Source organism: Amblyomma maculatum, chromosome 1, assembly GCF_055883805.1.
Source record: "Amblyomma maculatum isolate TAMU_Amacu chromosome 1, ASM5588380v1, whole genome shotgun sequence".
In the NCBI taxonomy this organism is placed as follows: domain Eukaryota; kingdom Metazoa; phylum Arthropoda; class Arachnida; order Ixodida; family Ixodidae; genus Amblyomma; species Amblyomma maculatum.
The window spans coordinates 372,063,704-372,130,293 of record NC_139344.1 but is presented as its reverse complement, the minus strand read 5'-3'; the positions used below and the strand labels follow the sequence as shown (position 1 = coordinate 372,130,293).

Here is a 66,590-nt window from a genome sequence, read left to right as displayed (position 1 = left end):
TATGCAATTTATGGAAGCATGTGCAGAGGCCCTTCTGTGGCGCTTAGCTCCTCGCAGTGCTATGCGTTTAGAGTTGCAGTCGGAAGATGCGCTCTTCTTGCGACCGACCATTTGGAGCTTTGCTGCTATTCGTGCACGTTGGATAACATTGTTATCGAACGTACATTGGTGTCCAACGTTAAACCTAAGTTGAATAACATTAAGGCTTTTTTTTTTAGAGCGCAGTTCATTGGCGCCCGTTCCTGGGTTTCGTCTCGTCGTCGGCCGCGTCGGCCTCGTAACGAGCTCCGCCGCCCTTTCATCCCCCCCAGTTCGAGCCGGCGCTTCGGCAACCGTAGCCTTGCAGGAAGTGAGGGGTAGGGTACACTCAGCAGCGAACGATGGGGGCACGAGCGCGCGCAGCAACCGGAGAACAAGAGCAAAGGAAGGGGAGGGAGGAGGGCGGGGGGGTCGCTGGAGGCAGCGCTAGCAGCGATTGACTGATGCCGCAGCCACTGCTGCCGCCGCTAACGAGTCAAGACAACGTGACTGCGTAGATTGATTGATTTATAGGAAGGGAAAGGCGCGGTAACTGTCTCACTTGTTTTCTGTGGACACCTCAACCGCGTCGTAAGGGAAGGGAAGAAGGTGGAAGTGAAAGTGAAAAGAGAGAAAGAGGAGCCGTAGCGGAGGGCTACGGAGTAATTTCGACCACCTGGTGATTTTTATCGTGCGCTGACATCGCACAGCACACGGACGCCTCTCTGTTTCGCCTCCATAGAAACGCAGCCGCGCGCTTCGAACCCGGGTACTCCGGCACAGTAGTCGGGCGTTTCACCACTGCAGCACCCCGGCGGGGCACGTGCGCACGTGAAGGAGCTCCAGGGCATATTGATTGAATAAGAGTGAAAGAAGCCTGGGATGCTTTCCTCAAGAGCCGGGCTCCGGAGCATGGTGGTGGTGGTAACAACTTTTATTGCCACAAAATGAAAGGAATTTTTTCGGGCTGGGGCGAGTCTAGGGTGGCCTCCAGTCGTGAGCGACCTCTTGAGCTCGCGTGACGAGAGCCAGTTGAGTAGTTTTTATTGGGCTGGCCAACAGCATGTCCCATTCCTCCGCTGAGGGAGCTGGCAAGAGTGTCTTTGGGGGGGGGGGGGGGGGGGGTTGCTGGCGCATTTCCGCAGTATATGGTCTTGAGTGGCCTGCGTCCCGTCACCGCAGTGCCGGCATGCTAAATAATTGGTTCACAGGAAAGGAAAGGCGCATTATCTGTCACACTTGTTTCTGTAGACACCTGAACCGCGCCGTAAGGGAAGGGAGGAAGGCGGGAGTGAAAGTGAAAAGAGAGAAATAGGAGCCGTCGTGGAGGGCTTCGGAGTAATTTCGACCACCTGAGGACCTTTAACGTGCGCTGACATCGCACAGCACACCGACGTCTCTTCGTTTCGCATCCATCGAAACGCAGCCGTCGAGGTCGTGTTCGAACCCGGGTACTCCGGCACAGTAGTCGGGCGTCTTACCAGTGCACCACCCCCGCGGGGTAGCAAACTCGCGTAATTCGTCTATCCCGGGAAGCTTTGCGTAAGACGTTCCAGTAATGAATAGATGTCTTCGGCAGGCAGTGAGGAAACAGTAGACAATGATCTGATGATGGTCAGGAGGAGATATATATTCACAGAAGCAAAATAGTATACATTGCCAAACTTTAAGTTACAGTAACGAGAGTCACACAGACAACTGCAACTTAAAACAAAATAGACTCTCACACAGAGAAGTCACTCTACAAGCCCTTACTTTTCTACCGAGCATTTCGGTTAAAGCCTAGAGACTGTAAATACGTGCCAAGCACGGAGCCTCAATCTTGACTGTCGAACATGGTCCGAGGACCGCTTTTTGATACCAGACATCAACAAAGACCCAAGGGCGCTCACTTTAGGTGATCCGCCCCGAAAATGAAGCAGGCAATCAAATTATTTAAAAACATGCCACAACCCCAAAGGGTTAGGAATAATCTCGGACCCAGGTCCTTAATTACGTCAAATAAAAATACAACCTTCAAAACACATTCTTTCCACTCGCTGGTCCCCAAACCCTCTCACACGGCGCCTGTCTTTGCCTCCCCTCCTCAGCCTGTTGGCGACGCGACCCCGAAGCTGGCGCCTTTCTGAAAGAAACGCCGCGGGGGATTCTGGAGACTAGGCCATCCAGCCGTCCCGTTCGAGGAAAAGGAGGGGGGGGGCGGCACTGTCCCAGAGCAGTGTACAGTCGCCGTTGCTCTAACCCAATGTCTCGCGACCCAGTGGGAGGCCGCTGGGCTGATTGCCTTGGGGAGGCCATGGGGTGCGCCTATTGTCGCCTTCTGCAGGACATTTAGTGAGCGCTTGTGGCAGTGCAAAAAGCTTCATTAACGGCGTCTCCCTGCACCCATGCTTGGCGCCACGGCGGGATATCGCTGGACGAGCTGGCCGTAAAGTGGTTCGCAGAAGCGTGCTGCTGATGTTCCCGGCCGATAAGGATGCGTCTGCCGTTCGCTTCTTGGCGACGCCTCGGGGCGAAGGGGCGAAACAAACCAAGCCTCCCGCGCGCCGGCGCGCCTGCGCCCAAGAAAAGGGGAGAAAAGGAGAAAAAAAAAACAGCGCTCGCTCCTTGGCCTCGGCGCGTGGGGGGTTCGACCGCCAGCTCGACTCCACGTGCGAGTCGCTTTTCACTGCGGCCTTACACGTCCCTCCTAAGAGGGTAAATGTGTTTGGAATTCGCTCATTTACACAAAAACAAAAACACAGGCCGCAACATTCCCCCTCAGGCGACCATTTCGCCAGGCTACAGCGCACCTAAATCCGTCCCCACTGAGGGAAACCGTACACTCGAAGTCGGGAAATAAAACCAATACAAACAACGGCACTGAAGACACGAAAGTTCTTCATGACAGCCCGCCACATCCTGCATTCCGCACAGCAGTGCGCCCTATATTTGCTATACATGAGGCACATGTAAAGACACACGAAAAAAAAATTGCACTACAAGAGCGCGTGTTGGCTACGCAGAGTTCGCCATAGTCCGAGTTTGAGCACTAAGCACCCACCCGCTGCGCACAGTTGTAGCACACGTCACCGTTCACATCACAAAACACGGCGGGTGGCGGGAACACTCACGCTACTGCACAGTTCCCGCTCCGTCATGCAACTGTCTTTACACCACTTTTTGGTGCCGCCAAACAGTACCGTGCACGCCACCCGTTGGGTAAGCAACCTCACGCCTGGTGAGGCCAGCATGGTTATGCCAAACAACCAGATACAAAATTGGACAGTGAGGCTTTCTTCGTCCCTGTACTTTGCGCAAGATTTGTACGGGGGCTCCAATGACGAGGCTAGCCCATGCAGTTTCCTGCGCTGGCGAAGTGAGTTTGGCACGCGCCTGCTGCTATACGCCGGAACACTATAGATCTCGTGCGCACCTCGGCGCCCGCGTTGTCGTGTAGCAGTGGCCTTTAGCGCCTGCGGCTCATCGTTGCCGCCTCTCGCGGCGCCAGCACTAGAGATCCTTGCACTGACCGTCGATGGGAGACTGCATCTCAAAACATAAACGTCGTCGCGCCTTACCATCGGCGGCCTCGCCTTTCTGAGGCCGCGTGCTGCTGTCGTGCCTACACGAATTTTTGAGAGGCCCACCTGCGTACTCCTTGCTACTACTGTGCTGTAGTTTAGCGTGTTCGCTCTCTTGACCATAGATATCAAACTGGCCAGAATCCGTTACTGCGCCCTCTGTATCAAATGGAGCGGGCGCCCTCACCATAAGCTCAGCCTCGACGCCTGTTGCGCGTAGATCTCCACACGGGGCGCACTCCGTCTCCGTCGGCTGGTCAGCTCGCACTTCGGAAGCGAAATTTCTGTGCGCGGGATCCGCGCCGCTGCTGTCGGGCTCCAATCCTGCTAACGGCTCGTCCGTTTTTTCGCGCATTTCAATCGCGCCACGACACCGCTCGGGCAGTTCGTCTCGCCCCCTAGCGCTAGCTCCTCTAGCTGCGCCTGTGGGGCTGCACTAGCAGTTTCCGCCGCTCCCTGCCCTGAGCTAGCAACGCTTCGCTCGTCCAGGCTATCTGTATTCGTCGAATACCGGGAGGGGCAGCCCTCAACTGCACTAGTGCTTTCTGCCACGGGGCCAAGGTCTAACTGTCGCTGCACCGTTGCTTCGGAAGCAGTTTTAGCCTTTCCGCCGCCGGCATGCTCACGCATCAGCGCTCTCATCAATCTCTCTTCTTCTCTCAGAATTTCCCGTTTTTTTTTTCGCTTAAAATCCAATTCAAGTTGCCGAATTACCAGACGCTCCTCCTCCGTGAGGGGATATGCGAAAGCTTTGCTTTCAATCATATCTGGCGTCCTTACTGTCTAGTACCTCACTTTCCCTAGCACAAGCCATGCCAACCTCGACCAGACGCGAGAAATCCCACTCACCCGTCACCAGCGTCGCTGCGGGTAGTAGCACCAAGCCCGGGAGTCACGCCTTGGCTGGTCGTCCTCGGCAGATAGCTTGCAGTCGTCCTTTGGCTGCCGCTGCTGCTGCCCGAGGCCTTGTTGCTTGCTTCTTTGTGGTAGGGTACCGAATCCTGTCGACTACGCCAGTAATGAATAGATGTCTTCGGCAGGCAGTGAGGAAACAGTAGACGATGATCTGATGATGGTCAGGAGGAGATATATATTCACAGAAGCAAAATAGTATACATTGGCAAACTTTGAGTTACAGTAACAAGAGTCACACAGACAACTGCAACTTAAAACAAAATAGACTCTCACACAGAGAAGTCACTCTACAAGCCCTTACTTTTCTACCGAGCATTTCGGTTAAAGTCTAGGGACTGTAAATACGTGCTAAGCACGGAGCCTCAATCTTGACTGTCGAACATGGTCCGAGAACCGCTTTTTGATACCAGACATCAACAAAGACCCAAGGGCGCTCACTTTAGGTGATCCGCCCCGAAAATGAAGCAGCCAATCAAATTATTTAAAAACATGCCACAACCCCAGCGGGTTGGGAATAATCTCGAACCCAGGTCCTTAATTACGTCAAATAAAAATACAACATTCAAAACACACACTCTCTCCACTCGCTGGTCCCCAAACCCTCTCACACGGCGCCTGTCTTTGCCTCCCCTCCTCAGTGTGTTTGCGACGCGACCCCGAAGCTGGCGCCTTTGTGAAAGAAACGCCGCGGGGGATTCTGGAGACTAGGCCATCCAGCCGTCCCGTTCGAGGAAAGGAAGGGGGGGTGGCACTGTCCCAGAGCAGTGTACAGTCGCCGTTGCTCGGACCCAATGTCTCGCGACCCAGTGGGAGGCCGCTGGGCTGATTGCCTTCGGGGGGCCAAGGGGCGCGCCTATTGTCGCCTTCTGCAGGACATTTAGTGAGCTCTTGTGGCAGTGCAAAAAGCTTCATTAACGGCGTCTCTCTGCACCCATGCTTGGCGCCACGGCGGGACATCGCTGGACAAGCTGGCCGTAAAGTGGTTCGCAGAAGCGTGCTGCTGATGTTCCCGGCCGATAAGGATGCGTCTGCCGTGCGCTTGTTGGCGACGCCTCGGGGCGAATGTGCGAAACAAACCAAGCCTCCCGCGCGCCCGCGCGCCTGCGCCCAAGAAAAGGGGAGAAAAGGAGAAAAAAAAACAGCGCTCGCTCCTTGGCCTCGGCGCGTGGGGGGTTCGACCGCCAGCTCGACTCCACGTGCGAGTCGCTTTTCACTGCGGCCTTACAGTTCCCCTGCGGGGCTCCCTCACCCTTGGAGCCCCCTAGGGTCTTCCTGAGGGAGCGGAGGGGCCTGTACATCGACGGCAATAAAAGTATCTTGAACTTGAAGGAGCCATGGTGGGGGAGGGTAGGAAAAGCTTTAGTTTTTAAAAGGAAATAAATGAAACGAAAATAAAAATAGCAAGCGAAAGGGGTAGTATCTGTCATGGTTCTCGTTGGACACCTGAACCGCAGCGTAAAGGAACGGAAGGAATTTGAGGTCAGGCCCTGTAGCCCTCCACTACAGCACCTCTTTTATCTTTCCCATTTCACTCCTACCTTCCGTCTGTCCCTTACAGCGTGGTTCACGTGTCGAAAAAAAATAAATGTGGCTCCAATCCACGCTTTAGAGATAATTGGACAGCGAAGCTATAAAACGACACTCAATCGCGCATTACGATGTCACTTGGAAATTCTGTCATCTTTACTTTCCGAGGTCTACTCATGGCAGCTTGGAATGAACCGAATGAGTTGCTAGACCAGTTAACATGTTGTATATGAAATCGTGGGGATGTCACTGCATAATTTCTATGCTGTTGGATATTTTTTTTACGCTGGGATTAGCTTGCAATACCGTTATCTGGGAAACACACCCGGGACGAAGTAACGTGCTTCGCATTATTTGCAGGTGCCATTATGAAACATTACGCTGTTTGTACTTCACATCAGGGCATGATGACATGGGCATGGTCAACTCCTTTCGAAGGGCTGACGTTTTTTCCTTACGACAACGAGGCGAAAATTTCCTTGGATGGTAGACGTATACAGCCCAAATTATATCTTTTTTTTTATGCACATAATGTCTTAATTGCATGTTAGTAGTCTAATTTGACATAAATCCGGTGGTGTAACCACATTTTGACATTGTTTTGCTATTCTGACGTCCACGCCGTCTTTCTATCCTCGCGGCTATTCGACGTCCGCGCTATTTCGACGCAAACTGTGGAGTCGTCCAGTACAGCACCTCTTTATTTGACTCCCACGTCCCTTCCTCACTGCGCGGGTCAGGTGTCCACCGAGGAGTGTCACAGAAAAATTCGCCTCTCATCTCCTCTAAATCATTTAACTATTTATAGTCACGACCCACGGAAGTTACAAACATTTAACGGTTTCGATGACAGGAGGTTGTCAATACGGGCTCCCTCACACATGATAAAGCTCGACTCGTCAAACAGTTTTGCTTCTACTAAACCAACAAACCACTTAACACCGGTTCCAACCTTGGGTTACCAGCGATTAGACTAGTATTCTGAACCAATGAGCCCCCCGGGTTCGCAGTGAAATTGGTACGAAAATGAAGACGACGATCCCAGTGGACAAAATTTACAATGCATTTTTAGCGGTGGATGGATTGATAACAACGTTTGTTTTATGAAGGCCCCTTACTCCCCACCCCCGGCACGCAGGCCTACGGGATTGGGGCTGGAGCCTCCGCGACTAAAGGCTAACAAAGAGATTTTGTCTCTTCGCGGACTCGGCTCCCAGGCGGACGGCTCGTTGCTGCCGAGCGGGGTCTTCGCTCCGCAGCAGGGCTTCCGAGCTCTCTCTGCTATTGATATTTTCCCCGACTCCGCATTCCCATATAATGTGGTCGAGAGTACCCCTCTCCCCACATGCTGTACAAAGATCATTTCCTGTTACCTTCCAGTACGTGAAAGGCCAATACTGGGTTGGCGAAATTTCCAGCTTGCAGCCGCCGCCATGCGGTTGTCTCTCCATTACCTAGTGTCTCATCCGGTGATGGCAGTAGTTTTATGTTTAATCTATAACTCTCAACAATTGCAGGAAGCGACGTCTGGCAGGCAAAGAGTTGACCGCAATGTCAGTCATCGGTTCCGGCAATGAAGCGGCTCACGAGTTAGCCCGAGCTACCTGCTTCCGTGTAACCGTAGAATCGCAGGATTGCCAGAACCTGGTTGAACACGCGCAAACATATTTTTAGCGTGGGAGTGATGTTTGTTATTTCACCGCCGTAACTCAATGAGAATATCTAAGTCAAGCTGCTCGAAACAATATCTGAATAGAACAGCCTCATCCCGCTCAGTGAACTGGTATACCGATGTGCCGTAGGTGATTTTTCTTATGGCTGCAGCTCGAGTGACTGTGGGACAAGCTGTCTGATTAGCTCCACCGTATTTGTCGGACATACGTGTGATCAGTAAAGCCTGTGTTTCCAGGCGGCCTTTATGTATTCAATCCATGCTCCAGAGCTGGTAATGGTGGAGACAGGTACCTCAAGGGACCGGAAACTACGTCGGTTATACGTCAACGTATGGTGAGGTAGAAACAAAGTGCTCATAATTCAAATTAAGCTAATTTTAAGAAATAACAACGGCATGCCACCAGTGCAGTCCAAACTTCCAACTTCGCGTAAGGCGTATGACAACGCTGAGCTCGAGCAAACCTATATCTCCTAATTACAATTGGAAATGCGTGCAGCATTAAAAAGATATTTTGCTTTGACCGCGTATGTGACTTGCGACTGTGAAAAGTGAGCACATTGCTTCACGTAGGCCTGAGCAAATGTGAACATTGTATTGTACTTTGTATACGCGTCTTCATTATCTTCCTTCGATTCGTTCTGCAAATAATTCAGTTCAGTTCAGTTCAGTCGTTCAGTCGTGTCCGACTCTTTGTGACCCTATTGACCATGTCACGCCACGCTTTCCGGTCTCTCACTATCTTCCTAACATCACATAACTTCATCTGCAGTGCCTCGAGGATGCCATCTAACCATCGCGTTCGCTGCCTACCCCTTCTCCGGCAACCCTCAACCTTTCCCAACATCAAATCTTTCTCCAGCGACTCCTATCATCTCATCAGATGACCAAAGTAGCTGAGCTTTAACTTTAGAATTTGACCCTCCAATGAGAAGTCAGGGTGTATGGCCGACAGGGTGTATGGTCGACAATATCGACTGATTTGATCTTCTGGCCGTCCAAGGAACTCTCAAGATTCTCCGCCAGCACCACAATTCAAACGCGTCAATTCTTCGGCGGTCAGCCTTCTTCACAGTCCAACTCTCGCATCCATACATCACAACTGGAAATACCATATCACGAGTGATACGAATCTTGGTTGGCAGTCTAATGTCTCTGCTCTTGACTAGGAGGTCAAGGCTAGCCATGGCTCTCTTTCCCAGAAGTAGGCGTCTCCTAATTTCATGGCTGTAGTCTCCTTCCGGGGTTATCTTGGAGCCCAAGAAGAGAAAATCTGTCACAGCTTCCACTTCTTGTCCCTTGATGCTCCGTCCCTTGATGCTTCTTGTCCCTTGATGCTCCAGGACTTGATGGGGCAAGACGCCATGATCTTTGTCGTTTTAATGTTCAGTTTAAGCCCAAACTTCTCACTCTCTGCAAAGAATTGGTTTCGAGCAAAGAAGAGGCATTGACGCCGTGTTTCCAGGTGGCGCTAGCGTCGCGCAGTCTAGAGCGCCATTTTGACGTCTAAAGAACATCTGAAGCTCCTGCTCGCAGGCTCAACTTCGCCATGGAATGCAGACACCATCCGAAGTGACCCGCAAGACAACTGCACGCTGTTGATTATGCCCGCGACCACCTTCAGATGTGGAGCTTTCTGTGTTGAGCAAGTTGGCAATGCTTTGCGCCGCGTCGTCCCGCGCGGCTTCCAAATGCCAGCAATTGTCAACTGTTCTGTGTTTGGGTGTAGTAATGACTCAAAAAACAAAACAAAGCAAAAAAACGTTCCGAGGACGAGAACACTGCCCTGGTAGGCTTTTTTCTACATTCCAAAAGTTGTTACCAACCATTAGCTCACAACAAGACGGAGAGGGGAATTGTTTGGATGTATCAATCGCAAAGGCTTGGACAGCTCTACCAACGTTTGAGCATGTACTACAACGAACTCGTCGAACTTTTTGTTCGTGCAATATAGCGGAAGGGCATAAGAAGTAAGCAGCCCAGTCATAAAAAAAAGGAAGGCCCGAATGCGGCAACACATTTTGGTAGCTGTAGTGGACTAGCTACCCAAGCTTTACCGACAATAGTTCAGAACCTTATTAAAGCACTTTCGCTGCAGTATTTCAGCAGTATAAAGCAGTCAATAAAAACTTCCTGCGCTCAGAGCACAAATGGCACAGCAAAAACGTTTTCCGTTCGGCGTGCACTATGCTACAAATTAGTGCGACGAGAAAGCGATCTTGGGGGAAATAGTACAGAGCGATTCCGTTAGATCAATATGTAGCTCGTCACTCAAAGGTAGATCAGAGTGGCAATATTTATAGGCTAGCTACATGAACAGCAACGCCGCAAATATCTCACTTCTCCTAGAACGACGCGTCGGCCGTCGGCGAGCACCCTGACCTACCCGCTCATCAGAAAATTGTGTGCTTCCGCATATTTATAAGCTTTAAACTGGCCTCGTGTCACAAAACTTGTTGTTCCACGTAAAAGGTAGTCTTTTATGTCGGTGAATTCGACTCGCGACCGCAGACTCATATCCTGTCCTGCCCCACGTCGCATCCCCACTTCGGCCATTCCCTTCAACAACAGGTGACTTCCCTCGAGCACCATCTGGTCGCTCACCAAGCCCCTGCCGAGAAAACTGAGTAGAGCGACCTCCGGGGGCGCGGTCGCTAAATGTAGCACAAAGAAGTCGCCCCAATGAGAACAGATATGGATTTTGGAGCAGAAACGACAACATTTGGTTTACGTGACCGTCTATCGCTGGACATCCCTGTGTGCATCGGTGAACATTACCTCAGCGCTTTAGTGGATACGGGAACAGACTTTTCGATTTTGATTGGGGAACTGGCAGCGCATCTTAGGAAGGTTATGACACCATGGATTAGCACGCAGATACGCACAGCTGGGGGCATGTAATTACTCCTTTTGGACAGTGTACAGCTAGAATCCAGATTCGTATGTCAACGTTTGTTGTCTGCTGCGTAGTTCTCCAGGAATGTTCTCGTGATTTGATTCTCGGTGTGGATTCCTGCGGGAATATGGCGCCATCATCGATCTCCGACAGCGAACGGTCTCGTTCTCAACGGAGAAAGCAGCTGCCAGTCTCACCGACGGCCAGCGTACACGCGCCCTGCGAGTTTCAGCCGAGTGTGTTCAGTGCCTCCCCGCTCCAGCCTGTCTATGAGTGTTGTGTGCGACTGGCTACGTGACGGGCCGATAATTGCTGAAGGCAACCGTTCACTTTTATTTTCTCATGGCATCTATGCAGCCCGAAGCTTAATTTATCTCAGCAATTGTCACTCTAAGCTTCTCGTCACGAACTTCACGAATGAATATTGCCACTTCTATCGCTCTACTGCCATCGCGTTCACCGAACTGTTAAACGAAGTTTCCGAATGCTTTGCGTCTGACATTTTTGATACTCCTGGTGTTCTGGACCACATCAATGTTAGCAGCGACCTTTCTGCCTGTTAACAACGCGCCCTGCGTGCTGGAGTGCGCCCCGTGCTTTGCCTCATCATCGAAAGTCCGGCAAACGTCTATCACCAAACATCGCATTTTAACGTCTGATGATGTCCGACCTATGCCCGACAGCAGCCGTACCGTATTTCGGCCAAAGAACGTGAGGCGATTCAGAAAGAGGTCCGGGAAATTCTTAATGATGATGTTATTCAGCCGTCTAAAAATTCGTGGTCGTCGCCCGTCGTGTTGGTTAAAAAAAAGGATGGCACGCTGCGTTTTTGCGTTGATTACAGGAAACTGAATGACATCACAAAAAAAGATGTATATCCGTTGCCCCGTATCGACGATTCACTCGACCGACTTCGCAAGGCCAAGTTCTTTTCCTCCATCGATTTAAAAGGTAGTTTTGGCAGATAGAAGTTGATGAGCGCGATCGGGAAACGACTGTCTTTGTCGCACCCGATGGCTTATATGAATATAAAGTATCGCCTTTCGGTCCGTGTTCAACGCCAACGACGTTCCAGATAATGATGGACAGCGTACTTGCTGGTCTTAAATGGTAAACCTTTTCGGTTGGTTTGGGCGACGTCATCGTGTTTTCAGAAACGTTTTACCAACGTCTTAAACGCTTGTGAACGGTATTGGACGCTCTTCGCTCGGCCGATTTGGCAGTAAAACCGGAAAAAATGCCAAATTAAATATCAGGAGCTGAAATGTCTCGGCAATGTGGTTAGCGCTGACAGTGTCCGGCCTTACCCTGACAAAACAGCCACTGTAGCCAACTTCCCCATTCCTACTACGAAGAAAGCAGTTCGACGTTTCTTGGACCTGTGCCCGTACTGTCGCCGTTTGATTGCTGATTTTGCCAAGATTACAGAACCCTTGACGCGCCTGACACGTGATGACGTCCCGTATATCTGGTCTTCTGTGCAGCAGGAGGCATTCACCGCGCTGCGGCAACGGCTGCACAACCCTCCCGTTCTTGCACACTTCGATGAGGACGCCGCTAACGAAATTCACACCGACGCCAGCAAAGTCGGTCTGGGTGCTGTTCTGGTCCAGCTCTAGCAAGGCGAGGAAAACGTGATCGCTTATGCCAGCCGCACCCTTTCTCGGGCAGAAACAAACAATTCCACTTATGTAAAGGGGTGTCTCGCCGTCGTTTGGGCCACAATGAAACTTCGACCTTACCTCTACGGCCCTAAATTTAAGGTTGTGACAGACCATCATGCATTGTGTTGGCTGGCTAGTCTTCGAGACCCATAAGGACGTCTTGCACGGTGGAGTCTTCGTATGCAGGAATCTGATTACTCTATCGTTTATAAATATGGACGTAAACCTGAAAAAGGTGACACACTGTCTCGGTCACCCGTGGAGTTGGCCCATGACAGTACGGACGAAGGCGCCCATTTCTTTGGCATTATCAGTTCGTCTGATTCAAATACCTGGCAACGGGCTGATACAGACCTCAAAACTGTGATCGATCATCTGGAGGGTTTCGATTCTACAGTATCTCGACTGTTTGCTAAGAACTTGTCATCCTTCTGTACGCGTGATGGAATCCTTTGCAAGAAAAGCGTCGACAACAGTGACCGAGCCTATCTTCTGGTCATCCCTGCAGGATCTCCGCGACGAAATCCTTAATGCTTGCCATGATGAACCCACCGCTGGACACTTGTGTTTTGCACGTACTCTTAGCAGAGTGCCACAGGCGTACTACTTGTCCAAACTTGCCGCCACCGTTCATCGATATGTTAGAGGTTTCCGCGAGTGCCAGTGATACTAGACACCGCCATTGAAGCAAGCGATTTTTCTGCAGCATATTCCTTCACTGCTAGTACCATTAGACCAAATTGGTATGGACTTTCTGGCCCTTTTCCTCTATCGTCAGCTGGCAATAAGTGGATATCGTTGCTACAGATTATCTAACACGTTGCGCGGAAACTATGGCGGTGCCATGTGCAACATCCTCCGAAATGGCGCAGTTTTTTTTTGACGCAGATTGTCCTCCGCCATGGCGCCCCTTCATACCTCATCACTGATCGTGGCAAGGCGTTTACAGCGCGTCTTCTTGAAGAAGTTTTCCAACTAATCCAGACACATCACCGAAAGGCTTCTGCCTACCATCCTTCTAATGGCCTTACCGAGCGACTAAACAAAACAATAGCGGACATGCTCGCCATGTACGTAGATGAGCGGCATAAAACATGGGATGAGATATTGCCTTATGTAACATTTACATATAACACGATCGTCCAATAAACAATTCCATTCACTCCGTTTCGCCTAGTATACAGACGCGATGTACAAACCATGCTCGACGCTATGCTGCCATGTGCGGCTGACGATCAGCTGCTTACCGATGACGCAGAAGGATTCGCCAACTACGGTAAGGAAGCTCGTCAACTCGCCCTTAATCACATTACAAAACAGCAAGCAACAGATGCACGCCGATATAACGACCGACATCGCTACGTCGTGTTCCAGCCTTGTGACAAAGTCTGGGTTTGGACACCTGTACGGCGCCCAGGCCTGTCAGAAAAACTTCTAAATCGTTCCTTTGGACCCTACAGAGTGTTGCTTCGCCTATCAGACGTTACTTACGAGGTTAGTCCAGACGGAACTGTACCGAGTACTAGGGTTCAGTGCTCGTCTGACGTAGTGCATGTGCTTCGCATGAAGCCCTATTTTATCCGCAGAAAGCCGCATTTACCATCTCTGTCAGTGTTTTCTTTTTTTTTTTCGAGGAGGAAATTATGCCACCTGGGAGTTTGAGGTAGCGCCTGAAAGACGAAGTTGCAGACTCGCGCTTATTCTAGCTATGACTGTGAACTCTTGACTCTGTGTCTCTGTGTTACGGTTTCTCGTGAACCCGTGTCTTCACTGTGTGCCTTTGCCCTGTTACCGTTTCCCATAAGTCCCTGTCTTCCTGACTATATATATATATATATATATATATATATATATATATATATATATATATATATATATATATATATATATATATATATATATGCAGCAGACTTCGCAATATGGGCCCCATGGAAACAAGACCATGGCTGCCTGGAGTAGATCCCACGACCCTGAGTTAAGCACTCGAGTGCTTTTACCCCTAAGCCGTCGTTGAGAATGGCTTTGAAGAGCGAGACAGCGGTGCGGCACAAAACGGAACAAGGGTCCATGAATGCAGCTCGAAATGCTGAGGGCACTGCTCGTACGAAAGCTGTGTTTATGTAAGCTGGGGGACGGTCGGGAGGGGAAGTGTGCGAAGCAACTGGTTGTAATCATGGTTTTTGATGTAGAAAAATTTGTAAGTCCTGGCCCAGATTTTACCATCTGCATGCTGAGATGGGGTGTAATGCTTCGATCTTGAGTGGAGCACCTTCAAGTCGCAGCTTGGCGATTAGTCGGAGGACGTCTTCACCTTGGCTATTGCTCAGGCTGATGATTGCTATAAATAGGAATTCAGCGCTTCGCCATTAGGTCGGGACTATATGAACCTTTTATATTTACAGGCAAGGCCCGCCAGTCTGTGTTTTTCGCTTTTCATTTCGATGGGGTGGCATGCCCTGTATCATGCATCTTCCGAGCTGGAAAGTTGCTTGTATAAGACACAGCAGTGTATGAAGCGCCTTCTGGGCAGTCGTGCTTCATCATGCAGGGACTGCATTTCGACAGATGCCTTTTCGCTCTTTTCATTATGGTGTCCGGACTTCGAGGATTCTTTTATCCTGTAGGAAAAAATGGTAAGCAGATGTCCGATTACTTCACACATATATGACTTCAATCCTCCCACTAATATCCCAGTCGAAAACAACTACAGAAAATTTTTCTATTGTTGCGACAGAATTTCTGCGCGGTTTTTGACTGGAAACCTGTTGTGACAACAGAACGTTCTATAGTAACATCAGAAATTTCTGTAGTTACGACAGAAAAGTGCTACAGAACTACAGACAACAGAAATATACTACAGAAAAACTACAGAAAAGAAGAAACATCTGACGTTTACGACAGAACTACATAATATTTGGTCGTATTTTTGACACGATTCTGTAGTTTTTTTTCGACTGGGGTATGTGATACAATACTAGATGATCTCATCATACCTCTGCTCCTTGTACCCCTGCTCCTGAGGCGCATCGTATGTTATATATTTCCCGACTCAGTTCTTTTTTATCTGCTCTCTCCGTCACTTCGTGTACACTAAGCCTTATTACCCGGGTTTGCTCTCTACCACGTCGGCGGTTTTACGATGGAGGCGGAAAAAAAGGCGCCATGTACTCTGCGATGTGAATACAGGTTAAGAACCCCATATGGTCGAATATTATCGGAGCTCTCAATCCGCCATTTTACAAGACCACTATGCGCATGCGCGCCCTTTCCCAATTGAAAAAGAACCACCAACCCAGTTTAGCATATGCAGTTCTTGTCCTCCGTGATAGGCGCAGCTGGAGCCGGTCGCGGAGGCCATGCGTAGTTCATATTTGTTACAGGCGTTTGCGACAGATGGCGGTAGCTAGCAAGTAGATCATCATCATCATCGTCACTTCACAGGCGGCTGCGTCTCCCAAACGCGTTTTCAACCAGTTGCATGCGAATTTTCAACCGCTTCGCAAAGGGCGCCACATCTTGTAATAAAGGCGGATTCCGACGTGTCTGATAGCCTGAATCGCTTTGGGACATTACACCAAAAAAAAAAAAAAACAAACAAACAAAAATAACCGAAACTCCCATGCATGCCCTTTCCTCCAAACTAACGACATCATCTGAAGTTCAAGTAATAGCATGAACCTTGACAGCAGTTTTAAAGCAAGATTTTAAAGACACAATATAGCAAAAAACTTTTGTCAACTTTCGCAATTGATTTCTGTATCCCAGATACTGGTCTTCTGACTGATAAAAATCTCTTGTTGGCTTGATTAAAAACGGTATTTCAGTGAGAAACACAAGAAAATTCCATGTTTCTGCCACACTTTCAAACCTTTAATATGCTAATTGACTGGAGCAACGTATACCCTATCCGAGATATTGGTCTGCTGACTTATAAAAATACTTATTGACTCGAATAAAGATGCTATTTGGCACACTTTCAAACCTTTAATTTGCTAATATACAGGAGCAATGTAACTACTAGTCACACACTTAGCGAAACAATCTCAATATATTGTTACGGGGTGGCAAGCCGGATAACAGAGAGATGATTTTAATCAATTGCGAAGGGCCTAGCGCGAGCGCTCCTGCCCGCGCCACGGCTCGCTTCTTTTTCCTCGTCCGTAATAATATGTTTCCGAGAGAAATGACACCAGAAAAAGTAATGAAGTTGTAAACTAAGGAAGTGAATAACAAGCAGAGAGAGAAGGAACGAAAGATGTACTGGTAAAAATATCCCTTGTAGATAGCGCAATATATGCTTCCAACTGTTAGCAAGTCTATACGTGGGTTATCCCTCACCTGTTGAAAGAGAAGAACTTCTGTTCGCGGCCAAATTTGTCAGCCTCCTCGACTGTCTGGATAAGCGGGTAGCCCTCGGTTTCGGGTAGCCACGCAGCCGCAAGACCCGCAGCCGTGGTCAGCACCGTCATAAAGAGGAACGGTATCCAGGCACCATATTGGTCCTGCGTCATGATGTGAACGGTTCCCATTAGATATTTTGTGTTATGTCCGCGTTCTTTGATTTTGTAGAATGCTCTAACAATTTGGACGAATCCACTTTGTTTGTAAGTTATGTATGTGATCGCTCTGTTCTTCAGACTAAACACGCCATTAATGGAGCAGTTCTCTGCTTATATGAATAAGAAATTTATTCATGGTTAAAAGGCAGTAGAGCGGAATTCTCCGAAGAGAATTTAAGATGCGCGAACCAAGAAGTGTGCAAGTGAAAAGTCGTGTATGCTTCCAATAACTCAGGTATCGAGTCCCAACTACTCAAAGCAGCACATATAAATTAAGGGTCTCATTCATAGAGGAATGGAGTTTATTATGTATATATACCCTATAGTGTTTTGCATAGTGCTTTTGTCTGTGAGTAATGTACGTTTTGGTATGTATGTATCTACCCTATAAATTCTTTTTGTACGTCTCCCTCCAAGGAGCTTCGTCATCATTAAAGTAATCAGAAATGCTGACTACATACTAGCCTGCAGAGCACAAGAAAACATCAAAGATAAGCTGCGAAAGTACATAAGCGTCAGTAGATATAAACCAGTGATGGACTGATGGATCGAATTACCATAATATAGATTAGAAGCAGAAGTTCCATCAACGGATAGATATAAAATTAAGCACTGAATCGGCCACGAAATTCTGGCATTTAAGACATTGTGAAATGAAAAAAAATTGCTGTCACGAGACAAGAAGAGATGTAAATACGTTGAGTAGTTGCAGAATATATGAAATGTCAGCAGTTTCCGAAGTGCTCATTGTTTACCTTAAGAGCTTAGCTATTAGGCACACGTTTTTCGATCGCACGTCCTAGTTGTCGGCTTAGTCACTGGCTTAGGGAGGATGATTGGTGATTCAATATATACCACAGGAGTTCTCAAACTCTTTTGCCTCAAGGAAGCAGAACAGGAACAAATATTAGCCTACCGCCCCACCCTTCCCTTTCACTGCCATGATAATCAGGCGATGTTTCTTGTGCACATACCTGTCCTGTTTTTTCATTGATTTTGTTTGCTTTTGCAAGCATCGCTTTTTTTGCTTTTGGCAAATAGCGCTTTATTAATGTCCGTATCGCGCACACTCAGACCTCAATTAGAAACAAGAACGCAGAATTATGCCACCTGCGCTGGCGTTTTCTGGACCGACTGGGCTACGCTCAATACGATTTTATGTTTACCTGCCACTTCCTGCCTTGGAAGGAGCGCAGCGTAGGCATTCTTATTTTGTTATTAATTGAGCAGATTTCTTTTTGCGCAAGTGGGCTCAGCGCGTTACCACCGAGGGCGTAACAAGACAAGATCTCGGTGGTGATGATCACCGTCGGCGAAACTTCGACTCGACGCCTCTGACGACATCGGTACGTTCGGAAAAAATTACAAGGGTTCAACGCTGTTGAACCAATTATTGAGCGAAAGCATTAGCTGCGGGTGACTGAGCGTTCTTCTTCTTCTCTTTTTCTACTTCCTCAGCCCACATATAAAGCCCCGCTTTGACCAAGCCGTATGAATGTACCTTGTGAATGCCAGGGGCCTAGCAGGCTGATTCTCACATAACCGTCCCATGTGAAACGAGAGACCCAATTGAACACAATTTGGCAGCTCCTGCCAGCCCACACCCTAGTGTCACGTGGGGTGGGACGTCACAGCGTCATGTGGGTGAGACGTACGTGGCTACCGCCGCGCTACGCTGAAGGCTCGAAACCTAGAGTAGTATTGCTTTCGCAATAAAACGCCCAATAAGACGCGCACACATTTACGTCTTGGCTCGGCTAACACTGCTGTGCGGTCCACGCCTTTAGTCACAACGCGCACGAGTGCACTAGCACCAAGCAACAGGCGTCGTCTTATGTGCCACGTCCCCTTTATAACCTTTGCACGAGTTTGCACGACGACGCCAGCGCCCGGGTTTTGAAGAAGCGGAGAGAAGCGGCAAAACCTACGCGCAGCCGCGGCCGCGCAGCGCTCGGCTGACTGTGGAACCTGTGCAGACAGCCCGCGTAGGAGCGCGTACTAAGCGCATCCGCACGTGCGCACGGAGCCAGAGAGGGATAACGAGGAGGAGGAATAATCGCGTAGAGACACGTACAAAGCCGGTGCTCTTCGTCTGTGGTGAGGAGGACGAAACAACTTTACTGAAACGCAGTACTAAGGGTCGAAAATGTCCTGGGCCAGGGTCACAAAGAACAACTGTCTTTCAGCTGGCCTTTGGCTAACCAAGCCCGCCACGGTGAGGGAGGAGGGTGTGGAAAGTGAGGGGACTGATTTCCTAAAGCCAGTGGGGCTTCTCATATTTCCGTTTTTCTGTTGCTCGGCTGATAAAGGGGCTGGTTGGAAACAAAAGTACTTTTATTGGTGCGTTCGAAAGCGAGAAATTACAATTAGCTGATAGACTAACGTCATTACGCGATGCTTCATGTCCTGAAAAAAGGACCCAGGTGGCTCCGATCATTACAATGATATTGTAATATTGTTATCTAAGATACCTGAATGTTCGCTTATGTTTTGTGACATATAAATAACATTAGTAGAGCATTGAGAGCGAACATTATACTAATGCTGACGTTTGAATGTTGTTATATGAAGAGTCCACTTGTCGAAACGTTGGCTCTTCTTGCGAACTGAGGCTCCCCCATAACCTTTGTTCAGTGCTCTTTCATACTGTGTAGCCATCTTATTCCTGTCCTTATAGTCTATAATATTATGTAATAATTCATGTTATTTTTGAGCATCATTTTTATGTTACAAAGAAATGTTGCTTTAATGTAACCTTCTACACGTTAAAACAATTTTCGAGACGTACCTATCAAACAACATAGCAAATATATTTCAAGCACTGAGTCCTGCACTTCTGAACACTTTCTTCCATTAAGCATAAATTTAAAATTACAGTTCTTTGCAACTAGATATTCGATATGATACCTGCCATACAGTGCACGCATGGCCCTGTAATTTTGTATGTATATATTCGTAACAACCACTCCCTGTATACCCACCGATGGTGGATATAAAAGCTTGGCACTGTGCTATTTGTCCAGAGGTGAGTGTAGGAGTTGTGCTGCTTTATGAAGTTGTGCAGTACGGAGGTCTTTGGAAAGCTTTCAAGTTGCGTACCATCACGGGTGGCGACCCTATGCTCGCGCAGGGTTGCTTTATAATTTTCAATAATATTACATTTATGCTGTATACATGTTAAGTTATTGTTATTATAATATGCTTGTTCAAATATTATACTAGCGCTTATATGCAGCATTGCTAAAAAGTTTGAGAAAAAGAGGGCATTAAGAACGTAATATCGTTCGACTGAAAAAAAAAAAAATGTAACATTGCTTTTCAGTACTACCAGGGGAGACTCGAACAACGTTTTCTTAAAGCGCTTGTTTACAGGACAAAAAAATATAAAAAACCGCGAAAAACACCATGAACTCGGATTTGCTACTCGAAGGTGACAGACAAGCGACAGGTAGCTTGAGAGACCCGAGGCGGCACCTGTTTTGTTAAGATTTAGGATAGCAAAGAAAAATGCGGACGCCCTGATGTATCTGGAACTGCTGTTGAGACAATGAAAGATGCAGCCTTCTTGTGGAGAATCTGATACGCGTGTTCACAGCGACGAGTATTCCGGTTGGGGTGCTTCTCTTCCCTTTGTGACCACTCCCTTGAAAGGGGCTCATTCAAATTTTTGAGAACAGCTGTTTTAGGCAACCCCCCACCACGATCAACGAAACTAAACATTGTCTCCCACATTGACCCATTCGCTTCAGCCCGGTGACGACTACACAGGATGCTACAGAGTGGTTACACAGTTCGTGCCGACAGCGGCCAGGGGAAGTTAGTTCGCTGCTGCGGCGCTGCTGTCCGAAACATGACTTATCTAACTTTAAAAATGAGTTGTTTCTAACGACCTGGCTCATTGACCGGAAGCCGATGGATGTCATTTTTGCGGAGGGTTTCTCTTTCTCCCCGAGATGAACTTCGAGGAAATGCCTGACGATTTTTGATGCAGGTGGGGACAGTTCTCCAAGGAACCATTGTCTTCGTAGTTCTACATCTGCTCTGTACAATCCCTAGTTCAGCTGTCTGTTCGACCGAGTGCGCAGTTTTGAGCTCCGGAAGCAGGATCACGTTTGAGGATAGAAGAGTTGACACGTCTGTGTTTGAGGCTAACTCGGTTTCGCGATGGCCTCTGCGGCACCGCCAGGGACAAACAGCAGTCCGAGATACGAGCGGTACTAGATACATTAACAAAAGGGGCCGACATGCCACCCGGTTATCATTTACCGCAGAAGTTGTGCGAAAAAGCGTGTCGTAATTTAATCGCAGTTGTTTTTTCTTTTTGTTTTTCTTGCAACGTGACGGCGGCCAGAACACGGCAGAAGGAGGAGAGCAACATCCACGCGCGTGCACGCCCTCGAATGCAGCCCTTTGCAGACGTTAGAACAGTCTACGCGGCTGTGCTGTGCGGAGGTTTTGCCAAGGCCTCCACGGAGGGCGCTGGCAGCGCCCCCTAGGTGCAATTGTGTCCCCTATAAAACAGCAAATCCGCACGCTACCAAGGTCACTAGGCGGACCGTCACCTCCGGCGCTTCTTCAAAATAAACAAGCCGGCGACGCTCACCATCTTTGTACGATGCCATTTTGCGCTGTAGAAGTAACTACGATGACGGCGCGAAATTGAGGAACGAGGGAAAGCTAACGATCCAAAAAAGGAAAAAGGGATACTTGAAGTGCAAAGGGGGGGGGGGGGGGGGGTTGGCAAGAGGTTAGTCCAATGGGATCTCGCGCAATCCATGGAAGCAGCGCACGGAACCCAGTTTGAGAACCCCTTGATTTATTCTGTAATCGGCGTTTCTCATCCTTGGTGTGCACCCTTTCAGTGCCCTTTTAAATGCTGCAGCTAGGCGTGTTTAGGGGCAGTTCGAATCTCGAATTTGCGAAGTATGGCAGCAAAGTTTTGTTGCGAGAAGGGGCTCCTCGCAGATCCGCTTCATGTATACCGGAAGGTACTAACAGTGCATCACCACTGTCGGTCGCTAGCATCATTCTTACTAAATAAGCAGAAAACGTACCAAGTAGATGACGTGCGGTACGAATGCGGTTAAGAGGGAGGACAGCGCCGTGAGTACGCCCACCGAGAAAGGTCGCAGTGGTGTCGGGAACAGTTCGTCCGACTGTTGGTACATCATCATGTACGCCGCCGTGGTGGACAACTTGGCCACGATCGAGGAGATCAGGTGGACCACGCCGGCTGCGTCACATACTCGACAGAGAGAGAGAGAGAGAGAGGCGACGTTACAAATTGGTCAAGGTCACCGAATAACGAAGACAACATACTATACTTTTTGAAAAAGCAACCCACTCTTTGGCGCAATAATTTGGCGCAACAACTCTCGTCTGTTCTGTCAAAAACTTGAGGCAAAGCCGACTCTTCCCAGAAACTGCAGAAAAATTTAGACGCAACATTTGAGAGAATATTATGATTCTTAATTGTTGGCCATGCCATTCCAGAATAGCTTCCTTAGGACCCAAAAGAGCCGGCCTGCGCAGCAGAGCTGTTCTACGCGTAGCAGAGAATAACCTGATCTTCCAAGTAGAAAACTTCGCCATAAGTACATCAGTAAAGCGAAATATGCCACAACGTCCTTGGGGATTTTCGCGGTGCTCAACCATTCGCCGGCTCAGGATTAAAGGCTGTCGCCAAAGGGAACTCGAAAATGTACGCAAATAGTGACATTTTACCAGGGAAGAAAAACGCTGTCTCTTACTTGTGGTACAAACCTTAACCACACCGTTGAGGCAGTAGGAAAGTAGCAGCGAAATGAGGATGAGTGAAGGACTGTAGTCTAGGTTTCGGGAATAAGTTATATTATCTATTGTTCTTCAACACGTGCTCACATCGCACAGCGCGTGAGCCTCGTGCTTTTCACATCCATCTAAACGCGGTTGCCGTGACCGGTATTCTATCCCTCGATATGCCCCCCAGAATACCAACAACCACCAAACTACAGTGAATTACCAGTTTTTTTTTTTTCGGATTTAGGCGCCCGTAGTGCGCAACAACACTGAGGGCCGGCAAGCACAAGATGACGTAGAAGCTGGCCGCAGTGTCGGCAACTCACATGTATGTGCGACTACGGCTGCCCAGCAGGAGGTAGCTGTAAGCAGCATGAAGAAGACATTGGTCCAGCGGCGGCCGAAACGGTCCATGCTCCACCATCCGACTGCGTTGGCTGGGAACTCAACTAGCGCCAGGTACAGGAAGTTGAGGAACACGTTGCCGCTCAAGTGCGTAACGTTGATGTGCAAGCCGCCGTAGGCGCTGCCGTTGGCGCACCTGCACGAGACACGCCGCTGTTGTGGCACAGAAAGAAAAGATAGAGGTGGTATCTTCGCGGAAAATATCTGTACAAGCAATCGTGAAATGTTGGGTGTCCATTGTGCTCATCATGTACTGCATGCTGATCGCTGGCGTCACTATTTCAGCTAGTGCGAAACTACCAGGATGCCTCTTCGTCCTTATGTACCGATGTAACAAATAATAAGGGGAACATATAAATAGGCATTTATTACGGTGAAAGCCTTATACGTCTCACGAGAAGAAAAAGCAATCGCCGGAAGTTGTCCGCAGAATGTGTCGCCGGAATTCAAGGTCCCAAAAGTCCACGTAACCTCGCATGATGTTGTATGCCTTCTTATCAGTCAGGTATCTTTAAAAGTGTAATGGTAAGTCATGCAGTGTAATACTTAGTCATATGAAGTTGAACAAGTAGTGTAAATAGGACTAGTAATTTGATGTCATGCTGTGCCATGAACAAAACCTAATGAGTGAATAAAGCTTTTATTTGACTGAAAATAAAGGTGGGAAATATTTTATGCCGCCTCATGTGTTGCTTTATGTAGATAAATAGATAGAGATGAAGCTGGAAGGCAGGGATGTTAACCAGAAAGGCCTCCGGTTGGCTACCCTACATTGTGGAAAAGGTTTAAGGGGATTAAAAAGAGGAAGAGAAGAGTTATATATATGGAAAAGAGTTGTTATATGTAACTTCATACTATTGATGTGACGTCAGCCTGTCACAAGAAGTGCCACGTAATATAGAATGACAAAAGTGTCAAGGTCAAGTGACACATAAGTATTTGGAAAATTGTCACACTGGAGTCATGTGACGAAATATTTCAAGTGATGCAAAATTACATACAAAATGTGAGGACGTCACATCGAGGCAGCGTGAGTAAGAAATGACAATGGGTTGAGGATGACTGCCAAAAGTGGTAATGTCATAGCGGGTTCCTACGACAATAAAGATTCCCGTGATTCAAGAGGACTTCCAAAAGATTATGACCACCCCAAAGAAGTCACACGACAGTGTCGCGAAACTGAGGATTCCAGGCGGAAAGTTATAATAGCGGAATCACACGACAATATATCGCATGAGTCAGGATTACTTGCAGAAATGGTGACATCACATCAGATCTTGGCCAAATATTGAGGGGAATCCCCCAAAGGGGAGTAGATTTTTAATAAAGAGCTTATCATGTGATAAACTGTCATAATTAAAGCTGCAATTTAAAACTTGATGACGTCCCACCAGTCACGTGGCTTTGTTACATGATTCAGCATGGCTTGCAATCGATCACGTCACACCTTACTCACGTGAAGAAGAGTCACTGATTCTACCTGACTTGGAAAAAGTGATGACGTCACCTCAGAGTCAGGTCAGAAATAATAATTACTCGATTCAGGATCATATGCAAAAAGTGATGTCGCAGCAGTCACTGAAAACTAAATGTCACATGATTCAGGACGACTTGCAAAAATTGAGGAATCACACCATAATGACGTGCGAAGCATTATGTGATCAAGGATGATCTGCAAAAACGATGACGTCACATCGGTATCGCGTGACAAAGTGTGCGCTGTTTCAGGAAATGTAAAATGTGAAGACGTCACACTCACGTGACGAAGACTCACGTCAGACTCACGTGACAAAGTGTCTCGTGATTCAAGATGACTTCAAAAGGGAATGACGCCACACCACAGACATGTGACGTAGTGTCACTTGAATCATGTTCATCAGCAGCAACAAACGCTAGGGCTTTGACATTTCTCTGCTGTAACAGACGTCAGTACCCTCAGAATTTTTTGTTTTTGCTTTTGTGAAGAGTTCTAACTTACTTTAATGACCAGTTCACCCTCAAATAGATAACTGGGAGAAGGCCGCACAGGATAGGTGGCGTCTCGCTGAGGGCTTGGAGAACGGTACCGCAGTGCAGATGACGATCTAGAGTCATAGCGACCGTATGTTCCAGGCGACTGACGGGCTGACAGATGAGCTTCAATTTCGAGTGGTCTTTCGCTGTTCCACGGGCAAGGATCGTGGGGCACGAAACCACGCAGGCCGACTCGGAGGTACGGGCAGGCACTGTAAAGATGACCCGCCTCACCACAATGGTAGCAGAGGGGCCGCCGATCCGGTGCACGCCACACATCACATTTCCGTTGCCGCTGATAGACTGGTCGAGCAGGCGCACGGGGAAGACAAGACTGCTGTACTGCTTAAGTCGCGGTATTCACGTTGCAGACTGGTGCTGGCGCCCGGCAGAGGACAGATGCATAGGCAGGTCTGACCTCAATCTGTCTAGGACCCTCAGAGAGTTTTTGCTGCGCTGCCAGGAGCACCTCGTCCCGGACGACTTCAGACAGCGATGTAATTAAAGGCGCGCTAGAAGGCAGCTGGGGGGGGGCTTGTAGTTCCTCCCTGACGACCAACCTGATTAGGTAACGTGCCATATCGCTCCCTAGCGGCATCGAAGAAACAGCGGGCCCAAGCGTGATTACATCCCGATTGTATTGCCGGGCTCGTTGCAGAAGCGCCGTCTCCATTGTGGTCGCCTCAGTGAGGAATTCAGCAACAGTACGCGGTGGACTGCGCACCAGACCGACGCAAAGCTCCTGCTTTACCCCACGCATAGGTGCCGAAGCTTCTTCTCCGCCATAAAGGGGTCAACATGCTTGAAGAGGCGCGTCATGTCCTCCACATACATGCAGAAGGTTTTGTAAGTCCGCTGGATACGGAAGTGAAGCGCATCTTCAGCTTTCTCCAGGCGGTCTGTGTTGGGGAACTTATCGCGCAGATTTCAGCAAAATGTTTTCCAGGTGGCAGGGTGTTTTCATGGTTCTCGAACTATGTCCTAGCGGAGTTGAGTGCAAATTAAACGTTATGGAGCTTACGGTCGTCGTTCCAGTCGTTGTAGAGGGCGACGCGCTCGAAGGTGTCCAGCCAGTGTTCCGCGTCTTCGTACACATCGCCGTGGAAAGATGGCAGTGTTCGCAGCGTGTGGTAGAAGATGGACGCCGCAGACCTGCTATATGTGGTCATTTTTGGTGGAACCATCGGTCGAGGCTGCGTCGTCCTTGTAGAGATGGCAGGAGGCCCGAATTCAGGTGACGGCTTGGGCGCTGATGGACCGGTGTGAGATCCGTGTATTTAACTTGTAGGCATACGCAGGTCGGGAAGCGGACCCAGCACCTTTACCAGATGTGTAATAGTTGTTACACTAAAGGACTATTGTAGATGCTCAAAGAAGACACAGATGGAGCTGAACCAGGAACGCGGCAACGGAAATGGGCGACACTTCAACGCACTCTACTTCTACCGATTGCGCTCTATCTTCTTCTACCTCTAATGCACCGGTCAGTATATGCTACCACGATTTTTCTGGGGCCCCCTGTACGGAGATAATGATAGTATGTTACACTGGGTCGATAAGCTTCACATACTCTGGATATATGGCAGACGTAGTGTGCCGTGTTTATCCCCTAACACTTTCCGCAATATTTAAAAAATAGAGTGTTTTGTTTGTGTGGCAAGACCACTTCGGCCGCTATAGAATTGCAGTTTGCAGAGTGGGTCACATTACATCCGAGAAGTGCTAATTCGCTGGCTCATTCATTAATATTCAATAGTTACTATTTCCACTTATACTGTTAGTCTCATTACATCAGAATCGGTTGTAGCTCACCGTATACAATACCAGTATCAGCTTTCGATGCTTAAAAAAAAAAAAAGCCATTCACTTCGGCTGTGCAAGACAGCTTCTTTTCGGACCTCATGAGGTCGAAAGCGTAAACGGTCTCAAACAGCGCTTCCTTAAGAGCGCGCGTGGAACAGCAGCGTGTACGTATCGTGTGCTCTCTTATCACAGCGCCTGGGTCGGAGCGGCGTGTGGCGAGCACGTTACAGGCAGAGCTTTTGGACCATACCAGCCGCGAACCTCCGCTTTAAAATGTGACTTGTAGTTTTCATATGCATTTTTTGGGTGTCTATGAATTTTTGCGCTATCTGGAAATGGTCAATACAAGCTTTTTACTACTGCCCTTATTGCCTTTTGGAAATCACGTTTTTCTCTCTTCTATTCCATCTTAGTTTACTATATGACTGTTATCTTTAAGAATTATTGCAACCGCAAGTCTTCAATTTATTTTATTTTTCATGGTGTTTGTGCAATTACTAACAATCTCAGAGTTTGCACCTTATACGCAGTTTCTTTTGATGGCCGCTGGCGCCGCCACTAATCACATACACCTGAATTTTGACCAATTCAAACCGCCGTTTTTTCATTATACATGCGCCTACGGAAAGTTTCTAAACTAGTAGTATTGAAAAGCTGTGGTTACAGGTGAGTGAGGGATGACTTTATTTATTTTCAAAAAAGGGGGTGGTGGAGGAGGCAAGAATCCCATGTCGGGTAGGCCGCCACTACTCTCTGAGGCAAGTCCAGCAGCCTGTCCTCGCGACCAGGTGCTAGGGAAGTCTGCCACTGCTCCTTTCAGTGAATAATGATTGATATTGGGGGGGGGGGGGGGATGGTGAACACATTTTCGCTGCTTTGCGAATTGCGCAAATGACGTTTTTACAGATAGCAAAAACTCATGTCGATATTACTTACGGTCAGCTACGAGCATCTAAAGAATAATGAGCATCGTGATAATAGGTAAAAGAGTTAACAATTCAATATTGCTTAGCCGTCCTAGTAGCTAGCTGTATTGCCATGCACTGTACCATTGCAAGTGCTATACCGAAGAATGCGATAATCTAACCCAAACAGTCTATCTTCAATACATCGAAAAGTCTTAATTAGATGAAACGTATTTTACAGTATACCCTATATACAGCGTAACATACCAAACGCGTAGGTTACCAGCCTATATATAAAGACCCGCTTTAACTAATGAAAGGGTCTTGGCAGGCTGATTCTGATATCACCCTCCCATATGAAAGGCGCTACCTGAGTTGGCAGCTCCTGCCAAACGTAACGTCAGTCAACCCGGCAGAGCGACGTTTCGTTTGGCAGGACGTGTAGGCTACACGACCACTCACTGCGCGGCCATGTCTGCTGCCAGCGCCACGCTCGTGATTCTTCGCTAACAACGCCGGCGCCGGACCGACGGCGGATTTTCGGTGAACGGGGATGTACAATATTGTATTATACTCCTTTACCTTTTAACCTAAACTGTTCTTTATCTCTGTCGCCCACATCTTTGATTTCTCCTACCTGTCTCCTTACTATCCCTTTATTTCCGCCGCCCCGGTTTAGGTGCTTGAGCTCATGTTGATAGCAGATACCGGGCAGGCAAAAATATTTACCTTCATTTATTAATATATCTTTCTTTTATTCAATAAAACCACTTGCTACTACTACATATAGCGTTAAAATGGTATGGCATATATAATGTGCCATGCAATTTCAATTCACACAATAAGGCATTCCTGTGTTGACAGTGAATGTGCTCTCCTCCCTTAGCGGTATTAGTAATCGCACCTTGGGACATGCAGGCGTCGGCTTCTGTATCAGGGCCGCAGAGTTGCGTGTTTTAACGCGATAGCGTTAACTCCGGCGCCGACGGCCGTCCGCCGTACGCCGGCGTTGGCATTATGGGTGAAAAATCATGAGCACGGTGCTAGAAGATGGCAGACGGCAACTGACATGGCCGAATACTGACTGTACTCAGGGCTGCTCGACATTACTTTTAGCAGGAGCTGCCAACTCGGGTCGTTCCTTTCACAAGAGAGGGTGATATCAGAATAAGCCTGCAAGGACCTTCGCATTCACGTTACCCTTTAGGCCTTCCAAGCACTTTCATGCAGCTTGGTTAAAGCAGAGCTTTATATGTGGTCTGGTAGCTTATCCTGTCGCGTCATACCCTTAAAGACGAAGCGTAAGTGTCAACTAAAGTTCTGCTCAATGAACGGGAGTGGTATTTGAGACATGAGAGGTTGCTTGCCGCGCATCGCAAGGCTGCACTTGCGAGCGAGCGCACACTTTCACCGAGAGTGCGGTACATATCATCCAACATCTGAATTCTATTAGATGAGACCCGAACATGCTTCTGATACACATACTGCCGCAGTTCTCTCTGCCAAAATTGAAGCACTTTATACTATAGCGATGGCTTGATTTGCGGGTAAAACTTTGCTAGCGTCATTCATTGATTTACAGCATGGGTGGTTCATAATCCAGCATACTATCCAGTCAAAGACATTCAAACATCGGTGAATCGTACGATCACTTTCTTGGACGCTGCGCGAACGAAAAAGTATCGGGACGCTATTGCTGGAGAATAACGCTCAACCTCTGCAGCCAACACGTAAACAAGGCACTTTGCATCTTTATCAGCTGCAACCTCTAGAAGGAAGGGCGAATAAGCGCGCGGTGCCAACAGTCAGCTTCCAAAAGCAGTGTCTATAATGGGCCCCTATTGACGCAGCAACGGTTTCTCTTAAGCAATAGTTGTAGTACAAGTCTTTATTCAGGCGCAACACTTAGGTGCTTGAGACTTCGAATGTTCTCGTAATTTTCCGTCCTTTAAGCTGCTCCGATGTATCATACTAAACGTCGAGCCTTCGCACAAATTTTAAGTAAACGTTCAGCACCATAAGTAAGGAAAGAAGAATAAACCTTACCGATTGCCTAAAAACTTTTTGAGAAAATATATTACTTCAGAGATTACAGTACTTCACTCCCAAAGGCATCCTGATAGATGCTTGTAATATGAGGGCGTCTTGAAGATGTATTCAGCAGCTTCAGTTAATTGCCAGTAACCTCTCGGCGTAGCCAATTATTCTGTAAATTGACGACAGTTTTCCTAAAATAAAATGCTCTTGATTTTATTTATTTATTTTCAAATAAAAGAAGCCCCTTTTGCACCTATGCAGGAGTTATCACAAATGTGTCTATCAACAGCGGATTAGACAAAATAAAAGTAGCTTCTCTTAAATGCTACAATAACAGTTTTTGACTCTAACTGCATCATTGTCGTAATGGTTTCAGAGTTATAGACACGGACATAATGTATCAAACGTTAATCTAATTTGCGGCTATAGATGACGGAAGACAGAATACTAATGACCATTAATGTGCCTTATGTGTGAGTGAAGTGCTTTGGCATTTTTACTTCTGGAACTGGGTCAGAACGAATTTTTACTTTATCTTTTTTTAAGTTCAAATGACCGCGTTAAATTATTTACAGGAGCGTATGTCTAGATATTGCACGCCGTGGTAAGCTAAGGTCTGCTTTCTTATGTAGGTGAGATGCACTTGAGTGTCTAAAATATGTTGAGAACACAGCGTGTACTGCTAATTTTTAAACTCCTTCTATTTGAACTATGAAAGGCTTCTGCCGTGGACTCATAAAACATCAGAATATTTTGGGGATGGCCACTGGAACGTTCTTTGAGCATGGAGGTTTCCTGTTGGCGTAGCCTGAGCCACGTGTACCTGAGAAGAACTTTTCTTGCGCCTTAAGATTATATTCGTTTCTCCCTCCTGTGTGTATTTTTGTATTTCCCAAGTCTATGAAATTTTCTCGACGTGCATGACGACATAGTGACTCACTCGACGAGAGTCAGTATCAGCAGGTTCTTTCTTATCTTGGTTTAGTGATGAGATCGAAAATTGAGCCCGGTTTCTCCTCCTCCTCTTCGGCGTTGATTCCTTGCTGAACTTTCTGAAATAGGTAATCATTGGCAGCTTTAGTGAATACTGTCAACCATAGAAGCTCCATCACGTATTAAGCGGCGACTGCCCATATTGCAAAGAGCAATAGAAATTGGGTTTGCATTGAGACGTCAAATGAATTGGGTTGTGTACAGTTCGCTACGATGAGACAACTTCACCTTTTATGAGGTAATATTTGCAACAGCTTCAGCATGCCCGCCATCACCTCAAGCGTACCCTCTGCCGACAGGATTTGATGCGCAGAAATTACGGTGTGTAAGTGACCCACAGCAGAGTGTCAGAATTCTGTCAGAATGTTCAGATAACTGCGTGCAATTTGGCCCGATCCAGAGACTTTGATTCTTCACGGTATGAGATGGAGATCAGAAAAAGCAAAGCCATGTTAAGTATTAAAAAGTAACTCCAAATAATAATACCTATTGGCTAAGTTATTGGGAAGCTGAATTGCGGCCATTGCTATTGTACATATCTTTAAATTTAGAGAATGGGGAGTCAGAGAACATCTGGACGAGCGCACTGACCTTGAGCTTCAGGTCGAGGTCTACCGGAGGTTCCACTTTGTTGCGTGCGGCGATGTTGCGCAGAATGGCCGATGCCTCAGGTAACCGGCCCTGCGACAAGAGCCACCGCGGAGATTCGGGGATGATCCTACAACGAACACGTGCGGTGAGTCAGGAGAGGAGAAGGGTTGTTCAGCTTGCGGCCGGTGCAATTTGAGCAGTGCAAGTCAGCGAAGCCTGGAAGCTCACCTGAAGAAGAATAAGAGTGGCACAGTGGACGAGGCGCACACTGTTACCAGCAACACCCAAGTCCGGCTAAGATAGGCGGCCAGCGGAAGCAGGCACATGCCCAGCGTCCATCCCATGCATGTCACGCCAAGCATCAGGGTGCGCTGGTCGGGGCCTACCAGTTCCAGCACTGCAATAGAAGCAGGAAGCAGCAGTGGTTCAGAGGAGGAACAAATCACTTATTCGGGAATTGCAGGCACCAAACTACATGGCAACAAAGGTCTTGAAAACACTTGGCAGCTTCAAGCAGAAAAATGTGCAAGCAAATTGAAGTGCAAGGTAAGCTTAACATTATTTAGATTTTAATGGACGCGTGGTCCACTTAGTTTCGTTTAATTTCAAGGCCTAACGTCACAAAGCGAGAGTGGCTTTGAGCTACTATTGGCAAAGATACTGCGCAATCTCCAGAATTGGTTTTGAAAGATTAGGTTTCTGGAAGGGAAGAGTGCCGTAGCTTTCTTACTTCTCAGTGCGCACATGAGTCTCGCGTGCAAGAAAGGGAGAGAGTGCAAGTTCAAATTTTATTAAGTAGGAAAGCCATCGGCTTGATGCGATGGTGGTATTGTTGGGTACGTACTGGATATGTGTGATGTGAAGTGTATCTCTTCTATTTTATTCCTGCTAACTTAGTTCTGCTCGCTATCACATGCATAGAGCAATTAGTCGTCCAAGAAGGTTTATCAGGTGTCTGCAGTGGGCTGACATTAAACCTTGCATGCATGAGCGTCACGAGAAAGTACCATGTTCGTGGCTAAGATGGTGGTGGAAAGTCAGTTCCTTCACTGCCATTACGCGTAAAACTTGTGACGCTCTACTGTCTGACCGAACCTGGCGCAAGAATCGAAAGACATCATGTCACCATAAATCCTGATTAATTAATCTTTCATGCATTTCAAAGCTGCTCTAATTTCCTGCGTATTCTAGTTAACAACAATAGAAACCCTGTCTACATCATCATCACCATCATTATCTTGCCTGTCTATACCCACTGCACGACGAAGGCTTCTCCAGTATTCCTCGAATTAACCCGGTCCTGTGCGAGCTGCATCCACTGCACCCTTCTTAACCTCATCCGCCCTACTAATTTTTTGCCGCCCCCGGCTCCGCTTTCCTTCCCCTGGAATCCAGTTCGTTGCCATAAGCGACCGTCGGTTATCCTTTCTTCGCGTTAAATGTCCTGCCCATGCCCATTTCGTCTTCTTGATTTCTATTAGGATGTCAGTGATTTAAGCTATTTCTCTGACTGCACACTGGCCTCAACTTAAGTAGAACCCTCTTTGTTAGCTTCCACGTTTCATCCCCACAGGTAAGTACAGGTAAGATGCAACAGTTGTATACTTTCATCTTGAGCGATACCGGTTTTGCTGCTAGTCATAATCTGCGAGTGCTTGCCAAATGCGCTCGATCCAAGTCTTATTGTCCTTGTTATTTATGGTCCGGATCTGCGGTTACTACCTGTCCTAAATAGATATATTAGCCTACTACTCCCAGTGCTTCGCTACCTAACGTAAACTGCTGTTCCTTCCCGAGGCTATTGAACATTACCTTAGTCTTCTGCATATTGATTTTCAAGCCTACCTTTCTACTGTTCCTTTCTAGGTCATCTATCATTCCTTGCAGTTCATCCCCTGAGTTACTTAGCAAGGCAATGTCACCAGTAAATCGCAGATTACTGAGGTATTCTCCATCTACCCTTATCTCTAACTGCCTAACTGCTTCCGTTCCAATTTCTGCATACGTACTTCCTCTAAGTAAGCGGTGAATAGTACTGGGGAGATCGTGTTTCCTTGCCGAACACCTTTCTTTATAGGAATTTTGTTTCTTTCTTTATACAGAACTATTTTTGTTGTGCAGCCCCTATATATATCTTCCAGCACTCTCACGTACGGCTCGTCTAAATCCTGATTTCACAATGCCTGCATGTCTGCCGAGGTTTCTAGTGAGTCAAATGCTTTTTCCTAATCAATGAATGCTATGTATAAGGGCTGGTTATATTCCGAGAATATTTCTATCTCCTGGTTGGTGGTATGGACATGATCGATAGTAGAATATCCTTTCCGAAAACCTGCTGCAGTCTAAAGTTGCCCTAATTCTATTAGCGATTACTTTGGTAAATACCTTATACGTAATAGGCAGTAAGCTAATTGGTCTGTAATTGTCAAGTCCATAGTGTCTCCTTTCTTATGGATAAAGATAATGTTTGCGTTCTTCCATGGTTCCGGTATCGTCAATGATACCAGAGATTGCGTATGCAGGGTGGCCAGTTTTTCCAGTGTGATATTCCCCCCGTCCTTCAACAAATCTATATTTACCTGATCTCCTCCAGCTGCTTTTACCCTTTTCATAGTTTCTAATGCTTTCTTAACTTCGTATTTCGTCACTGGCGAAACGACTGACTGCATTTCCCTACCGCCAATCTCAAAATGGTCGTGACTTCATTGGCTGCTGTAGAAATCAGCATAGAAATCAATAAAACGGAGAGTTGAGCTAGTTGGTACATTTTTAAGGAATAACAGCGCGGAGACGAAGGACAAGGAAGAAAACAACAGTTGCGCTGGTGTTTTCTTCCTTGTCCTTCGTCTCCGCGCTGTTATTCCTTAAAAAGCAAAGAACTCCTCGGCTACTTTGACTATCTTGTCTATATTCAGGATGACATTGCCCGCCTTGTCCCTTAGCGCATACATCTGATTTTTGCCTGTGCCCAATCTCTTCTTCATCGCTTTAGGGCTTTCCCCGCTATTTGCAGTATGCTCATTTTTTTCATGTTATACTTCCCCATATCGGCCACTTCGCGTTTATTGATTACCTTCGATATCTCTGCCAATTCTATCTGGTCTGTTGGATTAGAAAGTTTCATACTTCGGCGTATCTTATGCTTCGTCTCCTTAGATAGCTACCGGTATACTCTCTAAGTATCCTACCGCCTAATTCTACAGCGCACTCAGTAATGATATCTCTGAAATTATTGTTCGTTGCTTCTAGGCTATTGTCGTCATCCTCGGTTAGAGCTAAATATGTATTTTGTAGCGAGATCCTGAACTCTTCTCCCTCCCCCTCACTTCAAATTCTTTGATGAAGTTCTTTCTTACCAATCTACGTAAGGAAACTATTTTTAAGAGAAAGATTCAACACTCAATATATCAGCCTAGGTCAACCTGTGCGTCCGCTTGACCTTCAACAAGCCTGAGGTCATAGTATGGCTATATGGTGTCACCATGGTACTGCCTATCTGAGCCACCTCTTGACCTTTGACGCTAATACAGCATCACGTGTTCCCTCTTGGAGTTTATGGCGTCCTCGTCTTCATAGTCTAGGAAATTTAAATGCTGCGAAACCATTGTCTGTCCATGTTTAAACCTCCGCTTAATCAAAGCAAAACCAAGCAAAATGACGATTCGCCCAGCTAGGTTTAGTAGGGATAGATTCAGTCATTTTTTCTTCTTCGAAAAACATCAGAAGGATCGAAAAGACTTTTGGTCCCACATGATGCGCCCAGAAACCACAGATATACCTCAAGGATATATTAGTCGCAGGCAATGTTCGCCGAAGGACAAACCTTATGTCTATAAATAGAGAGTAGAGTCAAATGGCGCGGACTAATGCTGCTCCTGCGCTTGCTTTTAGAGATTTTATTACATGGAATTAGGGTATAATGTTAACGCAAACGCAAAATAAAAATAGACAAAAAGAAACAGGTGCGAAAAATTGCTGTGCCATCTATCTGCCCTCCCTTTCTTTCACTGTTTGTAGTAAGTGAAGCCGCCGAAACTCCCCTCCCCCATTCTTCTAATCACTTCCAGCTGTATGTATGGTGGGACTCACTAATGATGTAGGGCAACGTCTCGATATGGGTGTCCACTAGTGCGGCGATGAAGCACATAACGATGAAGACGGTGAAGCTGGTCGAGAGCGCGGCGCCGAAGCCCGCGAACACGGCCACAGCTACGACGACGAAAAAGACCGGTTTGCGACCGAATCTGCAATATAAAATGCAACTTGTTTCTTGACCTTGAGATAAAAGCACAGCATTTCTGTTGCTTTAAATTCCGACATTGTCTCCGTAGGCTACAGACACGCCCGCAGCTCTTCGGATGATCGCGATGTTTCGACAAAACGGTAAAAATTAATTGTATAGTCCAATAAAAACATTTGATGGGTATATTATACCCTACGGTAATAATGCAAGTGGTGTCTCAATATTAATGAAACAGCTCGCATGTAGGGCGCGAAACGTTAAGTAGCGCCACCTACCTTGCATCGGCAGTGTAGAAATCAAAGTTCACTTCCAAAATGAATTTTCAGATGCTATAGATTCTTGCTCTCTACTACGTTCTCTGAACCAATGGTTCCTACAAGAGGAAATACGCAACACACTGTGATCAGTGATGAGCTCTTTCTACCTACCCGCAGAGGCTATTCCTAGGTCTGACACCGAGTATTATTGCAGGTTTCAGAATCGCAACGATATTAATTCATTGTAGATACGAATGCTTGAACAAAATATAAAGAGATAACACTTAAAAGGTTAACTCTGAAATCTAGACTAAGCGATATTGTTTATTCGTCTGCTGTATTCCCTCCTCACAATCAAGTTCGAGCTATATCTTCGGGCAAGACTTGTTTGAACAAACACATGTTATTGGTGACTAATAAAATATTGAGGATGGTGTAGATGAAAAGGGCAAACAGCGCTGCTTAGCTTCGACTGGACTGTCACCGCTTCAAATGCCATTTCCTTTCATATCGTGTAGAGAAACTACAAGTTTTCAAGGATCTGTTGTAATCATGACACATATTCCTACGCCCACTTTTAAGATTTGCCTTTTGGCCAGACAGAAAATAAGTCCGGGAAATTTAACTCTGTTCACTATCACCTTCTTAGATTGAAGGACACCGGAGAAGGGGTAAACAGCAAACGCGATGGTTTGATGGCATCCTCGAGGCACTGCAGCTGAATCTGTGTGATATTTGAAAAGTAGTACGCGAGGCGGATATGGTCTATAGTGTCGCGAAGATTTGAATATGACTGAACGACCGAACTGAACTGAACACCTAGATTACTCGACCGCTGAAATGCATCGGTGCTTTTCAGTGTTTTCATCTCATCCCAACACGAGAAAAAACACGAGTGAGGTTGGCTATACAGAAAATGTTATGCGTCTTCGTTTTATGTACAGTCGACGCCACCCTTGTGTAGAGCGCTCGGGAGACACACGTTCCTGTAAATGCGGCCAGATATCGCCGCAGCTGGTAGGTTATTTTAATAATAGAGTTTGCTGTGGATAAAAGCAATGAGATTGAGGGCTGAAAAGAGGCGCGTGGAGAAATTTGGACAATGGCAGATGCTAAATCAGTCCCCAGTGGCGGAAGACATAACTGCTGAGAGAGGTTACTGCTTCGTTTTTCAGAAGCCAGAGGCGAGACAAAGACGGGTCGAATTTAAGCTTGCCACTTAAAGTATTGCAGAGTTATTCTTTCAGTTGATTGTGTTGGTGTTGACAGATGATGTGCCAGCAGATCCGTTCATGTCGCTATATGACGACGTCACGTCGTGCTCACCACATTAACGTCCACCTTATCTCGTGATGGTCTACGTATAACTCTAAAGACATAAGATAGTTGACGTCAATTATGACGATTCTGCATGCACCTTCGTCATAATCGACGCCACATGGCATACATGTTAGCTATGTAGAGGTTCCTATAAAGTTTCAGCTATCTTTCAACCAAGTTTCATGAGCGTTAGCCATTTTGGCTCGCTATCGCGCTCGGTAAACTTTTCCGCAACGGGCTAGTCTGGCTCCTTCTAGCTCGAAGATGTCAGCAGCTTCTCTGCTACGGCTGTGAGTCCGTCTTTATCGAAATGACGTATTTGCATGACGTAATTACCAACGTTAAATGAGGGAGCAACGCAGATGGGACTTCATGAAGATGATGATGTTCAAAGTACTGAGCGAGACTGATTTGCATTTGGGACTCTGTGAAGACACAATGTTTACTGCAAAATGCAAGATGAAACAACATGCAGCGCACGAGTACGTTACGCCATCTGTGGAACGCATGAGATACTAGGCCCAAGAATAACGCGGAACTGCGAAATGAACGCAGTAGTGCCAGCGCTCTGACATACTACGAACGTAGACCGCAGAGGATGAGAATAGTGAGTTCAGATTGTTATGTGCCGGAAAAGCTTACCTGTCAGCCATCGCTCCAAGGAATACAGTTCCGATGACGCTCCCCGCTGTGCCAACAGAGTATGTACACCATGCTCGCAAGATGAGCGCGAGAGCAGACCAGGTCCCACTGCGTGTTTCTGAGATCATGAGTTCCTTACTGCCCTCTACGAACCAAAATAGTAAAATAGATATATATCACTCATCTTACACTACTACACCTAGTCCGGAAAATAAAACTGTAATTTGAAGCATGTGAACACGGTCTAGATATCACGTTGATGTTTCTAAATTATATAATTCTAGTCAGTTTCATTTAACATCGTAGAAATGTAGGGGTACCTTAAAATCTGTAAGGGGCGTGCCGAACGAAAGCCGCACCAAACGTTGTGGGTTTGCAAACTGTACCCTGGAGTGGAGCAGCAGTGCCCGTTGCTCACCGCATATTTCTACGCGGTTGTGGCGTCATGAGTTTCTTTTCTCTATGGCATTTACGGCGTGATAGAAGCGGTATCACTTCCGGCGCTACGTGAGGCAAATTTCGGGGCGTTTAAGTTCAAGAAACGCTCGTCAGACCGGATTTACGTGTCGCAGGTGTGCAGAAAGTAGAACCAGAAGCGCACTTTTGAACACATTTCGCGTTAACATGTAATTTGATGACTGTCTTATTTTGATATATCTAAAATTATGTGAAATAATGGGACGTTGCGATGATTTTCACCCATTAACCACAATTTGCGTTAAATCTTGGCAGCAATATGCGTTTATTTCTGCGTAATTCTGCTATCAGTTCACGTTTTATAGTGCAGTGCTGCTTGTTTATGTGCTTGCTTTTAGAGTTGTTTTCACACGCCTTGAGTGCGAAGTAAAAATGATGTGAATGGCTGTAAAATATGGGCATGAGTAAATGAAACACGATGCTCAAAGCACGTGGCTTGTGCATTTAACGGTGTGTACTTGGAATGTGGGAAATAGTTTCAAAAAAATATTTGGCGTTTACTAATGTGACTGAGATTTATGAAGTGTAGAAATTACTGGGGGCCCAAGCTCCGGCCTTATTTATTTATTGTGTTATAATTCCACTGTACGCCAATTGGAAGGCTGTTCCGGCATGCGGAATCCCGGTAAACATCGTATTTGTTAGGCGCTGGGGGTCGGTTATGTAAGGTACGGTGTTCTGGTTTTTTGAGGATAAGGCTAAAGACAGTGAGGACACTGAATTGAGCACAGGTGCGTGCTTTAAGAGTGTGCTCGGGTTTATCCTGAAAGGCTTCGACATGAGGCACATTTTGTGATGTTCCCAATCGTGCAGCCAGCTTGTTTGCAACAGGAGCCAATACGAGCGCATTTATGACATAAGCCGGCACCATCACCCATCCGGTCAGTACTGGCAGCAGGCGTCGATACTCACCAAATCCCAAGGTCATCAAGACGCAATTCAATGTAATACCCGCCAGCCTCATAATATTGTCACGGACAACAGGGCTAGACGTGACTAAAACGACGGGACGAAGCTGAACCAGCAGGCAAAGTTCCGAGCGCAGCACGCGAGCCAACTTCGGTGTCCTTTTCTTCCAGGCGCCACCTAAGAAGATTAGGGACACCAGGTGGCATTACTCCCCCTCCTAAAAAAAAAACGAAAGCACAGACTGGGTGCGAGCGATGGGCGATGCAAGTCACTACAAAAACCGAATATAAAACGGAGGCGGTGCCCTACACAAGTAAACGAGTGCATAATACACTACACATTACCGCGTGAAATACGGTTTCATGCGGACAACGTGCACCACCTCGGAGCGTGGTTGCCGACGCGAGTCTGCACAGTACCCGCTGGAAGGACTTCGTATGTCACTTCTGTGACATGGCGCAAAACCTTGTAAGGTCCAAAGTAACGCGACATCAGTTTTTCAGACAAGCCGGGCCGGCGCACCGGTGTCCGCACCCAAACTTGCACTCCTGGTTGGTATGTGACGTGTCGATGACGGAGATTGTAGCGACGCGTATCCTTTCCCTGCTGTTGCTGAATGTGGATGCTGGAGTTGACGTGCTTCCTCGGCGCGCCGAGCAAACTGGGATGAGAGGATTATCCGTGTAGAACGGAAGCATGGCATCTAACATCGTCTGAACGTCGCGTCCATAGAGTAGGCGAAATGGTGTAAAACGCGTCGTCTCTTGGATGACAGTGTTGTAGGCATATGTGACGTACGGGAGAATCTCGTCCCAGGTCTTGTGTTGGGAGTCTATGTACATTGCAATCATGTCGGCGATCGTTTTATTGAGTCTCTCCGTGAGGCCATTCGTCTGTGGGTGATAGGCAGTGGTTTTGCGATGGCTCGTGTGACTCAGCTCAATTACGTCGTGCATAAGTTGTGCCGTAAACGCCGTGCCTCGATCAGTGATTACTTGGGACGGTGCGCCAAGGCGTAACACGATTTGCTGCATAAAAAACTGGGCGATCTCAGATGACGTGCCACGCTTCACCGCCTTGGTTTCAGCATACCGTGTGAGATAGTCGGTTGCAACTATAATCCATTTGTTACCAACCGATGTCAGCGGAAATGGGCCCAGAAGGCCGATGCCGATTTGGTCAAACGGTGTTCGGGGAGGCGCAATAGGTTGGAGCAAACCCGCTGGCTTCCGAGGCGGCGCCTTTCGACGTTGGCACTCACGACAGCCTCTGACATAGCGATGAATGACGTCAGCAAGTTTATTCCAATAATAGGCTTGACGAACTCGGGCAAGTGTGCGTGCAAAGCCCAAGTGGCCAGAGGTGGGCTCATCATGGCAAGCAAAAAGGATATCGGCACGGAGGTCGGCTGGCACTACGAGGAGGTACGCTCGGTCAACAGTGCTGGAGTTCTGTTTGAATAGAACGTCATTCCGGACACAGAAAACAGACAGGTTCTGAGCAAATTGCCGAGGGATATCAGCAGCGCGACCCTGCAGGTGGTCAATGACAGGTCGAAGGTCCGGGTCAGCTCGCTGTCGGGCCATTATGTCTGAAGCACTCACCAGTCCAAGAAAACCGCTCTCGTCGTCCGTGCTCTCATTGACTAAACCGACGGGTGCGCGCGACAGCGCGTCAGCATCTTCGTGCTCTGGCCAGATTTATGCACAATGGTGTACTCAAATTCTTGGAGGCGAAGACTCCATCGTGCTAGGCGCCCCGATGGGTCGCGTAGGTTAGCCAGCCAGCACAAGGAATGATGATCGGTGACCACTTTAAACTGGCGGCCATAGAAGTAAGATCTAAATTTCATGGTTGCCCACACAACCACAAGCAGATCAATTAAGGGGAAATGAGGGTGCTCGTTATAATACATGAAGGAAAGAAGCCAACAGTCGGCGAGGCCAAGGAAAGCATTGGGGATGGTACTTTATGTATTTTTTTTAATGTTTACTTGGATAATCACAGAAATTAGTAATGTATTCTGTTTAGGGGAAAGATAATTAAACACAAAGTAGAAGAAAAAACAGCATGCCGATGGTGGGAACCGAACCCACGACCTCCGAATACCGCGTCCGGTGCTCTTCCAACTGAGCTACATCGGCCGCTGTCCCCCCTGCTACTTGCTTGGGTATTTATGTTGTCTGTATACGAACCTTGAGAGTGTTCACCAGCGCCACCCTCAACCATAGCGGCGGACGTGGAACGTCCTTTGTTACCTCCAGCGTCACGTAGAACGTGATCAAGAGCGAGGGCGAAAGCTGTGCTAGAACCCTCTTACGCTACCTATGGCTTCAAGACTGCCAGAACCGAGACCCCCGTAAGCTACAAGCAGATCAATTAAGGGGAAATGAGGGTGCTCGTTATAGTACATGAAGGAAAGAAGCCAACAGTCGGCGAGGCCAAGGAAAGCATTGGGGATGGTACTTTATGTATTTTTTTTAATGTTTACTTGGATAATCACAGAAATTAGTAATGTATTCTGTTTAGGGGAAAGATAATTAAACACAAAGTAGAAGAAAAAACAGCATGCCGATGGTGGGAACCGAACCCACGACCTCCGAATACCGCGTCCGGTGCTCTTCCAACTGAGCTACATCGGCCGCTGTCCCCCCTGCTACTTGCTTGGGTATTTATGTTGTCTGTATACGAACCTTGAGAGTGTTCACCACCGCCACCCTCAACCATAGCGGCGGACGTGGAACGTCCTTTGTTACCGCCAGCGTCACGTAGAACGTGATCAAGAGCGAGGGCGAAAGCTGTGCTAGAACCCTCTTACGCTACCTATGGCTTCAAGACTGCCAGAACCGAGACCCCCGTAAGCTACAAGCAGATCAATTAAGGGGAAATGAGGGTGCTCGTTATAGTACATGAAGGAAAGAAGCCAACAGTCGGCGAGGCCAAGGAAAGCATTGGGGATGGTACTTTATGTATTTTTTTAATGTTTACTTGGATAATCACAGAAATTAGTAATGTATTCTGTTTAGGGGAAAGATAATTAAACACAAAGTAGAAGAAAAAACAGCATGCCGATGGTGGGAACCGAACCCACGACCTCCGAATACCGCGTCCGGTGCTCTTCCAACTGAGCTACATCGGCCGCTGTCCCCCCTGCTACTTGCTTGGGTATTTATGTTGTCTGTATACGAACCTTGAGAGTGTTCACCACCGCCACCCTCAACCATAGCGGCGGACGTGGAACGTCCTTTGTTACCGCCAGCGTCACGTAGAACGTGATCAAGAGCGAGGGCGAAAGCTGTGCTAGAACCCTCTTACGCTACCTATGGCTTCAAGACTGCCAGAACCGAGACCCCCGTAAGCTACAAGCAGATCAATTAAGGGGAAATGAGGGTGCTCGTTATAATACATGAAGGAAAGAAGCCAACAGTCGGCGAGGCCAAGGAAAGCATTGGGGATGGTACTTTATGTATTTTTTTTAATGTTTACTTGGATAATCACAGAAATTAATTATGTATTCTGTTTAGGGGAAAGATAATTAAACACAAAGTAGAAGAAAAAACAGCATGCCGATGGTGGGAACCGAACCCACGACTTCCGAATACCGCGTCCGGTGCTCTTCCAACTGAGCTACATCGGCCGCTGTCCCCCCTGCTACTTGCTTGGGTATTTATGTTGTCTGTATACGAACCTTGAGAGTGTTCACCAGCGCCACCCTCAACCATCCCCAATGCTTTCCTTGGCCTCGCCGACTGTTGGCTTCTTTCCTTCACACAACCGCAAGGCATTCCTTTTCCGTAGTGGAGTAGTTTGTCTCGGCGCGGGAGAGCGTGCGGCTGGCATACGCTATTACCTTTTCGACGCCAGCTTGGTGTTGAACGAGTACAGCGCCAAGGCCGATATTACTGGCGTCGGTGTGGACTTGGGTGTCAGCGTCTTCATGAAAGTGAGCAAGAACAGGGCTTGTTTGCAGTCGGCTGCGCAGCTCCGCAAAAGCCTCTTGTTGCTCGGCGCCCCACACGAACTGTGTGTCATCGCGCGAGAGGCGAGTCAGGGGAGCGGCAACTTTGGAAAAATCGGCGATGAATCGGCGGTAGTACGTGCAGAGACCCAGGAAGCGTTTCAAACTTTTCTTGTTTGCAGGAACGGGAACTTTGGCGACAGCAGAAGCCTTGTCGGGGTCTGGCCTAACGCCTGCGGCACTCACAAGGTGATCAAGAAACTTCAACTCTTTGTAGCCAAAGTGGCACTTCTCGGCCTTGAGCGTCAAGTCAGCTGACCGGAGGGCATCTAATACTGCACGCAGGCGTTCGAGGTGTTCTTCAAAGGTTTCAGAGAATACGACAACGTCGTCGAGATAGACTAAGCAGATTTGCCATTTGAGGCCGGCGAGAACGGTGTCCATCATGCGCTGAAAAGTAGCCGGCGCTGAACATAGGCCAAAAGGCAGCACTTTGAACTCGTACAGTCCATCTGGGGTGACAAAAGCTGAGAAGTTGGCGCCATGCGCTGCTGCGCTAAGTAGTCTTCAATCTCTCGGGGTCTTTGGCCTATTGGAGGGCGACGCATATCGATGGGAAATCCGTGAAGTCAAAGGTGTCGATAGGGGCACTGGCGATAGAGATGACCTGGTTCCCCGCAATGGAAGCATAGGCGCTGGTGATTTGGGGCACGCCACAGGTCCGCCTTCCGCTGGGGTGGTCGTCGGTTGTCAACGAATGGCTCAGTCTGTGCGGAATACAGTGAGCCTTGATGGGGTGGCGGTAATGGCGCCGAAGCAGGGGCAGGGCGTCGCGCCATATCTGCATAAGTTTGACGCAGGTACTCCATGGGGAAAGGTTGTGGATCAGCGGACGCTACCGACGGCTTCAACGCTTGAAGCTGTTCGCGGACAATGCTAGCAACAGAGCCGACCATCGGCTGTGGAGCACCTAAAAGCGTCTGGAGCTCTTCGCGTACAACTGAGCCGATGATGTCGCGTAGGTTCGGGGTAGCCCCGAAGGCCGAAAACGGCTCCACAACCAAAGCGGCGACCACCGGCCTGTCGTAAGTGGCAGACCGCTGCTGGAGCATCCTCTCTATTGTGACAGCTTCCGAAAGAAACTCGGCAACGGTCCTTGGTGGATTACGCACGTGGCCAGCGAACAGTTGCTCTTTAATACCGTGCATAATGTGGCGCACCTTTTTGTCTTCGGTCATGGCCGCATCAGAGCGTCGGAAGAGCCGGGTCATGTCCTCCACATACATTGTCACAGTCTCATTCGGCATCTGTATACGAGACTGTAGAGCCCTTTCTGCGCGTTCTCGCCGATCCGCGCTGGTATAGGTCTCACGAATTCGTCGGCAGAACTCACGCCATGATGTTAGGGCGTCTTCTCGGTTCTCGTACCAAGTACGAGCGCCATCTTCCAGGCTGAAGAAGACGTTTCGAAGCTTGGCGGCGTCGTCCCACTAATTAAATGAGGCGAACCGTTTAAATTGGATAAGCCAGTCTTCGACGTCTTCGCTCTGACTGCCGTGGAAGGGCTGAGGCAGTCGTGGATTTTGCAGGGTGTAGTAAGTTGGAGCTTGCATAGCCGGTCGAGGGGCGGCTGCGGTGTTGAACTCCAACGGCCCGTGCTCAGGGGGCAGGCCTTGATTCCTTCGGCTAGTACGGTGCACAGGGGTGCCGACTGACACAGGAGTTGAGTCCTGGGCATGCGGTGGTGTACGGGACATGTACTGGGATCGAAACCAGCACCTCCACCAAAATATGTCACGGACAACAGGGCTAGACGTGACTAAAACGACGGGACGAAGCTGAACAAGCAGGCAAGAAGGGAGGCGTCGAATTTATCTACGAGATCATGCTAGTGTGCAGGCTTTCGCTTCGTGCTTTGTCGAGCAGAAATAAACTTACGCCTAGACATTATTACGTTCTAAATCAAGTGAAAAACTATAAATAAATTGTTTTAAAAAGAAGCATACCCCAAAAAGTCAAAGATAGGTTCCTAATGTTTATTTTTAGATAAGCCGTAAGCTCTTAGTAGAAACTTTTGAGATAGTCCAATCGAAAGCAAGCACGTACTTTTTTGTAAGGTCCAGAAAAATAAATGGTTGCAAGTTCTGCAGCGGTAGAGGCTCTACAGGTGTGTGATATTATTCCATTGCTGCACTCAAACCACCCTTTAACATAAAAAAATAACTTTCAAAATTTTCATTATAGTAGAGGTTGTCCCTTATTGTACCTTTGTCCGGACCGTCTCATCGTAATGCACGTTGTCGTAGCGGAAGTGTTCGCACGGTTCTTTTGGCGCGCTTTGGTTCACAAACCACGACGCATTCCATGGCGCATCCGGGTCTGCTCCTGCTTCGAGGATGCGGTCCATTGTCCCATTCACATCCCACAGAGGCAACATAGAGCACTCATCCTCACTTACCACCAGCTTCCAGATCTGTTCGACGCGGGACGCGTTCAGTTCCAGGGCATCCAACTGCGTCACAACGCAGTGATGGTCGGGCTCCGACAGGAGAAAGATGAGGTTCATCGAGAAGAACGGAAAGAGGATCTGAGAGGGTAGCAGGAAAACCCATAGCAGTAGCTTTTGGAACCTACCGAAACCTCCCAGCTCTTCGATCTCGTCCTCAAACTCCATCGGTCGTGTATGCTTATCTAGTCTTCCCGGTGATGCTGTGATCGAGACTCTCCGAATGATGCTAGAACACTAATTGGTTGAAGAACTGTATATTAGAGAGAATATAGTCTACGATCGTCAGCTTTGAGTACAGCACTGTCGGGATGTTTGGAAGCCAAACAGAGCTGCTTTATAGGCTCTTGGCACGCGTTCACGTCTGCTCTTATCGATGCATACAGCGGAGCCGAGCAGATAAATCAGGGGTTGTGAGGAGGAAGAGGATCCTGGCTGCGAAGTAGGAAAAACCTTGAACTCGATAGTCGCCTGCGACGTTGTGGTGAAGGAAGGTGAGGCGCGGTGTTAGACGCGGTGTGTTTCTGATGTCGCTCAGATCGCGTTTCCTTTTGCCCTCGAGCACTACTTGCGGACCATGTGCGGGCAACAAGTGATCTTGTCGCATGCATTGGCTGCAGCTGTAGTTTTCAGAGGAGCTGCTGTTTGCCCTATTGGTCGCTCTGTCAGTCAACCAGCATTCTGAAGTGGCCACTATTTCGCGGCGTTGGACGTGAGCAGCAGCAGGGCAGCGATAGCCAATGTGATTGTGCGAGCGTGCATGAGTGGTGGCGATAACGAACAGTTTCTGCTTTCTGGCGAGGACGTTTCACAAAAACATCGCCGTATATTAAGAGCAATAACATGACTAGTTCGCATGCGCTGTTGTGCCGGGTGCAGGCCACATCAGCGCATGCACCTCATTTTCTTTTTTCCTTCTTCTGCCGCCGTCTTCCTCTTGCTCTGCCTGCCGCTTTCCGAATCTTCTCGCTTCCCGTCTTCTTCTTCTTCTTGCTTCCCGTCTTAAGCTTCTTCTTTCCTTCCGTCTTCTTCTTCATTTTCGAACCTCCTTCATTGCCGTCTTCTTCTTCCTTTATTCTGCGTTCTTCTGGGCGATTTGCCACTTTTTTAAAGATATTTATTGCCTCACGGCATCAGTAGGTTACGAGATGAAGAATGACATAATGATGAAATGAATGAAAAAAGGTTGGCTGATTTTATGAAGTCCAACAGTGAGCGATGATGTGCTCCCTGCGTCCAAGCGATATACGGGGCAGGATTGTTTGCTGAAAGGCCAGCTATCATCAAGTGGCGAATACGTGTTAGTTTCAAAGCTGGGCAGACTCAGAGCAAATGCTAAATGTCGACTTTAACATTTCCGTCTTTACATATCGGACACCCTGGGCGGGGATATAAGTATCGGAAGTAAGACCACGTCCGAGTGACAGCTGGTGTGAGGGCGACCCCAACCCGGATCCTCCTAAGCGCAACCTCCTCTGCACTGGTGAGACCGCGGAGGAGGAATACCGCACACGGAGGGATAAGAACACGTGTTCGGCGCCGGAGGTGTTCCTTTCTTGATAAAAGGAGGGTAGCGTCGTCCACATCAAGGAGCCATGGTAATTATGAGTCTTGGGTCACGAGGCACGCCGCTATATCAGCTTGACTTTGTGAAAGCAGAAGTTCCCGTGGGACCTACTCAATACGTACTGACTGTGGGATGCGCGCCGCAAGCTGTTGAATGTCTTGACATATTTTGGGGCAACGGCTGACACGTCGGAGTAAACGTACCGCTTGAAGTGCGTCAGTGCGGATGACAACTTGGGCCGTAGGGAGCGTATGGTGGCCACGGAGCCGAGCGCCTCCTTACTGCCACGAGCTCAGTGCAGAAAGATGCCGGTTGTTTCGAAAGTTTAAACTATAGGTCTGATTCAGGCTAGGTCTCCACGGACAGTAGATTGCTGTTGGCTTCAGAGCCTTGTGTGCTTGCATTCACGTACGCTACAATGGATCCTTGAGGCAGGTGAGCGTCTTGCTCTTGAAATCTCTGGCGAAGAGACGATGCCGAGTTGCCAGATGTTGCTCTGCAGTTGTCTGTTGGCTTGTTGTCGCCTAACTGCACAAACTTCCAGGGAGGGAGAACAGGCGCCAGTGGCTGAAGAATAATATGTGAAGTTGCATACGCCTTCAATGCTTGTATGGAATGTGATCACGGCGCTGCTGCACTAGCTCACCGGTCGTGTTGAGCTGCGCATTCTCCTGTAATGCTACGACCAGAGTGATTTGTGGAAGGCATGTAATGGTTCTCATTGTTTCTAGGCTCACGGCTTCAAGGCGATCCCGTTGTGCTCTCGTAAGATGTTGGAACTGGGCTTGTTAAACAATACGTGGCTGCAGTACCGCCCTCACCAAGTGGAGTGCAACAGACGAGCCAGCGCCACCCGTTTTAGGAGAAATTCTTCTAATTAAATCCATAGTCTGAATAGCTTGCTTTCTTGCCTGAGAAAGCCAAGCAGTCGCTGATCCTGATTGGGGAATCGTTAAGCCAATAATTTTTTACACTCAGACTTTCCTGTAGTGGGATGCCTGATAGACAGAGACGAATGGAATTTGCAGTACGTTTACGGCGTCCCCAGCGGTTAGCGACACACGTGTATGTAGTTTTACACACGGAAAGCTGAAGGCCAATGGAAGAAGCGTAATCAGAGGTAATATCTAAAGCTAATTGAAGAGCAGCTTCCTGACTGAGCAGATCTTGGTGAGTGCTCCATATCGTGATGTCATCAGCCTATAGCAAAAACTTTATTTCAAGGATGTCATGTAAGCGCCATGCCAGTGAGATGAAAGCAATATTGAACAATGTCGGTGACAATACTGATCCCTGGGGCATGCCACGTAGCGAAACGAATGAACCAACTGCGTCGCCACTGAGGCGTATTGCAAATGCTCTCACGTCCAGAAATGATGCGACAGAACTGCGTACTCTCAAAGGGAGGTGGAGCATGTCAATGGCTTTCAAGATTGCAGCATGACTGCTGTTGTTGTTTGCTTTTTCAAGGTCCATTGCCAATATGGTACGCACATTGCGGCTGCGGGTAGATGATAGCACTGCTGATGCCAAGACCGCCAACCCATCCTCTGTGCCTATGTGTGGACGAAATCCAATTTGAGCGGGATGATAAAAACCGTGCTGTTCCAGCCACTAAGAAAGTCGTGTAGGCAGCATTTTCTCTGCAAGATTGCACAGCGTTGATGTTAATGAGATTTGGTCGAAAGTTAGCGAGGTCTGTTAGGGGCTTTCCTGGTTTGGGAATAGGGATCACCACAGCGTATTCCCAGCTCTCATGTACGACACCATGCAGCCATACATTGTTTATAGTGTCTAGTAGTTGAGGGAGTGCAACGGACTCAGGTTCGTGTAAACCTCATACTGAATTTTGTCCGGGCCGGGCGCTGTTGCTCGTTTCGCCTCATCAATTGCAGCCAGTAGCTAAGGCATATAAAAGGAACTCGCAATTACATCTGCGTCAGCTTCTTCTTCGTCTTTAAATAAAAAAGCTTTTCCACGTGAAACAATTAGTAATGAAGCACTCGCTTACAAACTCGCAAAACCATCTTTCTTCATTTTTTCTGTTCGCTCGGCCAGACAAATTGGTAGTGTCAAAGAGACGTTGCTTTATGCATGTGGCGTGGTCAAACTGCGATATATTGAACACGGATATTTTGATTCAGTGGCTATATCGCACACAGGTTACATCTTTGAACGTTTTGTGTACAAGCATAGAAAAGTCGTGTACTGTATCAATCCAAATGTCACTGATCGAACTGGGTTCAGCGCCTTGTTTCTTGTTGGCCCTTGTTCTAACAGCGCCGTCTGATCATTTCCGCGCGCTGGGAAAGATCGGCTGCGCGGTCTCAGGCTCCTGCATGCGTTTCTAGCTATGTGAAACCGCGTGGTAAAATGAACACGGGTGTGTTTGAGAGGTTCTGGTGCACTCATTTTCCACTACACACCGAAGTCATGCGATGAAGCCAGGGGCTTTAACCTGGCGTGTTTCGCTGTTAAAATCACTGCGGCAATCAACTGTACTAAAATTTTAATTAGTAAACATTTTTGTCTGTGCTCGTAATGAGGCTCCACATTTTATGATAGTAGTTTAAAAGAACCGTTATTTAAAGTTTCAGTACAAAACAGATCAGGCCAGCAACAATGCCTAGCGAGTAGTCAGAACGCCAGGGGTCGATTCATTGCTGTAAAACCTCGATTTGTGTGCGTACGATGCACTCCTCGATCCGTGCAATTATATTGAATTTTATATATATATTACAACTTTATTGTATTGAAATACAGACCTTTCGCAGCCCGCCTCTAGTTCGATATATCTGGGTTGGAGTATACCTCAAATGTTAGGTGCTCGAGAAACAGGTGGTTTTCAGCGGTGAGACGAGCGCGCCTTTAATGCACGTTTTAGTTCAAATCTATTTTGCCTTATTTTAAGCACAAAATGCGTTTAGCCACCGTTGGTAGCACAGCGGCCAGAACGAAGAACACGGAAGTGAACTTGGAGAAACTTTTCCGCTATTCCTCTGCTTCCTACACGTGCTGATCTGCCACCGGAGCAGCGCCTGTGACAAGGACAACTGCTTTAGAGTCTAATACACTGGTTAGTGTGCATGTGCGAGCTGCATCGCTCGTCACAGCGTTGAAGTAAAAACATAGGCGTGCGAGTATCACTAGCCAAATCCGCTGCTTCCCGCATTACCTCCCTATTATTTATAGGTCAGGTCGCAGACGCTTATACAGAGGAGAACGTGCTCATGCACTTGTTAGCTTGCAGTCAATGCCACAGTAACAAGAACAGCATGCATGGCTGGCTGCAAGCTGGTGAGCAGCAAGGAGCAAGGAGGAAAGAAATGACTAAAAGCTGCGCTTACTCTGTCACACAGGTCAATACCGTCGCTCTTAAACCAGATGTAGCGAGCTGAATGACCATAGCGCGAAATGTGCCGTAGAGTAGGATTTAATGCAGCATGTGCTACACTCGGACACTGAAACGTTCGCCACGGGAGGATGCTGCAAAATGTACTTGTTGAAGTAGTAGGGAGAGAAACGCGGATATCACTCAGGTTGGATATGATGATGCTTGTGTCGAAGCATAGCATCCTTTGTCGAAGGCAAAGCTACTGCTTCCATCGGTTAAAATGAAAAACGAAGCACCAACACACATGAGCGCGATCTAGCCTTCCGGCCGAAGACTCATGGCTCCAGGAATCACTAATTTCGCACCACTAGCGAATAGTTTAATAATAATTAGAGAATGTCGCGACTGATCTTGCACTCCAAGTTTTCGGTATGAATCAACAATACGGTTCATACCATTTTTCTCGCACAGAAGAGCAAAGCAGTCGGTTGCTTTTTATCGTCTTCAGGCAGTTCGGTGCCAGAATAGATTTTTTTCTGACATCTATCCGGCGAGCGACGCAGATTCCCTGCGAGAAGTACTTTCATGAAATAAAATACACTTCGAGTTGAAGGCTCTTCGAACTTTCGATTTCTCATCAGCGACGGTAGCGTTGAACCTAAAGCCAAAAATAAATACAGGCTGTGGCAGTTTGAGATATCGCCCCGCGTTTGGGAAACATTCCATGGTTGTTCATCTTTCACGCTTGAAAGGACAGTACAAGAAGAAAACAGTTTTCAAACAAAACTGCCGAAGGTTTTTGCTTGGACTGAGGCATGCATATTAATTAAATAATTTTTCTATAAGTAAATACCTCGGCAAGAAATATCGATGCGCTCGTGTTAAGGGTGATCGTCATACATCTCTGTTATTAATTGGCTCCACGCGACTTAGCACTTGCAGAGCAGAAAGGGAAGCACTAAGAAAAGGCAGAAAAAAAAAGATTGAAATGCAACAACGGCCAATACTAGCGCCCCGTTCGCAAATATCGTATTGTTGGAGACCCTGACAAAAAGGAATTGGTGCGCTCGTCACGCGTAATAAGCCGCGCAAGAAATTTTCCCGACTGGCAGCGCAGCGCAGGATGTCACGTACCGTGGCGAAGATCGCTTTTCGAGTGTCGTCGTGTCTCCTGCCCTGCATGAGCGGCAAACGAGGCTAGTCCCGGGCAGCTTGATCGATCGTTCATCACTAATGCGCCTCGGTTCCTGTCGAGCCTTCGCTAGAGGAGCGCTCGAGTGGTCTTTTCATCGTGGAATGTGGGATTCATGCCCAGCGCTTAAGCTCCAGGTCGTCCTGCATCCGTACATTGTGTTTGCCTGATTCTCCATCTCTTCGACCAAGCTTAGAGCCTGCTGGATAGAGAAGCAATCCTAGTCCAGTTAACTTAACAAGGTGGATTTATGTGTGGAAGAAAAGGGTTTGGGGGGGGGGGGGGGGGGGAGGGGTGCGTGTAGTCGTGACAGAGTTTAGTCTCTTCCCGCTCATTCCCCACCCTGTGGTAGAAGATGGCTGTGGCACCTTTTCGCTTACGGAGCAGTGACAGTGGGTGCACCATCATTCACGTTGCCACTCAGGTGATGCGCAGAATGCAAATAAACCCTGCCTGAAATCTTTTCGTGCTTGTCGCAAGCAACAATAAAATCCACATTATTAGAAAACGGAGGCAGCCTGTCGAGCACCCCTCACCGATAGCCCGACTCGGTTGACTTCGTTCTTTGCAAATAGTTAACTTAACAAGGTGGATTTATGTGTGGAAGAAAAGGGTTTGGGGGGGGGGGGGGAGGGGTGCGTGTAGTCGTGACAGAGTTTAGTCTCTTCCCGCTCATTCCCCACCGTGTGGTAGAAGATGGCTGTGGCACCTTTTCGCTTACGGAGAAGTGACAGTGGGTGCACCATCATTCACGTTGCCAATCAGGTGATGCACAGAATGCAAATAAACCCTGCCTGAAATCTTTTCGTGCTTGTCGCAAGCAACAATAAAATCCGCACTATTAGAAAACGGAGGCAGCCTGTAGAGCACCCCTCACCGACAGCCCGACTCGGTTGACTTCGTTCTTTGCAAATTAGCCTCGGGAGTGCAACGTCACGAGAAGGTGCTTGGGAGGGAGGTAGCGGCGCCACTGGGTGAGGGGGCTCTCGACGTGACAAAGTAAGCAGCGGCGCACAGCTAGCAAAACTGCGCTAATAATTAATTAACCCCTCCCTCACTCTCAAGCGAGAACCCGACAGCCCTGTCCCTGCTAAAACGGAGACAGGGCAAGAGAGGAGCGTGCAGAATCGACCGGTGGCCGCAGGAAGTGGGAGCGTAGCATACGGTCGGCTGGCTGTCCTCTCACTACGGCTGTCAGTCTGAGAGAAGCGTATATGTGAGTGTGGTTGCTTTTACGCTCCAATTAGGACAAGGTAGGCCGCAACGAAGTGCGGAACGCAGTCAGCCTGCCCCGAACCCTCCATTAGCAGTTTGGAGGCAACGAGGAGAAAAAGAACTTCACATAAATGCCAGATCTCATACATGGCAAAACTACTTTTGTAAAGGAATTAAATCACATAATAGAATTACTTTCGAGAAAATTACAATAGTGTGATTAACTTATATTAGTAATTACGACTTTCAAAAAGTGCTGAAATTACATTAAACTTACTTCAGAAGATTACACAATTACTGGATTGATAATTACTTTCGGGTTTTCATCCAAAAAAATATAAAGTAAACTTAAATAACCTCTTTTCAGGCGTGACACACACATTGCGTTGTTTTTCCGCAAAATTCTGACCAAGGCAACTATTCCCTCCCTCATTCGTATAGCGTCCTAATACAAAAGGTACGGCAATGCAACGAGACGACTAATGGCGCAACACTAATTAATTTCATTGCGTTCGCGACAGAAACAAGCGAAAAACCCAGCGCCTTGTTGGCCGGGAGCTGCCCCTAGTTTCAAGCTCCCGAATCAGCTAGGTTAGGACACATGAATCGACCACTTAAGTTACTTGCAAGTAACTTAAGTAAAATTCACGCCATGATCATTTTCGCCCGTCTCCCTCCCCATGCCTTGCGATAATTGTAAACAGCAGGGATTGCCACTGCCGCTTCCAACACGTTTTCAACTCAATCTTGTAACCAATCCTTCGGCGGCCTGCGCCTTACATCTTGCTGTGCACTGAATGCTTGCGGTTTCCTCTTATAGGCATGCACAGTAACTTCGGAAACATCAGACTGGTGACATTGCTTGAAGTTTTCATAGTACGCGCTGTGCTGCACTCTAATAAAGGAGGAAAAATTAAGTTGATACTTAACAGTTGCCTTTATTTACCTGGTTGTTACCAGACGTGCAGAAATTAAAAGGTAGCAATCGTTGGAACGGCTAACTGTGACGCTTTTAACGCTGACATGTTGCATAGGTATGAATGCTGAGGAAGGAGCTAGTTTACGTTCCACACGGTGAAACGCCCGAATACCTTTAAGGTACTGCACATAACAAACATTATTTTAAGACGAAGCACCCGAATACCTTTACATTATTTTAAGACTTAACCTTCTGGAACGGCATAACTATATACTAAAAATATTTAGACGCTTTTTGCTGTGTTGATGCAAATTTCGACTACACAGGGTGTGGTGAGGAATTCAAATGAGGGATGCTGCGGGCTCCCTTTGGTGGTAGTAAGAACGGGACCTCGATATTACTGTATCACTCGTACAAGGCCCTTTTAGGTATAAAACACAATCCCGATGTTCCATCTCTATTAAGGTGAACGCCAGTGGTGCCAACTATCCGACCGTTGTTCACGTGCACTTAAGATGTGAAATATGAAACACCCTCTAAAGCCGCCTACTGCAGAGGCTACGAGGGTGTAACGTGCCCCCTAGTTTATTTAAATATGGCTAATGCAGATTTTCTGAGTTACGCGAAACTGCGTGCAAGACAGGCGTGATAAATGCGAAAACCTGCCGGACGACAACTGACGCCGCACCACCGGCAGTTTCACCGCGGGACGCAGTGGGCAGAGGCGTGCGTTATTACGCCGCCTTGCACCGAGCACGGAGCGCAGCGAGCCAGGAATTTGTCGGACACGCTCTGAAATAATGCAGCATTGTAGAAGCCAGCTGCACTGTTGCAGGCTGTCTTTGTCATAGAGTGAATTGAACGATCAAACTGACATTTGAAAATGTGGGGTAACTAGGCACGTATACTAAACTACTTAGTCCAGCTGGTGTGCTGGCGGCTTTTAAGATCTAAAACAGTAAAAAAAAATTGGAAGCCCGACTTCCACAACTAACCGCTAAAGCCAGCCATAGCGTCCACTACGCTGCATGCATTTAGGGGTAGTGAGTATACTTTGCAGCGTGCTGCGCGTATGCGATAGCGACACACTGCGCTTGCTAGCTGGAGCGGCTGGCGAGACGCTGAGCGCGACCCGCACAGCAAAGACACGAGGAGGTCATGACCTGGACAGGATAGTTGCACTCTACCCTTGCTTTACCTTTCACATGCACTCACCCTCGTTCCTCTTTCGCATTCGGAGACTCTTTCCGCGACATGTTATTTTTCCTTTTTTTTTTTTTTTTTTTTTTTTTTTTTTTTTTTTTTTTTTTTTTTGCGCAGAGACGATCGCCCACACGCAAGTCTGACGCACAAAGTCGAGGCCGTGCCTACTACACGTGACGCCTGGTAGGATTTATAGTTTTATAGCTCGTTTGGAGCGGCAGCGCTCTGCCTCCTGCTGATCAAGTATGGTCAAGAGAAGACTCAGGGATTATCCTGCTTCCTTAATGAAACGATTGGAAAGCCCACCTGTCGCTGTGGCGTGAGCCTTACTTGATAAAGCTGCTTTCTTTTGCGTCCATTTCTTTTCATAAATGTACGTACCTCCATCAACTACCTAAAGTACGAATATAGATTCTTGACCGTGTACACCGGTGGAAGAGGAGAACATAGAGGCCGCCTGTCTGTATGCAGGGGTTTTAGGTGGGATGTGCTAACTAGTAATCTCAAGACGGAAGACGCCGCAAGCTCTTTTACAAATTTTTCGAAATCGAAAATTAATTCACTGAAAATCGAACACATTAAAAATACGCTAGGAAACAATAAAAAGAGAATAAGGTAAGAAAAAAAAAAACTCAATAGCAGCAAAGGCCGGGGCATGTCGGAAACTAGCAAAAATTTGGAGAAGTGAGGAGCCAATTAAGGTATTCGTTTCTTTTATTTTTTTTTTACCGGGGAGGGATAGCTGGGATAGCATAAAACCTCGTTGGGGCAACACGTGACATGACCAAACACAAATTGGCCTAAAGGGTGGGTGTTGTTACGCTAATCACGCTGTATGGCAGGTCTTGCTTCCACCTAGGGAAAGCGCGAGTTGGCAGGTGCACTCGGTTGTGCACAAACATGTCCACAGACATGTCCACAGCATTCCGAATTTCAAGTTTAAGTGAGTTCAGAACCAATGCTCAGTTCGTCCGCCGCACTGGGAAGCCCCCAACAGCGGATAGAGTGACCATTGAAGTTTGTCATTCTGTGGATGCATAGTCTCAGTTCAATGAGCTAGCAGCAATGACGGAAGAAGCAAAGCATGGCGAGAAGACTACAGACTCCAGTAATATCGCGTCGTCAAAATAATGTTGTGTCCCCTACGTTTTCTTATAAGTTGCTGACGGACGCTGTCTAGCCTATCTTCGATATGCGAAACACCTCGATTACTTCGGCTATGCGTGTACCCTATAACTGAATACAAAACGGACGATGAAAAATTGATTTACACGGCTTATATATTCGGCAAAGCGCTAGCCAACGTAGCAGCCTCTGAACTGACAGATGTGTGATATCCTTTTATTCTGTCATTAACAAAAATTCCCGATTCGCCTAGTGTAACGGTTACCACATTGTGAAAGAACTTGATAAACCAATCCAGATTTGCAACGCAAGGCCCAGAACTCGTGCTCAACAGCCAATATTTATTTTATAGCCTATTGATTCTTCCCTCTTTGCTTTGTTGCTTACATGTCTGAACAGTATTGCCCCCACATCGTACCATCTTGTCACGTTTCCGACGCCATGTAGAAACTGGCGCAAGAGTACCAGATCAACGCTTTTTTTCGTTTGGATTCACGGGGATGTTCAGCGGGGAACACTTTATTCCACTTAATCAGCTTTTCATAGACAAGCAGTATGAGCTGATGAAGCTAGCCAGCAGCCCTTAATCTATGAAATTTATAATTGAAACTTACGTGAAAACCTTATGCATGCAATTTAAGGAGCGCTGACCTGAGGCACGGAAATCAATACCCTCTTTCTACTATACTAGAGTGCCCGGAATTGAAGTGAAGAGAGGCCTTCGTCGAACTTAGATAATGTATGCGGCACTTATACCTGCTTTCAAAATCTGGATTGGCTCTTAAGCTCTAAGGGTGCGACGTGACAGTTTTAATTACTCCCTTTCGCGGCTCCTCTCGCGGTTCTTTACTCGTGTGCATGAGGGCTCCGATCTTTCAAATACAAATACTTTAATTTGTGCCTCTGTCCATCCACGTTCCAAGTCCAGGACTTGGAGACAACTTTTCGTTGTGAGGCAGTTGTTAAATATTGCAAGATGCTGTTATTTACATGTTGATCGGGAATGGTTCTAAACGTGCAATAATTAACGAAAATTTCCTTCTAAATTTTTTGCTGCGCTCCCGCAGTGTAGTTATTTTCTAAAAAAAAAAAAAAAAAAAAAAAAAAACAGGGACAACAAGGATAATGCGAAGTGCGAGACAATACGAATGTAATGGAATTCGAGTAAAATACCGCCGTCCCATAGATAAGGGAGCGTGGCTATCTGTATGCAAATTCCAGAGACAACGAAGCCCTTTGCAGGTTAGCCATTTTTTTCTCGGCGATATTTGCAATAATAAAGACTGTGTACGGGATAAGAGCAGCGCTTTTACCACGCTGTATGTGTTTTGCAAAACTGCAACAGTCTTTTCTAAGGCTCTCTCTGTACAGCTGCATCCGAAAGCTCACGGAATGACAGCCACTAGATTGTATATTTCGCTAGCGCACAAAGAACTATGGGACAGCTCTCTTTATCATAGCAAAACTCTGACATCAATTTTTGAATCTGTTGGCGAGCCACTCGCATAACGAAGCAAACAAGGCCGTTCTGCGCTTATCGATCCTTTTTGCACTGCTTCCTGGCGGCCCTACAGTGTGATGCCGAATTTGTAAAAATCCTCAACAGCCAATCCCACCTACCCATCCAGATTGACCTACCCGCACTGTTCTAGACAGGGAGCTGTACACTCCGGGTTACAACTTCCGCGTTCGCCGATTGTTGGTGCATGATTCTGCTCTTCAACTCCTTCCCCCCCCCCCCCCCCTCCCTCCCCCAATTGTTTCTTCTCCTTACCTCCCGAGTTCGCTGGGTGTCCGCGAGCGACCTTCAAGGCTTGACAAGGTGAAATAGGAATTACGTGTTTTGGTGGTGGTAACTAGTCCGCATGTAGCAATAAAAAAAAAAAAAAAAGAAGAGAACCCCATCGCAATGACTTAGAAGCAGTCGGGTTCGAACTCGGGTACTCGGGTTCGGTAGCCGAACGCCTCAATCACTCCGCCACCGCGGCTTCTTTTGTTTCTTTATAGACTTAGTCACAGCGACGAATATTTTCACTAGGTGTAATAACGTTTAAATAGCAATAAAGTTCCGTCATTTTTCTATTATTTCTTGTCCAATAAGAGGCCACTTCTGCTCTTCCTTCTCCCCCTTTTCCTGTCCACATCTCTGACTGCAGACCGTCGAGCGTATATGCTAATTTTATTTGCTAACTAGCAGGGATGAATCTATAGGTTATGCGTCTATATGGAGTAGTTTCCTGGCTCCTTTCAGTTGCTGCGATATATTTAGGATGCCCTTCTACTGAGCAAGCGGTGCAAAGCCGCACTCATAGCACGTTATATGCCCCGTTTTCTGGTACTTGCAAGCCTCGTAAGGCAGCGCAGCCGTTTCATTCAGCTCTGTGAGCGAGCGAAAGCCTATAAAGTACCCATGGGTTCACAGACTCCCATGGGCAGCAGTATTTCAGGCATGGCGCGGAAAGCCTGGTATCTACTCGTTCGGGTAAACATTTACAAAGAATAAATAAGGAGACAGAAATAAAAAAAAAAGCGGAAGTCAGGAGCGAACGCATTTATCGCAGGAGTGGCGCGTTGAATTGTAATCAGTTGCATCTGGGCCCCGAGGGAACACCCCGCAGTTCAGCACGCTCCTCCTGGTGGAATCTGGGGGGGGGGGGGGGGGGGGGGGTTCTCGCCAGAGTTGCCACCGGACACCCCCTTTATTCCTGACTGCTAGGTTTGCAGCAGGGGTAACGAAAGGGCGATGCAAAAAAAAAGAAAAAGAACAACAAGGGAAACGAAAATAGAAAACGAACGCTGAAAGCGTGGAAGACAATTAGGCTGGGGCTAACCGCGTGCCGTTGATTGGGCAACTCGTTCTCAGGAAGGTTGCGGAAGGAAGAGGGCGATGGGTAGAAAAAGAATAAGACATGAACTCCGCCCCCTTAGGAACCCAAGAAGTTCAGAGCGTGGCAATTAGCTCTCTGGAACGCCGGGCCCTCGAGGCGTATTCTACGTCTGCCTTCGCTGCAACTTCACCAGACCTGTGTTGTGTGTTGTGGGGCAGGGCAGTATCTGTACAGGCCTGGTTACGCAGAACAAAGACAGCTTTAGAGCGGACCAAACTTTAGATGTTGCCGCAGTGTAGCTTGAATCTTCTTATGGCTGGCCTTTTCTGACTGAAAACTCGCAAGCCCGTCGGCTACAGGCGAAGGCTGCAGTATGGCGGAGTTTGGATGAAGCCTTGGGCTCAGCACACACGATACACCCACTGAGGACCAATAATCACAAATGGTGTTTGTAGTAGAATTGGTGTGAGGCAGTTGTACCTGTGCGGTTGCTTCACCTGCTGAGGTATTCCTTCCAAACTTGAATGTAGGTAACATTCTGTCACGACCTGCATGTCATCATCATCATCATCATCATCATCATCATCATCATCATCATCATCATCATCATCATCAGCCTCACTATACCCACTGCAGGGCGAAGGCCTCTCCCATATTTCTCCACTTAACCCGGTTCTGTGCTAAATGCATCCACTTGACCCCTGCGAACTTCTTAACCTCGTCCGCCCAACTAACTTTCTGCCACGCCACTTGCTACGCTTTCCTTCTCTTGGAATCAAGTTTGTTACCCTAAGCGACCATCGGTTATCCTCTCTTCGCACTACATGACCTGCATGTGGAAGAAGGCAATTCGGTACAATATTTATTATTTGTTACCTCTCACCATATCTAAGCCTTTGGAAAGAGTCAAAACAGCTTTGTTGCAGGGACCCCGTATAAAGTCTGCGTTACTAACCTCGTAGTAAACGAGATATTTGTTGTACAAACAATTTCACAAACCGCTAAAAACGTGGAGGGTTGGACCAGCTGGTTGGACTGATAAAGCTTTACATATCTTATGGAAATTTACTTTCATAGAAGCGAAACGAAGTGGCGTCCGTATGCTGTGCGATACCAGAGCACGTGAAAGATTCTCAGGTGGTTGAAATTGCTCCGCAACCCTTTCTCTCTGTCCAATTTCACTCCCCCCTTCTCTTCCCTTCGGCACGGTCATGTGTCCAAAGAACAAGTGTGACAGATACTGAGATATTCCTTTCCTGTGAACCAATTATTTTTCATGATGTGTCATACCAGCGAAACGCACAAGGAAGGTATGAACACTTCGTAATATAGATGGTAAATCTGGAAAGAGTTACAATGAAGCTTTTTTCCCGCCATATCGGTTTTCTCTGAACTAAAGAACAGACTTAAAGCAGTGCTGTCGGCCTATCGTTTTGCTTTTAGTTAATCAACCATGCTGCGTAGTTAGGAAAATGCACTACCCTGGTCGCGCTGGCAAAGCTCCCAACTGCCCAAGGTAATCAAAACTTTGTAATTATTCAGTAGATTCAACTTCAAATGTTTGGCTCAGTAAAAAAAAGGAATTAGTTTTGCGCGCAGCATTCTTACGCGCATTCGAGGTAAGTGCACCGAAGATCCCAGCTTTCGTTATTTGAAAAATGAGGTGAACATTTTCGCAAAATAGAAAAGAAAGAAGCACAGAAGTTTATTTTAGAGTCTTGGCTTGTGAAATTTAGATATCAAGGTCATCTACTAGTGGCGTTATTTTCTCGCCTCTTAAGCTGCGACCGATTTCTTCGCACACTCAATGCTCCACGCAAGTGGCTTAATGTCTAATTGTTCTCTGTAGAGTCTGCGGATAATGGCAACGGGTTCATTAGCGGCCTTACTCCTGCTTTCTACGAGATCTATAGCAGAGAAATGGCACCCAATGAACTGGCAGCGCCAGAGGTTCTCTTAGCAGTACGCATTACGGCATGAAAAAGACTGCACACGTTTGTGTGACGAATTGCGTGAGATCTGGGCATGCGGCAAGCTCTTCAACTATCTGTATCCTGCACTATATTAACAGAAAGCCGTTTGCAAGAAGGCAGCTATTGGTTTTTGCGAAACAATAAAAATGAGCGATGAGATTGTGCATGCTTTCTCAAGCCTCTTCCTAATGTGGTGCGTTTTTTCGCTTAGCGCCTTTAACTTGCAGCTTGCTTTACATAGCCTCTTTCTCGATCGAGGTTGTTCGTTCAAAACAACGGATCGCCTTACGCTGGAAACGCGGAATATATAGTCTGCCGAGCTAAAATGGTGCCCTGCACGAGAGAGTGAGAGAAAAAGAAATTAAGAGTACACTATGCTTGAAAATGAAAAACAAAAAAAAAAAAACAGTGTTAACCGGACTAGCTCACGTTTATGTCTACTACAGTTAAGGGGGCTTCATGAATTGCTTTGCGTCTTGCACAAGACGTTTCCAACGTAGCTGCGTTTGTGAGATGTCTGCACTGGTGCCACTACGCAATTATACAAACACTAGTAACAATAAATAGTTGATGTTTATACACACATGCGACTCCTTTTACGGCGCTGCTACAGATACAAAAGCCGAGAACAAGATGGAGCCGCAAACAAGATTTGATTTCGTAAATGTGTACCGAACGGTTTAAAGAAGCATTGCAATCAAGTTTTAGACATTAAGCAACGTGGTTTGAGGCCTGCAAGGTATTTTGACGATATTTTGTATTTACGTCTAAATGTTATGGCTTAGCCCCTTTGTGTTTTATCAGTTGGACCATAAAGTGGTACGGAATGAAACGTTGGTTCCACCAGCATTGCAGAATAAGTAGCTTTCTCTGTATCCGGACAAAACGTACGCGCAGGCCCTCACGCCTTCCTCCAGTATCTAGCCGATTACATGTTTCGCTCTGGTCGTATTTGAGCCGCAGGGGTACCAAGGGGCATGAGCATTTGTATGCAGCAAGCGCACGGATTCGATCCCCAGCACCGCTGTGTGCCCAGCAGGGTAGAAATGTTTACTGCGTTCCCCCAGGCCCCCATGCATAACTATGTAGACTCGTCTGGGATGAAAGGGTTAGCAAATTGGCCACTGACTCCACCTTGAGTAGACGAAAATATTTTATGCCTAGGCGCCCTTTGGCCGCAGCAGCCACGCACTATGAAAAACTACATTAGTATTAGCGCAGCGGCTACGCTTTCCTCAATGATTTCTGCTCTTAGGGTTGATTTGCAAGAGGGAAAATATGTGGAAAAAGTGTGGATGGTGAGGGGTGCTGGCGATGCCGGGTAACCTGGAGTAGCCCGAAGAGCTCATTGTAGTCCAAGTGTTTAATACTTGTAGATAGAGATGTGGTGTAGGAATATGAGATAGGTGCGTATCATAGACGGCCTTACACAACACGCTCAGTCGTTCCTATATTAGCGTAAAGCGGGAATCCGGCGCGACTGGCGCAGTGACAAGGAGTAGGGGCTGTAGGGGCTGGACATAGCGAACAATTATGAGGACAGTGAGGGCTATACAGTTGCGGCCACGATGGTCGTGGCGTGCCAATGGCGCCATCTCAGTCTCCCAGAATGGCACCAATACTACTGTCACCTTATTAGGGGAATCCTGCACCTTGTGGCCGCGCACACAACATTCAGAAAGCATTGATATGAATTGTTTTACTGCAGGCAGGCGCGGAGTCGTGCTTTAGGCTGTGAAATACTACACCGAAGCCCCACACAATGCGCACTGTAAAAGGCTCCTTATTCGAGCGCATCCCAATAGAGGATGCTTTCACGCTCCCTAATAACTCACTCTCCCGATGACGACACCGAGGTTCACCTACGTACAGTGGCCACGTCGAAGCGAGATCCGCGCGGTGATGCAGCTGGCAACACGCGATCACAACGTGGCGGGAATTGCTAGATACTAAGTTTCGCCCCGTGTAGATAAGGACTAAGATGGGATTAGCGTCTCGTAGAAGACACCCGGAACATACACGTCTGGGAAAAACAATGCGATACACTGGCACCTGTATGCAGTACGCGCCATAATGCGACGAGGTAAGGTGATGGAACGCGTCGGGGGGCTCAACAGGCGTGCACCATTAGGGGGCCTAACACGACTCGTAATTCCCTTCCCGCATACGAACTTCAGATTCGCACCCCCCCCCCCCCCCCCCCGCCCTCTACGTGAAACACGCCACGTGTGATATGTGTATGTGCGGTGCGGGTGCTCTGATTCTGTCAGGATTAGGCATATTCCTTCGACAGAGGCGAATCGATGGAGCGAGCGCGCTTCGCCACGCTCCGCCGCCGCTCCTGCTTCCTCCATACTCTTCCCCCCCTCTTTCTCCTCTGTCTCTGAGGCTTAGCGAAAGAATGGATGGCAACGACGCCTCTGGTAAGCAGCTTTATTCCCTTTCTCTTTTACTCCTCCTCCCTTTGCCTGTTCGCCACTCCATCTTCGAATACGGCATTCCCGGCCTCTGTTGCACACGACTCTGCTTGTTAACCTCTGGCGCTTGCATGTACATGCGCAATCCAAGCACTGCTGGCTGGTGAGAACTAGTGGCTGGTGAGAGAATTTAAATTTGTGAAAAATGAAGCAGTTACGTTATTCTTGGTGGTGACGTCGTAAACGCAACTTAAAAAGGTGTATCTCTCTTTTATTTCCAGGAATATTGAGATATTCGAGTGCGTTTCAGGACGGAAGGTTTGGTGGCTGCATTAAAGTTAGGAGTATACGTCTGTAGCACCACAGACGTCTTTTGTTACACAGATAGTTTTAAGCTGATGTGCTGGAACAAGGTCTGTGCGCAATGACGACATCATAAAGACAGCGTCATTTTGAAAACCGGAACTGGTGTTATCAAGTAGATGTGTGCAGATACGAGTTTCGATCGAAGTTGTTTAATATTGAGTGTCACTTTGATCGAAGTAGGATAGCATGATGCTCTCCTGTTTTGACCTAATTCGCAGCATACCGCGCTGCGAGCATTTCTATTTTTTTTTGCGTATATATATCTGTAAATAAGCGACACCGAGTGGTGAAATAAGCAGAGTCGAAGACAACTGCAGCATAATTTACCGGAAAGCTTACACAGCTCGCTCAGCCAAAACGCCGTCGCAGTTCCCTAGTTAAAAGAAAGCAAGTCAAAAAATTAAGCAAATCATTTCGTATCAAACTTGTTAGTCAGCCGTTCTTTGTGCAGCGTCCAGGGTGATCTCCAGGTCGTATCGCTTCACATTTAGCATCCCTCTGCTAGTCAATTTGGGTAATAGTCTACGACAGGGATTCGAACCGATGGTGACATCCATTTATACTGTTCGTTGTAACCGTAGTGTCCACCCAGAAATGAGACAGAGACTTCTTTCTTCCTTCCCTCGAAAGCCAATCAACTTAGGACGTTTAAACTGTGTCAGTCAAGCCATGCCGAAGATTGGCGGAATGAAAGGCTGTTTAAAAGGCGATACTGTGTCTACTATTATGACGAAGCTTTAACAGCCTGCTAGTTATAGCTTAAGCTCACATGCCGTTCCAGTATAAGTTGAATAGGGGACTATAGCAGTTGTCTACCCTGCAGGATGAAATATTAGGAGCTTAGGAGCTTGGGTACTCAGCTACATTCTCAACAACACTGAAATGAAGCGTTTATAATTGGACTTAGACTTCAACTACGGGACCCGCATAAAGAACTCGTTTAGCGAAACCATGCCGATTGCACGTTTTAAGGACTTTCAATTATTAAATATTGTTTCGCATCCAAGTTGTTAATCTGTTGCGAACGAACCTCGGACAACGTGACAGGATTTCTTTCGAGAGCCTTCAGTAATTAATGTCGACTTGCGCGAAACCTAAGACAATCTTTCGTATTTCTAAGATTGGCGGTTATAATTTATTACGTCATGATTCACGTCTAAAAGAAAAAATGAACGAATACCAGTCGTCGATTCAGCAGCAAAGTCCGCGTACGCGAAAGGGAATCTGCAATCGGAGCACCACACGTTAGCCAATACAAGCATCGCACAGCGCAAGCGGAGCTTGAGCAGCCGCCTTTGTTTTCTTTGCTTCAGAGTATTTAGTGGAAGTCAAACCTACGCTGACGTTGCCATGGCGATCGAGGAAAGTCTGACAGTGACAGCGCATGGCTCTCTCGTAAACTGGTGGAAACACGAATCTGCGTGAACAGTGTGTCACAATTGGAGCACATCACTAGCCAACCTTCGCGGTTTACGTGCTGTTGTGACGCATTATGCAAGCAAGAGTAAATAACCGTGGGAATGTTTTGTACACCCGATGGAGTGAATGTACGACAATTCCGTTTTATGTAATTTAGATCTCTCTAAGGGCGCCAGCGCAGCCAATAAAGTTAATCAGGACGAAATTGAAAGCGCAAAATATACAGCTGTAGTATGCCCCCGTCGTAGCGGAGGGCTCTGGAATAGTTTAGACCACTTGAGAATTGTTAACATGCACTGACAGTATACAGAATATGGAGGGCTCGAAAATTATAGTCATGAATTTAATTATCATTCGTTTGAATATGTTCCACTGCCAGGCGTCTAAATACTACCTTTCAAATACGGCGTCTCTCATAGCCTGAGTCACATTGGGACGTTAAACCCCACAAACCAAACCAAACCAAATCAATTACTTCTGAGCTCAAGCTGTTTAGCAGTGCCTGTGCTCGGCCTAAGCTCAACAAATGGCTGAAATACATCAGCGCAAACGCTAATAATAATAATAATAATAATAATAATAATAATAATAATAATAATAATAATAATAATAATAATAATAATAATAATAATAATAATAATAATAATAATAATAATAATAATAATAATAATAATTATTATTATTATTATTATTATTATTATTATTATTATTATTATTATAATAATAATAATAATCAATCAATCAATCAATCAATCAATCAATCAATCTTTATTTAATGTGCGCAGGAACAACCATGTGGTCTTTGTGCTGCAGCACAAAAAAAAATGAAAAAGCACAAACATGTTTACACACACAGAGAGAACACAAAAAAAAGAAATAAATAATACATGAAATGAAACTGAGACGAAAAGTATCACGGAAATTAAGCAAACAATGAGTATCATCACTTATATACACAGTGAGAGAATTTTTTAGCACACCAGGAAATAAAAAAAAAAAAAAAAGAACGGTAGGTAGAAGAGGAAAAAAAAAAACAGATGACTGACATTGATTATAGTAATATAGTAATATACATAAAATAAACAACCATTCCAGGCGCAACAAGTGCATGGTACTTAAAACACAGGCTAGAAATACAGAATAATACAATAAAGAAGTAAAATTGAACAAGGGACAGTAAGATTCGAATATAAAGTTTAAAGTTGAAATATAAGCAAGAAACGGATAAAAAGTAGTTCAAGATACAGACAGCATTGAACAGGAGAAAAAGCAAAAAGTGAAGTAAATACAATTTAAGGCTAGAAAGTGGGAGTTATATGTGATAAAGTACTATTTAGAATACAACGCTACGAACATCCAATGTAAATGAACAGAGCGAGTT

The 66,590-nt window shown here is 47.1% G+C and overlaps 4 non-coding genes and 1 pseudogene across 4 annotated transcripts; all 5 read right to left on the bottom strand.

Moving 5' to 3' along the window:
- Positions 1 to 14,716: 14,716 nt before the first annotated feature.
- LOC146208194 (organic cation transporter protein-like) lies at positions 14,717 to 45,819 on the bottom strand (annotated as a pseudogene).
- On the bottom strand, positions 41,259 to 41,331 carry TRNAP-CGG (transfer RNA proline (anticodon CGG)). Its single transcript has one exon. It is a non-coding gene; the product is annotated as a tRNA-Pro (tRNA).
- On the bottom strand, positions 41,757 to 41,829 carry TRNAP-CGG (transfer RNA proline (anticodon CGG)). The gene has a single exon. It is a non-coding gene; the product is annotated as a tRNA-Pro (tRNA).
- Positions 42,254 to 42,326, bottom strand: TRNAP-CGG (transfer RNA proline (anticodon CGG)). The gene has a single exon. It is a non-coding gene; the product is annotated as a tRNA-Pro (tRNA).
- TRNAP-CGG (transfer RNA proline (anticodon CGG)) lies at positions 42,752 to 42,824 on the bottom strand. The gene has a single exon. It is a non-coding gene; the product is annotated as a tRNA-Pro (tRNA).
- Positions 45,820 to 66,590: the final 20,771 nt, after the last annotated feature.